The sequence below is a fragment of the Papaver somniferum genome, chromosome 5 (assembly GCF_003573695.1).
Source record: "Papaver somniferum cultivar HN1 chromosome 5, ASM357369v1, whole genome shotgun sequence".
Taxonomy (NCBI): Eukaryota; Viridiplantae; Streptophyta; class Magnoliopsida; order Ranunculales; family Papaveraceae; genus Papaver; species Papaver somniferum.
Window position 1 is genome coordinate 6400599 of NC_039362.1, and position 72089 is coordinate 6472687.

Sequence of the window (72089 nt, forward strand, 5' to 3'; positions counted from 1 at the left end):
AGGTGGTTGGCATGCCATTGGCACATGTGGCATGGCATGCTTTGGCGCGGTTTGGAAAAGACAAACTAGGGTTTTGGGCCAAAGGTTACCATGCATTGTTTAACGACCTTGGACGGCTAGGATTTGCATCTGGGATAGAAGTGTGGCCATTGATCATCGCACGCCTTCGTTTTTGGTAGCCACATAGGGAAGGTCGGTCATGGTATGACACGACAAGGTGGTTGGAATGCCATTGGAACATGTGGCATGGCATGCCTTGGCGCGGTTTGGCGTGGCCAAAACTAGGGTTTTGGGCCAAAGGTTTCCATGCGTTGTTTGGCGACCTTGGACGGCAAGGATTTGCATCTGGGATGGAAGGGTGGTCGTTGATCGTCGCACACCTTCGTTTGTGGTAGCCGCATAGGGAAGGCCGGTCATGGTATGGAGCGAAAAGTTGGTTGGCATGCCATTGGCATATGTGGCATGGCATGCCTTGGCGCGGTTTGGCCTGGCCAAAACTAGGGTTTTGGGCCAAAGGTTACCATGCGTTGTTTGGCGACCTTGGACGACTAGGATTGGTGGGGCCAAGGCAACATCGTTTAACTTGGCATGATGGGGCCTAGGGTTTGGCATGCAATTGACGCATGGTACGGCTAGCATGGTTGGGGCCAAGGCAAGGCGTTGTTGGATTGTCATGGTGAGGCCAAGGGTTTGGCATGTCATTGGCGCATGGTGCGGCTAGCATGGTTGTCATGCCTTGGCGCGGTAGACGTGGCTGGCGTGGTATGCCATTGGCACATGGGGTGGCAGGCATGGTTGGCATGCCTTGGCGCGAAGATATGGTTGGCATGGTTTTCCATTGGCACAGTGGTGCGGCTGGTGTAACATGGCACAACAGTGAAGCACAATAGTGGCGCATCACTGAGCTTGTAACCTAGCAGATGGAACTGCACAATCCGACGATGTAGCATCAAGATGGCTGAGACAAGCAATGTTACTTAGCACATGCAACAATTATGAGATATTGTTGCATATCCTTATTCAGAGTTGGCCCATCTCAAAGAAGGAATAAAGGATGAGATGCAAAGTCATGGACCTAAGCTTTGGCCAAGGCTTGGACTATGCATGCACATCAAAGACGAGGCGAAACGCGCCATTGATGATTATTACTCGCCCAATGAGATGCAAGTGATGCATATGAAGCATGAAGCTGAACTAAGCAAGTCAAGACTCAAGCGGCATGGTATTTGGATGGTGGCATCCAAATTAACCAAGTATGCAGATAGAATGGATGTTGCACATCCATTTCCAAATACTTGGAAGATATGCAAGTGGCATGTTGCGTTACCATTGACAAACACTTTGCAGAGGCCAAAGTGAGTGAAGCGTAATCATTGTTGAAGACTTGGCAGAAGTGCAAGCTGAGTTGCACGAGCATACCAAACATTGGCATGGCCGAAGTTGCTAGTTGTGATGTTGCGAGACTTGGGTTCAAGTGCCAGATACGAGTGTGTGTGCATCACACGCATGCCAAACTGGAGGAGAAATTTAGAGACGGTTTCTAAGGAGTTGTGCAACTGAGTTTGGTGTATCCTAACCGTCCAAGACAAGTGTGGCGCGTTTTTGAGTGCCAACACTAAAGGTAGAAGTTAAAAAGTGAGATGTGGCGGTTAGGGAACTTCCCAAGGACAGATGGATGTTCCTGGGCGTGCAACAGAGTTGCATACGGATTGGCCCTGGTTCTTGGAATTATAAATAGCCAGATAACCCTTGTAGGAAAGTTGTTCAATAGTTCAAGTGTTGAGGAACCATTTTGCAGTAGAGAGTGAGTTTGCTGTAGGCTTAGAGAATAAGCTTGTAAGTCCATTGGTTGGATGATTTTGTACATTCGCCTTAAGCTAATAAAATTGAGTTTGTTGGCTTATACATTTGGCTTTGGTTTACTGTTGATTTGATATTTCTCCCCTAATATCTGTGAAGCATAAAAATGGAAAGAACCCCTTTGTAGTATGGGATACATTGTTTGGTAGAGAAAATCTAAGTAAGTATTCCGTTGCACACTCAAGGTGAGTTGGTTGTTTGCATTGGTGTAAACTTATAAGGATGAAACACGAGTGGGTGATAAGAGATCACTGAACCACTTTATTTCCGGTTTATACCTTCGCGAAAAATTGCTTGGAGCATTTGAAGGTGTGACAATTCTGGTATCATAGCAATGGTTGCTCTGTTTTGGCTTTGTTTTGGAAGATTTTATATTTTTTGCTCGAGTTTTAGTTGATTAAATTGTTAGATCGTAATGGCCGGTAAGAAGAGTTCGATGGATGCCTTAACTGATAGGGTAGCGGATTTGGAAGACAGGATTGATGAAGAGGTGCGCCATCCTAATGATGCTAATTATGATGCTACGATGATGGCTCGCGTCCAAGTGTTGGACAATCATGTTGCTGACATGATTGTTACAAGCCAGAACTCAACTAAGAAGCATGCTGATTTGGAAGGCCAAATCAATGCTGTTAAGACCGTTCACATTAGCCTTGAAAGAACTAACTGATGAGTTGAGTGTCTTGAGGCGAATGGTGGGTGTAATTGGTTTAGATCAAGCTACTGCGGGTGGTAATGGCGGTGACTTTACAAAGATTAAAGTCCCAGAACCTAAGGCGTTTTCTGGCGCAAGAGATGCGAAGACATTGGAGAATTTCATGTGGGACATGGACCAATACTTCAAGGCCGCCAGAACCCCGTAAGAATAAAAGGTTACTCTCGTTAGCATGTACCTGGAAGGTGATGCAAAATTGTGGTGGAAAACTAGAACCGATGATGACCTTACTGCTGGTTGTCCAGGCATCGTGACATGGGATGTCATGAAAGAATAATTGAAGAGTCAATTCATACCAAGCAATGATGCTTGGCTATCCAGAGAAAGCTTGCGTAAGCTGAGGCATACCGGTACACCACGGGAATACGTGAAAGAGTTTTCGTCTCTGATGCTAGACATTCGTAAAATGTCTGAGGAATACAAGTTGTTCAATTTTACATATGATTTGCAGTCGTGGGCTCATGCTGAAGTGAGAAGGAAGGGTGCCAAAGACCTACCTTCAGCCATTGCAATAGTGGACAGCCTTGCTGATTTTAGGTCGGTTAATACCTCAACTGATGTTAATCGAAAGGGTCAAGGACAAGAAAAACCAGAAGTGTAAGGACAATGATAAGAAGAGTTCTGAAGCCAAGGAGAAAAGCTATCAAAGGGATGATATTTTAGCTGCGAAGAACAAGGCTGGTGGTTGTTTCTTATGCAAGGGTCCTCACCTTGCGCATGATTGTCCAAAGAAAGAAAAAAATTCCGCAATCGTCACTGAGTCTAGTGGTGACAAAGAAGAAGCTGATCAAGTGGAACATGTTAATCATATTCAACTGTGCAACATAGTAGCACAAACGGCAGAAGCACAACATGGGCTGAGTTGCGCTGTCCTGGTTTATGTGAAAGTTGGCATACATAATCATCGTCTCTGGGGCATGGCAGATACATGTGCGTCGCATACTGTTATGAGCTTGTCAATGGCAGAGTACTTGGGTTTGTAAGTATATCAATATGGTCACTGCATGAAGACAGTGAATGATATAGCTAAGCCAATCAAGGGGATGGCTGTGGAAAATGTTGAAATGGGAGAATGGCGTGGCCAAATCAGTATAATGTTGATGCATCTCAATGAATTTGAGATGATCCTTGGTAACAACTTTTTCATAGAAGCAGAGGCAACAGTGATGCCTCACCTTGGAGGGATTTTCATTAAAAGTCCAAATGCACCTTTTTTCGTGAAAGGTGTAAGGAAAATTAGTCCAGTTGATATGAAGTCTGACAAAGGAAAGGAAAGTGAGTTGGCTCTTGTACACTCGTTCGAAGAAAGCTTGGCTGAGATTCATATGGAATTTGGATATCTTATGGATGTTAGTATCCCTTATTTACCGTGATTGGTGCAGATATGAAGTAGGGACATTGCATTACATTGTTGTTTGCAAGTGTCTAAACCTGCAAGGTTGCTGAAGTGTGGAGACTTTAGCATTATTTATGTGTTGTTTCTGTTTGAAGTTTAAGTTGGGTGTTGCTGATCTTATGGTCTTTGAAGATAACACGCTTTAGTTGGTGTATTTGCTTTGGTAATGTATTTTCTTTCAGTAAGGACGAGTGTTGGCCAATGGTGTAAATGGGAAGGGTCCATATGTTTCTTGTGTAAGGATAGTGTAATGAATGAAGAATATGTTTAAGCAAAAACCTTGTCTCTTTTTTCTTAATGTAAATCTAGTTCATTCGGGAAGCACTACAAGTATACTTAGCCAAAGCATACAACAAGAAACGCTGAAAGCAAAACCAAGCAAGAAGTAAAAGTTGGTGGCATAAGCGAGTTTGCTGTTGGGAGAGTTACATAGAAGTGCGACTGTATTTGGCAATGATAGAATGAAGTAACACGACAAGAATGAAGATGTAAGTCCATCAAGCATATGAGTTAAGAGTAACTCATAGTTAGGAAGAGCATGATGCTGTTTTTCCGCTACATTAAAGCGTAGTAGTTTGAGAGAACAAGTGAGGCATTGTTAGTCTCAAAGGAGCGTGAAGAGGAACCTGGTATCTAGAGAGACGGTGTGATGTCACGGGTATCCTAAGTCATGGCTAAGTGATTGAGGAATACTTAACTTATAGTAAGACATGTTGAATTGCAAAGGTGCAATATCAGTCGGAATTTAAGTCAAATAAGCTAAGTTATGCATATCATAGTCGGAATTTGCAACTGAGTTTGGTGTATCCTAACCGTCCAAGACAAGTGTGGCGCGTTTTTGAGTGCCAACACTAAAGGTAGCAGTTAAAAAGTGATCTGTGGCGGTTCGAGAACTTCCCATGGATAGATGGATGTTCATGGGGCGTGCAACAGAGTTGCATACGGATTGGTCCTGGTTCTTGGAGTTATAAATAGCCAGAGAACCCTTGTAGCAAAGTTGTTCAATAGTTCAAGTGTTAAGGAACCATTTTGCAGTAGAGAGTGAGTTTGTTGTAGGCTTAGAGAATAAGCTTGTAAGTCCATTGGTTGGACGATTTTGTATCTTACCCTTAAGCTAATAAAAGTGAGTTTGTTGGCTTATACGTTTTGCTTTGGTTTATAGTTGATTTGATATTGATACCCTAATCTATGTGAAGCATAAACATGGCAAGAACCCCTTTGTAGTATGGGCTACATTGTTTGGTAGAGAAAATATAAGTAAGTATTTCGTTGCACACTCAAGGTAAGTTGGATGTTTGCAACTTATAAGGCTGAAATACGAGTGGGTGATAAGAGATCACTGAACCATTGTATTGTCGGGTTATACCTTCGCGAAAAATTGCTTGGTGCATTTGAAGGTGTGATAGATGGCATGGTTGGCATGCCTTGGCCCGGAGATGTGGCTGACATGGTTTGTCATTGGCACAATGGTGCGGCTGGCATGGTTGGCATGCCTTGGCACGGAGATGTTGTTGGCATGGTTGGCATGCCTTAGCGCAGAGATGTGGATGGCATGGTTTTTCATTGGCACAGTGGTGCGGCTGGCATGGTTGGCATGCCTTGACGCGGAGATGTGCCTGGCATGGTTTTCCATTGACACAATGGTGCGACTGACATGGTTTGCCATTGGCACAATGGTGCGGCTGGCATGCCTTAGCGCGGAGATGTGGGCATGGTTTGCCATTGGCACAGTGGTGCGGCTGGCATGGTTGGCATGCCTTGGCGCGGTAGCATGGGAATTGGGGCTTGACATAGATGATGTCGATCAATGTTAAGGGTTCTTCCGTGGGACATGACACATAAAAAAAAGGTACCCTGGTAATTCTTACGTAGGCATGCTGATCGATAAAATAAATATGCTAATGATCATAGTGACGTCATGTCAGATGCGCGGTTTTACGATTTTAACCCTAAGCTCAAAACCACCATCACCACCTAGATACAACACAAATCAGTATCAAAGACCGCCAATCTTTGGGGATCGACTAAAAATTATTATTTCAGGGCAACGTAAAAATAATATTATCAGAATGTATTATTTTAATCAATTACAGAAAAATACCAAAATTTTTCGTAGCAGTTCTTATGGGTCAAAATAAATTTTATCGTAGTTTATAGTATTTATTTAAATCATTCCGACCAAAAATTATTTCGTCTCATGCCGTGCTGTTAAGGCACGGGTTATTTTTAGTAACCATACAAATCAGTTGAAACTAGAATAGCCTCAAATTGATCACGCCATAATAGAAAAATTTGTTGAATCTAATTTGGACGAAAAAAATTTGGCTATGTTAGAGAAAGGTAAAGAAAAATTCAGTGAGTTACCATCTTGAGCAGCAGAAGTATTAGTCATATTTCATCTTCTTTGATATAATATTACTGACATAAATAGATTGTATCAAAATTTGTTGCTGACTAATCAAGAAATCTGATTTTTTATCTTGAAAGATTTTGACCTAACACAGGTACATTTTGAACTGAAATTGATGAGAATCGAAAAATCTGTTGTAAAAAGGTGTTGATAATTATAAATTATGCGGTAAAAATTGGTTGAAAAGATTATTTGCAGAAAAAAATAAGCCCGAATCGTTCCGAGTGATACCATGACAAAAAAGTAATTGCTATTGATAAATGAAACTTAATTTTCTTACAAGAAAATGATATGCCTAAAATAGATTATTAGCTATAATGTTTAATACAAACACATAGAGTACTGTTCACACACACACAATACATGACCAAGATCAAGTCAACATTAATTGACTTGACATACACTCTTTACCCGAACTCGCTGTTAAAAAGATCTCCGATAGGCAAGATAAACAGATTTGTCCGAGTATTACCAAGTCGGCCACCAGCTCCCCGAAGGACTTTCTTCCTTTTCTCTTCTAATCTGATCGGTTCATAAATCTGATGAAAATGAATGGCGATTTGATCAATTAGGTATACAATGGAGAGACCTAGGTTCGACGATCATTCAGTAGCAATTAAGATTATATTTAAGGATTTCTGGTAACTTGAAGACCAACCAGAGTCTGTATAATTACCTCAAACTGTTACTACTACTGCATCTACAACTACAATGTTACTGATGGGTTTTGTTTTTCCTTGAAGAAATGATTCTTCGTCAGAATTTGGCCCGTTTCAGTTCAAGATTCTCCAATTGTGATCGGAACATACAAACCTTTAAGTACAATTACAGTAACAATGAAAATTTAACGAAGAACTAAGGGATATTTATTGATGAAAAATGTATAAAAAATTAACGACGAATTAATGCTGCATTTACTTGGACCAATCTATATAGATGAACTGACCACATAATTAGATTAGACTGGAAGATCAGCATTGGGTACTTCTTGTTGGTTGTCTTCAGTTTCTTGATTATGGTCGGTGGTGAAACGGTCAACACATTTGAGAAAGCCCGGCTTGACTAAATTAAACTTTTCTTCCACCATTCGAGTTATAACTTGATTATACATATAAAGAAGATGATAAATGATTAATACGGCGTAAACCAACCAGGAAAATCTTGGAGGAAGCAGAAGAGATAGAATCACCGATATTGACAACCACCCTGATAAGCTACGTAACAAAAGACTCCTTGCAGTTGCGCTTCTTGATGAGGTCGATGTGAAAATGAGGAAGGCAGCAAGAAGAGCAATGGTGGAGAAATTCATTAGAATAGGATGGGACTCATATGGAGTACTGGCGCTGCTCTGAAATTTCAACATAACCAGATTGATCACTGAAGAGAGGAATATCCCGAAGTTGGTGTTTGACAACATAGGGGGATGTCGACCACTGCGATGATATCCATTATCACAGGACAGAGTTGTTAAATCTGGATGCATGATTAACGAACTGCTGCAGGATGATTATTCTATCTGGTTGATTATTGTTTTGATCAGCTAATTTGAGTTCAAGTGAATGAACAACTTGTGCAGCTATGCTCCGGCCTTAAATAAACGTGTTATTAAAACCGTGTGATTTTAGATGTAATAGCATTAAATGTAACTGTTTTGATTGTAGTATTTCGTTTATTACATAAAAACTCTTGCAGTAGTTCGTTTAATCGTTACAAAAAGATCTCTTACAATTCCTACTACATGCATAAACAGCGTGGAAACTTGACTAGGCTTCCGATGGATAGATATAGGCAGGAAAGAGACAGCAATTGGCTACTACAAACATAAACAGTGTGGGGACTAGGCTTCGGATCGATAGTGATAGGCAGGAAAGAGGCAGCATTTAGAATGTAAGAGTACCAAATGAATACGAGAGGATGTTGTTTAATACTCCCTCCATTCTTTTTTAATAGACCAGTTTTGTTTTTAGCGAAATTTAAGGAAATTAAGAGAACTAATCATTGAAATTGGTCCTCATGACATTTGTCAATAAAAAAAGTGAAATGAAATGATTCCCATGATACTTGTTAACAAAAGAAGTAAAGTGAAGTGGTCCACATTACACTTGTCATCAAAAGAAATTAAGAGAAAAATGGTCCCAAAAAATTAAAATAACATCTGACTTTCCTAATTAGGAAACTGGCCAATTTTTTTGAAACTTTTATTTATAGAAACTGGGCTATTAGAAAAGAAATGTGAGATGAATACGAAAGGAGGTCAAGTATGAAAACTAGTCAATTTGGAAGGTCATCAATTGGACAGAAAATATAGAGAAAGTACGGTCTACGGTACATGGTGTTAGAAGTAAGGGAAATGTAAGTAAGGTAATACAATGTTGGGAATTTAGTGTAGGGTAGGGTCTTCTTTTATATTACCCCAGAATTGCTAACAGTACCCATTTTTCTATCTACCATTTTTCCTATGTACATAGATAGTCCGACTCTCTTGACTGTGATTTTTTTTTTCCTTTTTCTTTTTGACAAATCAAACGGCAAATTTAATAAAAAGCAGTACCAGTTACCAAAAGAGGGATAAAACTACTAAAAATGCAAATATAAAGACACAAATTAGCTATTGGCAATTCTAGCATGAGGTAAAGCTCAATTAAACACCGTACTTATGATACAAATGATCAATTATTTGCAATTCCTATTTCTTTTGGCACCATAGAGTCGATAGTTTCTTTCCTACCAGAGTATCACCAAATCGCAAATAGGTTAGACCCCAAAGCTTCTGTAACATGTTCATGTCATTACTCCTTTTGTTTGACCATTCCTAATGGGTAAATTTCACACTCTCTGTGAAAGCCCACTTCAAAGTATAAAAGCACTCTCTGTAAACTTAGTTTGGTATTGTTGCGGCTTTTATAAAAGCACTTTTTTACTGTGTGTTGATGTACTGTGCTGTGGGGGAAAACCAATTAGACGTTTGGTAAAATAATAATTAAAATTAAAGCTGATTTAAAAAGTAATCAAAGTATGTTTGGTAAAATGTGAGATTCAATCATTGTTGTTGTGGTAAATGACAAAAACAAACATATTTCTGAAAATAGTTTTATTCAATTTTATTGAGTTTAAAAATAATTATTTTTGTTACTATTACATATTAAATTTACTAATTGTGCTATTATTACGATTGGAAGAAAATATTTTACTCAAACCAAAAATCAAATAAAATTAACTAATTTTAATATTTGTTTTTATTTTTATTAATGAATTTTTATTTTTTTATTTTTTTGGTATCATAAAATAGTTTGAAAATAAAATATAATAATATTTAAAGAATAAAATATATGAAATGAAAAATTGATTGTATATATTTTTAAGGATAATTTTTGTCATTAAATAGGGACAAAAAGATAAATCAAACATTTAATTCTGGTGGGACCAAAGTTTGTGCTTTTCTAGCTTTTAAAAGATCCTCCTCCCAAGCTTTTGAAAATTGAGGAATTTGGGAAGTGTTTTGGGTAAAAAAAACTTTAATTTTTTTTTTTACCAAACACCAATTTCAAAAATTATTTACATATATAGATTTTGAAAGTGCTTTTGGAAAAATAAAAGCATTACCAAACCCAGCCTAAGTGGTCACAATCAGGTAATGAACGTAGGCATTTAGAATGTATCGGTTAAACAATTAAAGTATGTCAACATATTTTTTTTCGAGAAGAAAAGGTTATATTGAAAAGAGAAAATATGTACAAGGGGTTGAGTCAAAGACTCCCGGGAGAAAAAGCAAACAACTAATTACAAAATAACTACGTCTTCCTAATGATTAATGATTTGATTCATCGAATAACCTTTGAAGATATCAGTATTTGAGCTCCATAAAAAAATATCCAAGATAATATCCTGAATTAACTCCTCCACAGATTTGCTTCTGCCTCCATGAACTCTGTTATTCTTGTCCAACCAAAGCTCCTACATAATGGCAAAAGGTAACACTTGCCAAACAGTCCTTCTTCTTAATGAGCTGCCATTCAATCTCCAACTTTTCACTAGCGTAATGAAGTCATTAGGAATCACCCAATAAATACAGAGAGATTGGATAAAGAAGTTCCCTAACTGAGACGCACAAGTCCATTTGAGTAACAGAGGATCCAATGTTTCCACTTCTGAGCCACGAAACAAACATAGATTTGATAACAAAACCATACCTCTACTTTCCAACATGCTTCTGGTTGGTACTGAGTAATGCATAGCTGCCCACATCAAAAAAACATTTGGAGGTGCCATTTTACTAGCAACCACTTTATGAAACTCCCAATCTGGTTCTTCCTCGACCAACTTTTTATACATTGCTTTTGCTGTGCAATCACCATCAACTGTATCTTCTTTAACTTGATCCAAAATTACATTCCTCATCTCATATTTTAACTTCCACAGATCAATCCTTTCAGCTGGATTAAGATCTCTAGAGAATAAGAAATCACAGCTCAAATTCTTCATGTTTGCAACCATATGCTTCTTCTGCAAACTGATTATGAAAAGTCTTGGATATTTATTCTTCAAAGAGTCTTTTGTAAGCCACCAGTCATGCCAAAATCTGACTGTTCTTCAATCATTAACCTGTAAATGAACAGATTCATAGAAATCTTTGTTAGCTTTTTTTTATTTCATACCACATGCTTCTACCAATTGATTCATTAACTTGTAATGGAACCAAACAGTCTTCTGCAGCTTTAGTCTTTTCACAAATGATCTTCCTCCACCATGCATTCTTCTCCTTACAATATATCCCATACCATTTTTCCAAAATAGATACGTTAATTAACCTTAAATTTCTTATACCCAAACCCCCTTTGTTTTTTGGTTTGCAAACTGTTTTGAAAGTTACCCAGCTCATTTTCTTCTCTCGCAGTCATAGTCAAAGACCGGGCTGAGGCTTCTTCTTCTTTGACCGTTGATGGAGTCATTACCGCAGCTTGAGTACTCGTAGCCGCTATCCCCCCACCCCCCACAAGAACTTCCTCATAATGTTGTTTAGCCTTTTCTCCACAGAAACTGGCATATAGAAAATGGAAAGAAAATAAACTGCAATACTTCTAAGGAGCTTTCGATCAATGTCACTCTATCTGCTTTATTCAAAAACTTTATCTTCCATTGAGCTAATTTTTTCTTCATCTTCTGAATGATATTTTCCCAAATAGCCACATTTCTTTTAGAAGGTCCAGTAGGAATACCTAAATAAGTTATAGGGAAACTATCCACTTTACAGCCCAATTCCATAGAAATCTCATGCACCAGTTCATCTGCCCCTATACTAGTCATTGCACTCTTTTCTATATTCAACTTAATACCAGTAAACACCTCAAACAACATAAGAATTATGAATAATCTTCTACTCTCCACCTTAGAAGCATCTAGAATAATTAAAGTATCATCTGCAAACTGCAAATGAGTGACTTTAGATCCTCCTTCCACAACTTGAAAGCCACTAATCTTGTTTGAATTCACAGCATCATTCTTTAACATAGAGAGAACTTCCACCACTAACAAAAACAAGAAAAGAGATAATGGATCTCCCTGCCTTATTCCTTTAGAAGGTTTAGTTCTTGAAGTATCTTTACCATTTACAAAAATAGAGAATTGAGCTTCAGTTACACACCAAGAAATCCATCCAATCCATTTATCTCCAAAACATTTTTTTCTCAAGATAGAAAATAAAGAACTCCAACTAACATTATCAAATGCTTTTTCCATGTCTATCTTGCATAAAATTCCTGTTTTCTTTTGTCTTAACTTGCTATCAATGCATTCATTAGCCACCAAAATTCCATCAAGTATCTGTTTTTTTTTTTTATAAAATCCCCTTATTCATTAGAAATCAAACTAGGCATCACCACCTTCAATCTATCGGCAAGTACCTTTGCAATGATCTTATAAAAAGTACTTCTTAGGCTTAGAGGTCTGTAGTCCTTAGTAGTAGCTGAATCCTCCTTCTTTGGAATAAGTTTAAGAAAAGACATATTAAGCCTCCAATCTATCTTTCCTTTGGTGTAAAACTCATTTATAGCTTCCATAACATCATTCTTCAAAAAACTCCAACAAGCTCTATAAAACTCAATATTGAAACCATCAAGGCCAAGTGCCTTGTTCCTTCCACACTTTTTCATAGTTAAAACCACTTCATCTTCCTCAAAAACCCTTTCCAACCAAGCTTTTTGAACCTCATCTAAAGTCTTGAAGTTCATATTATCAAAAGAATGATTGATTGAATTAGAAGAAGTAAACAGCTTTGTGTAATAATCCTTTATTTCCCCCTTGATTGCTTCCTGATTAAAAACATCAAGCCCTCCTATCCCCAATTTATATATACAATTCATCCTCCTTTTAGCATTAGAAATTCTATTGAAGTAACGGGTGTTCTTATCTCCTTCTTGAAAACCTTTCACCTTAGCCCTTTGTAAAGCCATTTTATCCCTGGTAACCTTCAATGTGTTGAGTTTAACTAGTAACTCAGCACTTTCTTCCCTTTGCACATCATTTAAAACCGTATTCTCCTCAGCAAGGTTAAGATATTTAATTCTTGCAGTTAACTCTTATTCCTGCTGCTTAACATTACCAAAAATAGACTTGCTCCAAGATTTTAAGAAAAAATTTAAATTCTGCAGCTTCCTAAGTAGAACATAACTTGGAGTACCAGTAAATACCATTGCATCCCACCAAGATTCAGGTAACTTAACAAAGTCAGGGTGCTCCATACAATGATTCTCAACTTTAAAGCTAGCACTAATCATTACAGAAGAAGTCAACTCAAATAGAAATGGGTTATGATCTGAAATATTTCTAACCAATGTTGTCTGTATAGCATTACAAAATTTTGAGTCAAAAGAGGTGTAAACCATGACTCTTTCCAATCTGCAAAGCAAAAGGTCATCTTGCTTGTTTCTCCAAGTGAAATATCCCCCATTTAATGACAAATGAATTAACTCCTGATCTGCAGTGAAATCATTCAAAAACTTCATATTTCTTTGATCTCCTCCAGCCTTATTTCTCTCTGTGTCACTTGTTACAGCATTGAAATCCCCCATAATACACCATGCCTCAGAAGACCACCTCCTTATCTCAGCTAAATCATTCAAAAAAATTTCCCTTAGAGTATAATCACATGGATAGTAAGCATTAGTGGTTACAAACTTGAAGTTATTACTTCTGAATCTGAAAAGAAAAGATATTGAGTTGAAGCCCAGTCTCTTATCAAGCAGTTCTAAGACAGAATTATTCCAGATTAAAATCAAACCCCCACTGTTTCCAGCTAAACCTTGAGAAGGAATGAGTTCAAAACCAAATTCATCATCATGCAATAACTGTCTAATAAAATATGAAAAATATTACCCAACTTTGTCTCCTGAATTGCACTCATGAGACATTTATGTGTAGCAATAATGTCTCTAACTGCCACCTGCTTATCAAAAGAATTAAGCCCCCTTATGTTCCACATGAGACATCAACCACCATCCGCTCCCTAGAACAAGCTTCATCATTCTCAAAGTTCAGATCCTTTGAATTAGCTGTGTTAGTTGAGTCACAACTATCCTGAGCTTGTTTACCAGCTTTAAGGCTCTATACATGTCTCTGTACTTTGAACAAAAACTCAGAAATGACAGCATTCGCTTCCTGTTCGTCTTTGGACTTAATTCCTCCCACCTTGCATCATAACTCAAAGACCATCTTAGATGTTGCAAAGATGACCTCATTTGAGTCGATGCTCTTGTTTTGAATGTCACCAGGGTTAATGACAATCTTATCTTCCACTACTGAAAATAAATTCTCATCAACTATTTTAAGCGGAGTATCAAAAACTACATCGGGAGAAATAACCAAATTTGCAACACCAGGAGTTTCATGCAAAACTAAATGAAGATCGTCAGAATTACCTGAGGAAGAAAACCTTCTGTTAGTTTGCAACTCCACCCTTTCATCCCTTCCCATCACATCAGTAGGAACTCCAACTCCACTTCTACTGACTGCATGAGAAAGAACATCCTGACTTACTGAAATAGATGGAATAACAGTTTGAATGGGTATTTCCCCTCTTCCATCCATCACCTGTAATCCACTGGATTCATCCTCCAGAAGACCATCAATAATCTCAAGCCTAGATGAATCTAAAGATCCTCCCTCTTCATCTACAGACTGTTGATTCATGGCAATCGGGTTTCTAACCCTGTTCTGAGTTATGGGTACATCACCTACACGTCCATGTAACCCAGAAACAGAAGTAATAACCCTAATCCCATTAGGTTGGTTGCTATCCCCACCTGTATTAACAACCACACATTGAGATTTCAATCTAGCAACTTTAACCTACTGAAGCGGACCACTTGATAATTGAGATCCTTCAAGAGTTAAATTCTTAGGAAGTTGCATCTTTGTCCGATAGATCCATTTGCCATTATCGATTTCATAACGATTGAAAATCGATTCCGAATCCGATTCAGTTATCTGAACTGATTTAACTCCTGAAAACGCGGGCTTCAAATGATTTGAACTTGAAATTTTGTCAAACTCATTAACCAGTTTGTTATACTCCGCCAAAGAAGGCTTAGTCTTATGATCGAGTTTCAAATCCCATTCGATCGTAACATCCCATTGCTAATCTCCTTCTTCAACCATAAGAACCGCCGGAATTATCGAGAAATCTCCTTTGATAGAGATTCTGAAAAAGTTCGCATATTCCAGTTGAAGGGTACTAGAATCTATCTCAACTAATCCCCCCAATGATTAACCAACGGATCTAAAAAGGTTGGAGCTCCAGTTGTGATGAGGAATTCCTTTAATCTTAAGCCACTTCGCAAGTCTTGACATAGCCTGAATAGAAATAATATTGTCTTTACAGACACTTTTCTTAACTGACTTCTTCCTCAAGATCTCCTTACGGAGTTGAGTGATATGCACAACTGAGATGTCTACCACAAACTTCTTGGGTTTCCACGAATCTAGCCAGTAATCATGAGAGATTAATATCTTGGCTGATTGTTCATCCAAAACTTCAAAGTCTATGAAAGATTCCCAGTGCATCTCCTGGAACACCTCCCTAGCAATCCTTTTCCATCTGACAAAGCCTTCAACTCGGATAAGACCAAATTCAGATTCCTTGGTTGTAATCTTTTTAGAAAGACCAAAAGAGAAATACGATTCTTATGGCAAGATTTGTTTTTGATTCTTTAACAGATTGTTCTCCCTCAACATCTTCTGTATCTCCTTTCCTAGAACTGCCCAGTAATAACAACTATCTCCACACGGAACACAAAGCGCATAGGATCTTGCCTTATATCCTCTTGTTACCCTTGAAATTCTTAGATATATCCCTCCTTCATTCTCCTTATCTTCACACAAGAACGATTCTTCACCTCTCTTCTAGGCCATTTTTTCCTTCCATTACCGAAATCCCTTGCCCCTTCTAACACCTCAACCAGCCATCGTGCAATTTCCGCAGACAGATTATCCAAGACACGAAACCCCTTCTCTTCTTCTCCTCAAATCTAATTCCTTTTTGTTACCTAGTGTTTCCATTGACAAGAATTTTTTTTTCCTGTCAAGATACAGAGGGAGCGCACTTTTCGCTCCTTCTCTCTCCATTCTATACTTGTCTATGTCAACATTTAAAGTATATAAAGTAGTCATTTTGGGACCCCATCGACTGGACATAAAATACTGAGAAAAAGGCATACATATGTTGTGTAAAATGTAAGCGAAATATAAGTAAGAGGAGGGATCCCATCGCACTTTTACTAACATATTATCTCATACGTTGGACGTCATTTTTGCGAATAAAAATCAAACCGTAACAGATTTGAAGTTAATACTTAGCGGATATGTTATTATTTCATGGCTCTACGTTCCTACCAAAAATGAGTGTATGCCGAAACGTATAACACACCATCTACTACTTTGAAAATGAGCCGTTCAAAATCAACAGATTTTTGGCCATCGAAATTAAAACCCGTAGACTATGAGGTTTTATATTTAGAAATGTGCTCATTTTTGGTAGTCATGTAGAACTTGGCAATAGGACCATATCCTTAAAAAAATACCTTCAAATCCGCTACCTTTTGGTTTTTATTCATAAAAAAGACGTCCAGCGTGTGAAATAGTGTGATATTAATAATAGTCTGAAGGGATCCTTCCTCTATAAGTAAAGATAAGCACTATGATGATCTATTAGAGCATTACTCGGTCGAACGCGCAAGCGTTGCTATCTCAAGCTTGTTTGTCAAGTTTAGTTGTCAAAACTGTAAGTCTTGATTTCTAGTCTACCTATAGATATGTCTCGGATTAACATAGAATGTGTAGTTTAGCTTTAGACTTCACAACGTTCATCGATTGAAGACAGAGATCTACTAAGGGGATCTTGGAGGAACTTCATCAAAAAAAGGTATGTGGAGACTTGAACTCATCTATCATTCAGAAGTCTATTGTATTTTATCTCCTATTGAGACTAAGTCGTATAAGTATGATTTCATACTCATGAAAAAAATACATTTATATATTAAGAAATGCAATCTTTGCAAGCCGTGGCTAAAGTGTTCATGAACTGATTCTTATGAATAAATCCGAATTTGCTTCAATTGTGTCTTGTATACTTTCTTTGAGAATATAAACAATTGAACAACTCAACGAGTAACATAATTAGATTTATTTGATTATCATTTGGTCTAGAAGTGTTAACATGAACAAGGTTAAGAAAAAAGTGTTCATATATGGCTAACTTCAGTTAACTGTTATTGGAAAAACTCAATATACACGTTTAGGTACGGTTACCCATATTTTAATGAAGGTATATTTCGTTTGTGTGTAACAAGCTAAAACCATCTAATGGTAGAGAGATATTAACTTGAATCTTAAATCAGGTTTTCATCTAACAGTGAATATTGATTGTTTTGTTCCGAAGTTATCAAACTTTGATTTGAAGACTATATGAGGGAAAACTCTACCAACAGGGAAACCTAATTCCCACACTTCATGTGTGATACTAGTTGCGATTAGAGTCGATTCTCCTTTAACCTAGGTTTTTCCTAAAACCATTATAGGTTAATGTTGATGGGGTGAAACGATTTCCTGGTTTTTTAGGAAGTAAAGAGATGACCATGTGGACGGAGACTCTTGAACCAAACAAAATGCTTAACTTCAAAAAGATGCACTACATTGAAGTGATTTGAGATCGAGAAGTCAATCTGTAGTACCCCGGAATAAATCAAGACAATGGCCGTTCACAAAGAGGGAATATGGTCAATCTGTAGGAGGGAAGTTGAGAAGTGTGTGATATCAATTGTGATCAAGGATTGTGAATGTTGAACTGGTGTTTCTGCAAGTTTCATGAACTGCTGGGTTCAGATGAAAAATAAGTTCTAAATGATTGAGTGAGTTTTGCTCTATTGAGAGTTACTGAGAATCTTGATTTAGACGAACGTTATTTATCTTTTCTTCAATCACGAGTTCAGAGACTTATTTATATTGCCAGAATGTAGACACATTGATCTTCAGTAAGTTTGACGGTTGCTCGAGTGAAAGAGTGGGAAAGTGGGAAATCGTGGTTACACCAGTTCCGGGTCGTGCAGAGACTTGGTTGATTTTCCACCCACTACTTCGCTAACTTCCTCAACCCGTACAGAGACTTGGTTGATTGTACACCCACTACTTCACTAACTTCCAAAACCATGTGCACGACTTATTCACATTTTTCATCGTGGATGAACACACATGTCGTAGGCTTCCATACCAAAACCCTAATTAATATCCCCCATGTGACATGATTGATGTCTCATGATTATGGAGCCTGCAACGCAGACATGTATTTAATTGGTAAGTTGTTTACTTGATTAGACAATGTCTAAGAATTGTTGAGTCGAGCATGATTGACGAATACTCTCTGATTTATGGATTAAACATGTCTGCTGGGACATATGTATAGTTCTTGAATGAACGTAGATAATTGGATTATCATGATGTGTATCAGTAGTCTGAGCAAATATTGCTCGTCCGAGCGAAAATTTCTCGCTTGAGAAAATATTGCTCAATTAATGGATTATTAAACATTGATAGTTGAGTCAATATTACTAGTCTACTCTGAGCAAATATTACTCATATGATGGATTTATTGAATATTGATAGTTGAATCAATATTGATAGCCTGAGCAAATATTGCTCGTTTGAACAATTATGTGTAGCACGACCGAATAAAGCATTAATTAAAATATTGGTAGCTGGAACGAATATTATCAAGATGTTGATTGATGGATCAAAATAAAATTATTAGTGTTTAAACTTGCTCAGAATCAGGGTTTGTAGAGAATTTGGTTCGAAACCCTAATTTTGATCGATTGCTGACCAATTGATAATTTTCTGAAAATCCATCACTGAGTGAAGGAGGGACCGATTACGTGGGATGATGGGACGACCATGTAGCGCCCATATGATTGTATGAGCAAACACCAAGGTCCTTTGCATACCAGTTGATAAAAGGATGATTAAATGCTGGTTTAATCATTTATTAAAATAGTATCGTTTGAGCATTAAGCAATAAAACCTAATTATGGAGAGATGACGGACCGACCAAGGGGTATGAGACCAGCCCTTGAAGGTAGTCGGACCATCTGGTGGCCGATTGAACAAGTTCCAAGTTGGTTAGAAAAAGTTTGAACCCAATTATGAACTGTAGAAGATTAATTAGGTCAAAATTGTGAAAGAGCGTGGGACCAGCTCCTTGCAATCCTAAGATCCGACCTTCATTTCTCAAGGTGGCATTCCCATGTCACCATAGTGCTATGTCTCAGTCCTGAGAATTTTGGTATTTTTTGGTGCACATTTGAGCAATATTTTGGATTTTCAGAAGAGTTTGATCTTGACTGAAGCTCTCGATATTGCTCGAATGAGCGAATAGAACTTTGCTCGTGCGACCAATATTTTGAGAATATTAAAATAATAACATTTTAATAGTTGTCGTGAGTAGCCTAGTCGGTCATGTGACCATTTGACTTTTTGGCTTTTTGATGGTCTGAGTAATATTTGAGAAAATATGAAAAACTAGGGTTTTTGCTATAACGAGGGAGTTTCATGAGATGAAGGAAATAATAAAAATAAGAAAATAAGGGATTATAGGGTGTGGGATCGGTCACGGCTAGGGCACGACTGTCCGGATATGTGGTCCGGTCCTGTGACACCCTTCCCTATTTTTTACTGTTTTTCCATCGCCTGAAGGAACATATGGAGAAACTAAGAGTTTTTCTCAAACAAGGAAGTTTGCTCGAATGAAGGAATTTTCATGAAATTAGAAAAAATAATAAAATACGATAAAATAAAAGGAGGAGGCGAGGGACCATCCACGGCGACATGTCCGGCCGGTGGGCCCGGTCCCCATGGGCGCCAGTTTATTATTTTATTAATATTATTTTTCTCCCTATTTTCATAGGTTTCCTATTTTGTCCATATTTTTGAATGCTCGTCCGTGCACTATTGCTAATTAAGTACACTCACACCATTTTCTCGGGGATTACTCGGTGGTGGCCCAGATGCCTGATCAATGATTATTTATTTCTAATTCATGGAATTCAATTGAGAATCAGCCATGAAGCGGAGTAATAAAATAAATTGAGTATCTATTGCTAATCCATGGAATTCAGCGAAGAATTAGCTATGAAACAGAGTAATGAGATAGAATGATTATCTATTATAAATCCATGGAATCCAATTAAGTAATGAGATACATAGCTTGTTTTCTAGGAATTCAGTTGACCAATGACACGCTAGAATTAATATATGAATTGCTCTACACTAGCATGCGATATGTTGAGGAGAGGGTTTATTCAAGAATCAAGGTATGAGATAATGGAAGCATCATACTCGTTCTGAATATTGGTGGTGTATAGTCAGGTAACAACAAATAGTGTGACGTCCTGAAGACGTTATCGCTCTATACAACAACAATATGTCTAGGATCCACCCAATCGTTAGGAGATTCTATACACGTTCTCTCTACATAGCCAGGGAACAACAAACAATATGACGTCCTGAAGACGTTAACGCTTTATACTAGCATACAATATGTCTAGGAGCCGTCCAATAATTTTGATTCTACGTAAAGGTGATGATTAAATATGCAAAGTGTCGAAATATCACCTGAGAGGCTTTTCGAGGGACATATTCATCATATCTCTGAGAGGATGCTCGCTCAGTCAGATACGGATCATAAAATATGAGTTTGGCATACATTTCTGAAGCCGGGTCAGAAACATGCAGTATCATGATTTTACGATTTTAACCTTTGTCGAAAATCCACCATCAACATTAAGTCCCCTGCTTAGTGAGGGACAGTCATGTTCCGTAGTAAGCACTAGATGGTGATTTTCCAGTAGACGAGATAAGTAGCTGAACTTAGTCGTAAATGCATTTCCAGAATCCCCGATTTGTTCCAATGGTGTCATGTACAAGCAAATGCCTGGATAAGGAATCTGGTGGTATGATAGAGTGTTATCTCGTGAGCACGGAGAGATGAGGCGCCGCTGGTTCGGGCGATTGGTCGGTTTAGCGCACGGGCCCAGACCAAAAAGGAAATCCTTGTTTAATTAGGTTTTGGAAATAAAATTTTTGTAAAAGGGAAGAAACCTTTTTGTTTTGGTAAAGTTCATGAATTGTTCATAAAAAACAAAGAATCTCATGTGTATATGCATGCGTAGCTTTTCATAAAAAAAATTACTTTAGGAAACGGACGTCTGTCCGTCCGTTAGCTTAAGAAACGAGCAATAATCTCTAACATGGGCAAAGGTTATTTTTTGAATAGATGGTCTAATAGTAGTGATGAAAATTTTGTTTATGAGCTTTTATGCAAACACAACTTTATTTTGAATATGCGGATTTTTCCAAAAAAAAAAAAACTCTTGATCCATAAGCGAATGCTCGTTCTAGCGAATTTTTTTAATTACATGAGTTATTCACGTCAAATTTTTTATTAAAATCAAATATTGATTTTTCGAATGATCGTTGAAAATATTTCTAAACTTTCACAATTTGATAGTGGATGTTCACGTCCAAAAAAATATGAGAAGATAAATGGGTTCTTAATACAAATATTATTCAAAAACCCACAAATATTCAAGAACCTGGTCCATAGAGGGTAAAAGAGTTAATAACTCCTGAAGATAAATGGGACCAAGTTAAACTGGATAACTATTTCGATACAGACATAAAAGCAAAACTTCTAGCCGTATCTCCAAAAAGACAAGAACAAGACAAAATAAGATGGCAACATCACCCTTCAGGAATCTTCTCGACAAAAAATATATACAACTTTCTCATTAATTAGGATATGGAGAACAATAACTCTAATTTTTTCCCATGGAAAAAGATTTGGAAGATTCAAGCAATACCGAGGATCAAATTATTCGTCTGGAAAATAGCCCAAAAGGCCATCCCAACTTATTCAAGAATTGGAGTGCATAATACAGACATAAACATAGAGTAACCAATGTGTAATTCTCAGAAGCAAGAAACAAAACAACATCTAATTCATTGCTTTCCTTTTGCTTGAGTTATTTGGTTCGGTCTTTCTCTAGAAGTTGTGAACGCAAAAATTTGTTCGGACTCGATAGAAAATTGCATAAAAGACTGGATCATGGAACCAGGTTTCATGCATTAGATGGATAATATCGTCACCATATTCTAATTTATTTGGAAACATGGATGTTCGGTAGTGTTTGAAAAAATCTCTCCAAACCCAAATAACCTTATCTACAAATCAAATCAAAGGCTTCTTGTAACACAATTCTCTAACAATGATCCAAAAAACTAATGTCCCAAAGGAAAAATGGTCTGACTTAAATTCAGCTGAACAATATTTATCATCACGGCTTTTAAAAAGGAAAATTCGACAATGGGATATGCGTTTTTACTCTACTCTATAGATAACGAGTCATTCATACACATTTTCGTTGGATCGGAGTGGGCTATTTCGGTTTTTCATGCGGAATCAAAATCACTACTAAAACGTTTGCTTGGCTAAGTGAAAATATATTAACTAGTTTCCCAATAGTTACAGACTGCAAAATTCATGCGGAGACGGTCAATAAGTCCGGTAAAGAGTCTCTTTAGAATGCAGAAAACACCATACAAGAAACCAACTCAATTCTTGAAAAATTACCACATGCTCGGATATAGTATATAAAATGGAAATATACGGCGAACTTACATTACAAAAGAAAAGTCGTCAAAAATATTTTCGGCATACATCGATCCAACTTCAGCTTGGGATTTTAAGATCTAAGATTATTTCGATAAAAACGATCTTACTAATCTATTGTACATATCATTTTCATAAAAAAAATCTTTCTTTATAATAAGAGACTCCCAAAAATCCACATATCGTCCCTATATTTACTCTTGCATTTAGTGATGCCACGTCAGCATGAATTTTCCATGTCATCAACATCTGGCCACCACTGTAACAGGTACTTTATCTAAAGCCATCCATTTGGCAACCTCAAAGATCACTTTTGAAAGATCACACCCTAGATCGAACGAGAATATAAAAACAGTAACCGGTCCCGTCTAATGAAAGTTCTACCTATTCCAATGATCGTGTAAATATGGATTAAGATACGTGATGATCGTGTCTCTTCACATTAAGATTTACGAGATTAGCAACTGTGACAGATAATCTACAAAAAGACGCAACCCCTCGAATACAGACACAACAATCACATGTTTCGAAAGTTTTAAATACACGCACTAACTTACATTCCGGAATTCCAGAAAAATGGACGCCGATCATGAGTGCCAGGAAGTGATTCAAGAAGCAAGTACTTTGGGATCCAGCAAGTCCTTAGGTGAAATGTTCATAACACTGCTATTGTTTTGCGAAATAACCGATGCTGCGGAAATGTGGAACCAAAATTGGAGATTACTATCTGAAGATATTCTTCATGAACAAAACTAAGAAATAGGTCATCAGGACCAAGAGATCGAGGATGAACGACTCAAACACCTGTTTTTATTTGAAAAATTGAGAAATCAATGAACCTGATCAACAGGCCACTCAAAGAATTCCCTATTCCTTGCCCTCTTCTATAGAAAAAAGAAAAGACACTCATCCATGAAGAACTAAACTACAACAAAACTCAAGTTCGAGGAGATTTCTTGCAGCTTTACAATGGATTGAACATCCATCAAAGAAACGTGTTTAAAGCTGTAAAAGAGGCAGTCGAAAAGTCATGTCATCATCTCTTGACAACTCATCTGCATGTCAGCAATATTTGAAAAGTCACGATGTTAAATAAAATGCAGTTTTATATGTCCTTTGACGAACCAACACAGACCGTTACATTTATTACAATCTGTTTCATACGGTACTTAACAACTGAAAAACCTCACTTGCCAATCGACCTCTTCCTTTGAATGTATAAAAACACCGTAACTTTCGGTTCAGAGACAGCCAGAAAATGACCGAGAGAGGTGCTACTTGAAAAAAGAATTCTGAGGAGAGAGTCAGGAGGCGATGCATAGCCCCCAAGTAAAGAATCTTCGATATCTTCCGCTTATGCTAAGGTGACCGTGATACAGACACCTCAAGGTAAGATTTGAATATATTTGATTCCTGTAATTAAAAAGAAAAGAAAAAAGTTTTTTTTTTTTTAAACACTAATTAATAACTTAACTTCGATTATATCAGGCAATGGATAGAGGAATTATGAATTGTCAGGAGCGAAAGAAAGCTTGTAACCAGGATTTTGGTGATCGACTGCGATGTTGTGTATTTATACAGATAATAAAGAAAAGGAATCAATACTTTAAATGTTGTGATACAGACTACAGAGTGTAAAGTGCACATGTGATGATTAGAGATGATTTTCAGATGCACTCAGTATCAGAATGTTCAAAGTGCTACGTCTGAGATATTTCATCTGTTTTGGGTGAAAACGTATCATCGACTCTTTATGTGTTAGCACCCCAAGTATCCATTGCAGCACTAGAAGAATGACAATCGCTTTTATTGCCTTGTGTGTTCGTCAAGGTGTCTACAGTCGCATTTAGAAAAGGTTTAAATCATTATGTGTGTGGCCTTATCAGAGAAACGCATAAAATTCTGTGACAAATCACGATTGTACAGCTACAAAAGTCAAAAGAGTCCAAGGTCTGACTACTTTGATTATCAAGTTTATTTGTTTGTCTCGCATTTGCAATTGATGATACATGTTAAGGATAACAGTCTCAGACTGTTAATATCTCCTTAATAACTTAAAATATACTTTCTCCGTCACATTATTAAGTGATCTAGTTCAAGTTTGCATAATTTTTAAGACAAATAAAGGAAAAGTTTATATTTAAGCATTTTTTATAATTATATCCTTATGAATAATAATTAATGAAATTTTGAAATGATTTATCTCTCAAACTACACAACGGATGTTCGCAAACTTTATATCATTGAAAATCATTTTAAAACACCCATGTAACGAATATAAACATGTCTATCAAATTATACATATTTCTTATATTTCTTATAATCAATTAAAAGGATAATTTTAGAAATATCTCCTTGTTTAGTGATATAGGTCACTAAATAATGGAACAAAATCTAAAAGTAAATAGGTCACTTAATAGTGGGGACGGAGGGAGTAATATGGAAGGACCTCCCCACTCATTGCCAATTGGTTTTGAGTTGGATGTCCACAAACTTTAATTTGGTATCAGCACTAGGACCGTGTGTGAGTAGGCCCAACAGTCACCACACAACGTAGGTCCACGTGTTAGATCCAACGAGGTTACACGTGAGGGGTCATGTTGAGGATAATAGTCCCACAAATATCCCCTTAATAACTTAAAATAAAATATGGAAGGACCTCTCCACTCGTTGCCAATTGGTTGTGAGTTGGATGCCCGTATTCTAATATGTTATCACAGCCAAGCGTTGTATGAGACGTGAGACTCAGTTGTGAGTTGGATACCCGTATTCTAATATGTTATCACAGTCAAGCCCTGTATGAGATGTGAGACCCAGTAAAATCCAATAAAACAGGCAACCATACATCAGCCCATATAAGATGTGGAACTACTCCACTTATTGTCAATTGGCTTTGAGTTGGATGTCCGCAGACTTTAATCATAAACAATATGAGATGAACATCAAAGATAGGTAATCACTCTATGAAAACCAGTTTGTATTTTATTTTTTCGTTGGAGAAATTGTCAAGGTAGATCACTCGGTGTATCAAATGGCACGGTTGACGAAATATCAGAAGAGTTAAGATAAAATGAATTGTAAAGGTTGATCTAAATATTGCACTCAAACACCAAGGCACATCCAAGTGATGCAATAGGGTTTTAGGTTCCATCTTCTTTAACAGTTTGATGTCGATCAATAAGAAAAGTTGTTTTTGTGTGTATTCAATTGATTTTTGTTTATACGGGCTCTTCGTTATCAATTTTGCTTCCCATTTCCCATTTACATCCTTAAAGCATTAATAAAGAGTTCTCCTTCTTAATTTTTAGAAATTTCATATATAGAGATGTCGACTGATGTGCCAACATTGTTGGTTTTGCTTTTTTTTTTCTCCTGAAAATTACCCATGCCTGATAGGAAAAACGACGGATAGCCTGGCTGTCAGTCAGTTAGCATGGATCACATGCAATTTCTTGGGGAGGTTAGTGAACCACAGTCCTCTATAACTGCCTTTCTGAAAACCTTTTTCTAGCACACCGACAACGAAATTAAGGGAATATACTAGTCAACACATGTTTTTACTTCACATATGTTTTGAATTAAAGTCTTAGGATACCATGGATAAGTTAGTGGATGATGAAATGAGACGGAGAAAATTTCACATATGTTACTTCACATATCTTAAGGGAATATACTACAATAAAAGGAGATTTCTCTCATCATACATATCCGGTCATACCGGTGCGTATGCACATGGTTGGAAGCTTGTAAAAACAAATAGGGAAAATTAGGTTAAGGCCCAATCCATGGATAATCATAAAATGTGGCCTCTAGTTAAAAGTATTTTAAAATCAGGACCTAATTAAAAATTAATTTTAATAGAGGTCGAAATGACCAGAATGACCTTCAGTATTTATATGACTATACCAACCTTTTTCTTGACAACCACCATGTTCATCTGTTTTGGAGAGAGAGAGAATTGCAGAGAGGAAAAAAATTCAAAATCGAAAACTGAAAACTTATAGATCCAAAAACCCTAGAAAAATATAATAGATTATCGATCAGTTTGCTGAGAAAAAGAAGAAGAAGCAGAAGAAAAAAGAAGAAGAAGCTGAAGAATTAACAACAAGAAAGAAGAAGAAGAGAGGTTTGTTTTCGATCTGTTTTCGATCTTCTTATTTCCTCTCTGGTTTTAGGTTTCGATTTCACATGATTGTGTTTTGATTTTGTAATTGTTTTTGAAATGAATCGGTTCTGTAATTGCTTTCCGTGTTACCGGATGGAGCGATGTGGGTGCAGATATCGTTCTGTAGATATCGGTGTTTAAGCACATCACTAAGTTTGATTGATTTAGGTTTCATGATTTGAAATCAACTGATTTATATTGTTACAATTTGCACTGTAGATTCAGATTCAGGCGATAATAAACTAATTTATATTCAAATGACGAAAGGAAGAAGGAATGCCCCTGAAGAAGATCATGCATTAGCAGGTATTATGATTATTTCCCTTTAAGATGCCATTTACTATTGGGGTATATGTTTTGTGATGATATAATGTTAGTGAAAACATTCTTTTGTGATATAGTCTGTGTAACTATAGAAATAGAACATGTGTAACTACAAGTTACACATTCAAAATCTCACCACTGACTGTATTGTGATTTGTATACTGAATGTGTAACTTGTAGTTACACATGAAAATGAGCCTATGTAACTATAGGTTACACATTCAAAATCTCATCACTGACTTGCCAAGGGCCTGTGTAACTACAAGTTACGTATATAGAATCTCATTTTTTGATCATATATAATGCCTATCAATGTGTAACTTTATAAAAAGGTGCATGTGTAACTATAAGTTACACATTTTGAATATCATGTTTTGATCATATGTAATGCCTGTGAATGTGTAACGACAAGTTAATCATGCTAAATCTCACCAGTAATGCCTGTAAATGTGTAACTTTACAAAATGATGCATGTGTAACTACAAGTTACACATGCCAAATCTCACCACTAACTTGAGAATTTCCTGTGTAACTTGAAGTTACACATGCAAAATCTCACCACTGATGTGGCAATTGCCTGATGCAAAAATATCACGTATGTCTGTATTATTTTTATATAGTAGTTATACATCAGAAATGTCGTATGTAAATGCAACCTAAACAATCGCATGTATGTGTAAGTTAAGGTTACACAACACATAATAAAATGATTCAGTTTGTGTACTTGGAAAATACACATTGTTTGTAACATGAATTTAATATTGAAGTTAAAAAGGAGTGTATTTGATAAGTACATAACATACTGACTCATGCTATTTTTGTGTGTGATGTGTACAGGAAAGTTAAGGCACTCGTTCAATGCAATAAAATATTTGGTAAAGATAATAAAACCTATAGGCCTGACTGATAGGGCTCAAAACTATCTTTGGAGAGCTGCTTAAGGTGAGCTCGTACTTATGTATTACAATGAATACAATGAAGCTGAACCAAGTAAGAAAAAACAAATCAGTACCAACAAACACGGTGTTATAAAGCTTATGAATTGCTTTGATATAGATTGTGAGACACCGTGTTCCTTCAAGTTTGGTGATGATAAGTTTATGGAATCTACACCAGCAAAGTTAGCTGGCATATTTTGCATGCAAATAATTGGAAGTGGAAAGGGTGAAAAGATGATAAAGAACTTTTCTCATCGTCATCTGGAAGACAATCTTTATATAACAAGTTCCTCACTGATATCAAAGCTACAACACATCAGACGACGATGACTAAGAAGAACATCATATAGAAGATAACACAACTTATGAACGACATAAATACTAGAGAGAGAAGAAGAAAAGTTGATGAGAAGAATTTAGTTTGTTTGATAGGTTTGTATCTTTGCTGTGTATTATTTTTTGGCGACATAAATGCTAATGGAGTGAATGTGCGATATCTTAGTATCGTTCAATCATATGATACGGTGCTCACAGTGTCATAGACATATTTAATACACAAGCACTCGTTTGACGAGATTCTGACTAATGTTAATTGTATGTCAAATGTGAAAGCCTGTGTGCAATACCTACTGGTCAGCTTGTGTATAATTTCTATTTCAGCAGTTTTACTGTTAAGTTGTATGTATTTTTTGTTCGATCGACTAATTTAATTTATATGTTGCAGAAATTGTTTGCTGAACACGCACCAAAAGGCTTAATCCAGAAAGTTGTGAACCACGAAGAAGATATCCCACGGGTTGGAAGGTGGGACGTACACCAGATTTCAGATTACATTTCTAGTGCAAACATAAAAGAGTTTTCAGTAGTGTTATATGTTGGTTGCTTTACATTTTGTAAATTTATGGTACTGTAAGTTAGATATAAGTTCGATGTAATCAAAATTTTCATGGGTATCTATAAGATGCACATGCAAGTATGCTTGTGTAACTTGTAGTTACACATGCAAAAGATAACCCAGTGAGTTCAAATTTTTTGTGTAGCTATAGGTTACACATACAAATGTGCTTATGTAACTTTAAGTTACACATACAACTGAAAAATTGTACATTTAGATTGTTTAATTGTTTTTGCAATCTCTTTTTAACCTCTCCATCTGTTAATTGCAGCCAACTGCTAGCTTTGTAAAGGAGTTTTCACAGCTTGAAAAGCAACTTGGTATAGAAACCGTGGTACCAAGCAAGGACGGTCTGCAAAGGTGACTGCGAGAGAAAACCATTGAGAATGGAAAACTGAAAGAGAAACTACAAGCAAAGCAAGAAATGTTTGATGTGGTGCACAAAATTTCCAGAGAATGGATAAAAGATGAGGACCTTTCCACAACACAAAATTACGAGAAGCACATTATATGTTGCGAGATAATGAAATCAATAGGTATTGAACCTTACGCAGTGACCCAAAAAGAGTTTATCCAAAAAGAAGACGGTGGAAAAGGCCATGGAGGGACTGAGCATCAAGAAAATCATATTAATCCTATTACAGAGTGCGAGAAAGAGAGTGAACAAGACAAAGATGACGGGGAAACTTCCTTCTATGAAGAGTGTAAGTGGTTTGTTCTTCGTTAGTTTTTTTTTCTTTTAAATTTAACATCATCGCTTCATTCTAAATTAAAGAAAGTTGTTATATTATCTCTCATTTCGATCCTTTTGCAGTTCCATATATCAGTCTTGCAGCTGGAAATACACCCAAAATCTTGCAAGTTGAAACTGCTGCAGAGGAGCGCAGAACACCTCTAAGAACATACAGTTAAAGTATGAAGAGTGTGACAGAAAGCCATACTCCAATGAAGCCCGTTGCAAAGAAGAAATCCACTCCTGCAAATGTTGTGGATGAGCCGCAGAAGAAATCCGCAGGTGAAGAGCACAAACCAGCGGGTGAAGATGTAACTAAAAATGTCGATGATTCACTGACAGAAAAGCCAACGGATGAGCAGAAACCTGCAACTTTTGATGGCAGCTTGGTTAGCACTTTTGATGATAGTTTTACATCAACTCAGCCAACACAGTTTGACGAGTCTTTGGTGGTAACTAGTACAACCCAGGAAGGTGAAAATCCTGAGACAGGTCGATGCAAGTATGACGTAATGGTGATATGACAGATGTTGAAATAACTACAATATTAGATGAGGCTGTAAGCGACATCAACGAAAGTGAACATGGAGATGCATTGATGTACAATGCAGAGCCTATCTCAACTGGTAATAAATATTCCTTGTGTAACTTTATATGTTTTTTCCCCCTCTCTTTTGTGTTTGTAATGCAAGTGTAACTTGAATTTACACATTGTAAAGGCATGTGTAAGTTAAATTTACACATGTTATGCAAGGAAAGTGTAACTTTATGACCACGTGCAAATTTTTTTTTGATTATTCCCCTTATGTTTGTTGTTGCACAACTCAAAATCAGCTGAACTTTGATAGTGATCAAATGATGGAGAATGCAGAGCCTAGATCAACTGGTAAGAAATATTCCTTGTGTAACTTAATATGTTTCTTCCCCTCTCTGTTGTGTTTGTAATGCAAGGGTAGGTTGAATTTACACATTGCTAAAAGCATGTGTAACTATAATTTATACATGTTGTGCAAGGCAAGTGTAGATTTCTGTTACACATGCTATGCAAGGCAAGTGTAACTTAAGTGTACACAAGTTGAGCGTTTGAAAATTTTTTTTTGATGCTGCTTATTTTTGTTGTTGCATAGCTCAAGATCAGGAGAACATTGTTAGTAGTGAAATTACTTTTAGCCTTGGACTAAATAGATCTCCAAAATCATTCGAAGACCTAATCAAGGAAGCTAATAATAACAAAATACAACAACGAGTTTTGAGGAATAGAACAATTGAAAAACAAGATCTAAAACTATATGAAAGAAAGACAAAGAAGATTAAGAAGAATACTAATGAAGAAACAATGGATGTAGTTAGAGAAAAAGAAGCAGAAACAATGGCTGCAGTTCCAGAAGTAGAAGAAGAAAGAATGGCTGAGGTTGCTGAAGAAGATGACGGGACAATGAGAAAGGATATTAAAGGTTCAAAAGTTATTGAAAGGATGGATGGCGATAAAAAGAAGAAAGTGCTTGAATATTTCAATATTTATCCCAAAACGTAAGTAGCTATGACCAAAACTCATGCTTGATTCTGTTACGGTGTTTAAATGTAGTTTTTGATATTTAAAGTTGCATCTTAATACTTGATTCTGTTATTTTATTAAATTATTTTCCTTTTTTCTAATGTAGAGACATTGCTTGGATGGAATACAAAGATAATGGTAGCATGCTCTTTAACATAAGTGGGGAACTAATGATCCATCTTACAAAGAAAGAAGCCTACTTGGAGTCAGAATTCCTTGAGTTCTACATCAGCAGGTTGAGGACAAAGATGAACTCAAACAATAAGTATGAACAAGAGATATTCCTATCGCCTAAATCATATGTAAATAATTGGACATGTTTAAAATCTTCTTGCATTTATAATGTGTAATGGGTGTTGTAAGATTATGATAACATGCTAATATTTTTTGATGTTGGAAAAATGTGACGTGTGATCTGGGGTTACATATGCATTTGTAATGTGTAACCTGAAGTTACACATGCATTTATAATGTGTAATTTGAAGTTACACATCTTTGTTTTTTCAAGTTTTAAACCCAAGGACTTATGTGTAACTTCTATTTACTATTATGACTTGTGCATTTGTAACTTTTGGTTTAAAATGTGTGTTTCATATTCGAAATGGTTTTTGCATATATCTTACTTGAACGATTACAATGATTTCAAGAAATTCTGGATTCCTAAGATTGTTAAGGACTATTACAAGTGCAAGAATAGTGCAGTCCGACTTTTCGCCCCAACGTGCAACAACAACACACACTACTGGATTATGACTTGAGGAACAGTAATCCTTGGTCCAACATGAACTCGTCAGATGTTAAGAAACTCATGGATTAACACTACATGCAAGCCAAGAAATATGCATTTGCAATAACTACAGAACTGAACCTCCAATGTCCTCTTGGGTTGAATGATAAAGCCATACCTCTCGCTTCTCCCAACCAAGGTTCAATTCCCGACTGTCTTATTTTTTTATGCACTTAGATGAAGATCAAGATGAAGAATAAACAACTTGACAAAAAACCAACCTCACATGTGCTGACATGGTTGTATGACAAGGTGAACTGCATGAGAGGAAGCATGCCTTACAAGATTCTTTCGGATCGATCCAGAGATGTGTAAAGCAGTAATTTGGATTGCAAAAAAGTTATATACTTGCAAATATTTTGTTAATGCAAGTTGTTGTTAGACTTGCAATACGTTATTGGAACTTTTAAATTTTGTCAGATACTAGATTTTAGCAGTTCTTCGATTTGCAAACTTCTATACTTTTGGATTGAAATTTCTTGAATTAAAAACTTTTATACTTTTTTTAACTACAAGTTGTTATTAGAGATGCAAAAATATCTTGTTAGAACTTTTCTGTAGTTTTTACCGGTTTCAGAAGTATGCAACAAGTTAAGTAACTTACAGTTGCACATATAATTAAGATGTGTAACTTGAAGTTACATGTGTTAAGTAACAGGCTAATAGTCAAAAGGATGGTAATTAAGATGTGTAACTTGAAGTTACATGTGTTAAGTAACATGGTAGTTGCCAAAAAAAGCTGAAAAATGAGTTAAGTAACTCATAGTTACCCATGAAATTAAGTTAAGTAACTCATAGTTACCAATGCAATTAAGACAAGCTAAAAATAAAAGCTAAATGTAAAAATAACTATGTGTAAGTAATGGTTACACATGCATATTTTATAAGTGTAAACCAAAGTTACACATGCATTTCCCTTATGTGTTCAGAAGACACACACTGGGAATAGAAACACATTTCACCTGTAAACTCACAATATATAAAAAATTAATATACAGTATGAATAAATGATCCTTGCATATAATCAACGTTCCAAAAAAATAAAAAAGTTTGTTCGATGCAAACCTACACGAAGGAAACTAAAAATATAAATAATCCAAGACAAATAACAAAACCACACATAAACCTATACTCCCATAAATGAACTTTGATAACTTCAATCTAGGGGGCGTTTACTTTGGAGGATTCTTACAACCTGCCCTATTGTGACCAGCTTCCTTGCAATTGCTATAATGAACTTTCCTCTTTGCTTTCTTTTCACCTTTGCTTATAATCCTTTTACCTTGGAGTCTACCTGGTTGTATCTTTATGATAGATGGAGGGTTGATGGTGTTTTCTTTGTCAATATAAATATGCCTGTTGTAGTTGGGAATTGGCTGGGTGGCATGCAAATAAGTCTTCCTATAATAGTCGCTTGTAAAGTACGATGAAATGAAATTAATGGCTTCACATTTAATCTTTTGTATCGCTGCAAGAGCATGAGCATAAGAGAAACCGTACACACGCCACCTTCAAAAAAAAATAACAAAGAATATAAACACTCAAAAATAGCATTGCATATACAGGATGTGTATCTTTCAGTTACACATGCATATACAGTAATGTGTAACTGGCAGTTACATATGCTTATAGATAGTGTAAGTAGAAGTTACACACCCTGTAAACTTTCAAAAAATTAACATACAAAGAGAAAACAAATCGTAAGAAATAAAACCTTTGACAGGTGCAGGTCCAGTGTTCTAAATCCACTCTGTGAGTCCTTTCGCTTAAAAATTCAAACACGGTAGGACTAGAAACAATTACTTTCCAAGCCAAACCTTCATCTTGTAGATCCTCAAGCCTTTTCTCATACTCCGGAGTTAATGGAGTCATCATATTATCACCAATAACACAACGCTTTGCCATTATTTTCATAACTTTAATCCTAATCTGAAAAGAAAAAGAAAAAGAAAACTTATGAATCTACAAAGTGACAAAACAAGAAACAAAGACAAAAAAAACATAAAAAGCAATCTGCAAACCTGATCAAGAAGAGAAAATGCAGGCATCTTCTTGTGAACCTTAATCCAACTATTGAATGATTCTGCTATAGAGCTAGATGTACGTCCATACCGACAACCTTGGAAAAACGCATTCGCATATGCTTCAGGTGGGATGGTTTCTATGTAATCATCAACCCAATCACAATTCAGATCTCTTATTTTCTATATGTCCTTGTAATGGTTTTCAAGTGTGAGTACGTACGTCGCTTCTTGGAAGAGGTCAAGCAGAAGAGTGTACCTAGGATCTGATCCATTGATAGGAAGATTAATCTTCAAATGATAGTAACAGAAGCTATGGAATGAGTCTGGATAGACGAGTGGAACACCACGCAAGAGTCCTTCATGGCGATACGAATGGAAGGTTATTGGCCTCCCGTCACCAACAACTTGTTCCAGATTTCTTTAAAACCACTTCCAGTTGTCTTTAGTCTCAGAATCGCATAGTGCCATATCAAGGGGGAAAAATCCTACAAAGTGTGCAGAAAATGAAGTTAAAATAAGTTGCACAAAAACAGAAAAATAATGTGTAACTTGAAGTTACACATCCCAAAAACAAAATATATAACTTAAGAGTTACAGCTGATATTCCCAAATGTGTACTGAGAGTTACTTAAGAAACATACCTTTATCACCATTGATCCCAGTAGCCGCCATCAAGAAGCCTCTGAATCTACCAGTAAGGAAAGTAGCTTCCAAATAGACCATTGGACGAAAAAACCGGTACCTTTTGATGCATGCATCAAACAAGATGAAAATCCGTTTGAACTCTTTCTTTGCAGGATTAAATTGGAAGTCTATCACACTACCTGGGTTAGTTTCCCTTATAGTATTAATATACCATACGAAGTGCGAGTATGACTTCACATCGTCACCATAAATGATCTCATAAACGTTCTACGTACCATTATAGGCTTGATAGTAATACATGTTAATTCCATAGTTGGTCTGGAAATCTTCTGCAATTTCCTTGGCTTTTTGTGAGGATTTTTGCGAACTTCTTCCTCAATCAAACTAGACGAGAAGCTGGTTGAGTATTTTCGATTCAAATTGCTCCCACCAGCACCACAAGTGTGCTCAGGGTTATAAGCTCTGACCTGAAAAAGTTGATACAAAATATAAACAAACCAACGAAACACCAATCTGGTGCAAAAAAACATCATGTGTCACTTGTAGTTACACATACTGTAACAACACTATAGTAAAAGCATAAAAAACACCAATCTGGTACAAAAAACATCATGTGTAACTACAAGTTACACATACTGCAACAAAACATCAAATGCTAAAAAATGAACAACACAAATAAAAAATACCTGAAACATTTCGTTCCTATCATCAATGGAAGTTGCATGAAATTTCCAGCCGCATTCTTTTACTGCACACTTACCCGTGAACCTAGAACGCTCATTGTGTGTTACAACCGTAAAAACTAGTGCGAAAACGGTACTTGGTGTAAGCAATCCTGACCTCCTTAACCCCTTCCACAAATACATGACCAATCTCACCGAGGACCTTAGGCCAACCATCCGACAACAACGGTTTTGCAGGCTTGCTCCTATCTTCCAGATACATTCCAACTGCGTAATTGTTTCTCGAAGACGTACAAGAACCATTAGAAACAGAAGAAACTGCTCTAGAGCTAGATGATGAGGCTACATGAGTAACATTTTGCAAGAATATATCAAAAATGGTCTTCTTCTTATTATTTGTGAGGGAAGCAAGAGCTTGAAGCGAATAATCACAGTCAACCGGAAGATATTTCCCACCTTCTCAGAAGAAGAAACAAATACCAAGTGGAGTAAATTGCTTCCATTGCCTGCAAACTTCGGCTTTAAACTCATCAAGTGTGGTCTCAATACTAACACGAGTAGTGATGAAATCAGAAAAGTAGTGAACAATAGCAATGGAACTAGCAACAGCCATGACAACCTGAACAAATAAAAACGAATGCAATTCAATAATAATATGCAAAAAAAAATGAACGCAATTCACTCGGGGGCGTTGCCCCCTTGTGAGAAGTATATCCTATGAAGCAAGCTAAAAATCAGAGGAGCAATCAACATATTCAACAAATGAAAACAAGAAAAAAATTGTTTCAAAGATACACAAGCAAAAATTAAACATGCTACAGAACAATATGTGTAACTTCAAGTTACACATTTTACAAAACAGCATGTCTTAACAGATTTGTTGTTACAAAAAAAACGAATTCCAGCTAGTAAATTTCTTCTCAGATAACACATGCAATAACAAATAGCAGTTACACATGCAATAACAAAATAGCAGTTACAGGAAAATATGTGTAACTTGAAGTTACACATTTTATAAAACATTTCTACACCTAGATTTGTTGTTCTTCTTCAGATACAATGTTGTTTCTTCTTCTTCTTATTCTTATAATCAAGAAATACTAACAAGAATTATAAACGTAATTCATCAAATACTAGATCTTCTCTTCTTCTTATAATCAACAAATACTAGATCTCTTCTCAAATCAATAAGAAATGCAAAATAATCCAAAAACAAAACTGGAAAATTAAAAACAAATTCGAAATCAAACAAAAACAAGAATCCGCACCTTATTTTGTTATTGCTCTTCTGAAATAATCTGGCTTCTTCTTCCTCTTCTTCGTATCAAAAAATTCCAAATCTGAAAATTAAAAAAAAAATTAAAAAAAAAATCATAAAATTGAAATCAATAAGATCAAACAACGACAGATTCGTACCTATGTTTGAGCTTCCTCTATTCCAACCTCTCTTCTACCTCTTCTAAGACTCAAGAAAATAAAAAACGGACATCTCGAAATCAAAAAATCGATTAGAAAACTAGTGAATCAAGTGTAATTGATACAAACTAAGGGTGCACACGGTACGGTTCGGTTCGGTACTTGCGGAGGCCGAGTACATGTACCTCCCTAGCCTCGGTTCCAAAATTTTGGACCGGTACCTGTACCTTGTACCTCGGTTCCGGTACAATTCGGTACACGTACGGTACCAGGTACAGTTCCGGTATCTGTCGGTACTTTTGTAAAAAAAAATCTTGTTCTTTATAATCAAATATAGATGTAATATTAACAATCCAAAGCTAAATACATAGCAAGTAGACAGTAGCTGCAACACATAGACATACACAATTACAAACAATAGTCTTAAGACTCTTAAGTAATTTGAATGAAGAAAAGAAGGACATTGCAAATAAAAGATGACTATTCGGCTATTCCAACTCCATGGCAGCACTGGTGGTGGCTATGATAGAACCAGTGGAACTCTGCAAAAAAAAATTAATAGCAGTTAGTAAGTAATTTGAACTAAAAACAACATTTTTAAGTATATAAGAACATACCAATCACCCAACTCAGAAATATATGAGCAAAAATGAAAGAAAAATGAGCAAGCATTTCTATAAAATGCAAATTTGAAAATCCGAAGAAGAATTTACAGTTTAATACATAAAAGACCAACAAAGTACAAGATACTGCAAAAAAAAATGCCTAACACTAATGGAATAAACTGAGACAGGCACCAATTCAAACATGATTTCAATTCACAATCCACAACAACAACAACCATTATCACTTTGCAGATTCAGGATGCCATTTGCATATAAAATACATAAGAAGATTACAATCCAAAGTGCCAAACTACACACATGTTCATGAATCAGTAAGAGCAACTAGAACATCAACCAAATGCACAAGTCAGATAAGGAATGAGAGAGTCATGGTTTCTAAATTTGCACACACCATATTTGCAGGGAGTGAATGATACAAAGCAAAGCAGAAGTTTCAGTAAGCAACCATAGTAAAAATCTATCACAAAAGCATCATTTCACATTATTGTTTCAAGAAACTTATCGCCGGCACTAAACCGCGAGTAGAAACAATTACTAATCTCTTTTTTTCTTCCTCCTTGGCTTGTACAGCAGATTCACAAGCACCTTATAAGCTCAAGATAAAAAAACAGTTCACAGAAATATATATATTTGCAAAACAAGGAAGTAAGTACCTTAAAGCTATTACTAACAACGAATTATTTAGTGGCGACAACTTTGTACTACAAATATCACAAAGCTACACTAGATAATACAAGTGTTAACTACAGACACAATTCTAATAAAGCAAAAATGGACATGATGCAACTTGAAAACAAAGAGCAAACTCCACTTATATCCTTAAAATAGAAAAGTTAAATTCATTTACAAATCTCAAGCTAAATAAAGTCATATACAGTTCCCCAACCAAACCTAAATCAAACCAAAGAAACCCTACACGGCACAGGTAATTTTTTTTTAGATATTCTGAATTCCATTACAATATGGTTTAATGAATTTTCACATAAATTTTTTAATTAGCATCCCAAGTCACTGAATTAGAAATCCGAGGATCAAACAAACATAAATACCCTACAAAAATGAGAGATTTCACAGAAACAGAAGAAGATTTCACAGGAATCAATGAGAGATTTTGATGAACTTACCCTTGATTAACAATTTCTGAGCTGGATGGTTCCTTGAATCCTTTCCCTTCGTCTTCTCCTTGGCGTGATATAACCCTATATCAAACCCTAAATTAAATTAATTCAATTCCAATCAATTGGCCATCAAAAATCACAATAAACATAACGAATCAAGTTATGTGGATCACAATATAACACAATAAATAAAGAATCAGTAAAATTGGAGAGAAAAAAAGCAAAAAAACTTACCCTTGGTTAACAATTTCTCCTTCTTCTTCTCGATCTAGAGGTGGTGTAAGTGTAACTGGTGTTCGTGGAGTTGAAGTCTAATGGAGAAGAGAAGATTAAGAATAAAACTCTTCCCTGTAACTCTAATGGAGTTCTTCTCCTTCTCTGAGAGGCGGAAAAAAGAAAGAAGAAAATAAGAAACCCTAGCCGTATGTTCTATATATATACCCCCCTAAATCTAATGGCTATTATTAGTTTACTATCTCTAAATCTGATGGCTAGAATTCTTCGGTATATTCGGTCCGGGACGGTACGGGACTTAGGCAGGACCGTGTACCTGTACCTCATTAGCCTCGGTTCCTATTTTTTGGACCGGTACCTGTACCCCTTCCTCGGTTCGGTACAAAAACAGGTACGGTTCCACCGGTTCCTGGACGGTCCGTCGGTCCGGCTCGGTTCCTGTGCACCCTTAATACAAACAGAAAAGATAAATACAACAAACTTATTTGTGTTCATCAATGCATCTTCACAATCTCGTCAGATCTGAAAAACCAGTGAATACAACTCAACGAATGGAGAGAAAATTAACAATATGTTCTTCTTCTTCTTCTCCTCGTTTTCTTCCTATCAAACGAAAGAATAGTCGTTTTCTTCAGTATGAAACTATCAAACACACGAATTTGTCTGAAGAAAAATCTCCAATTTTGTTTCTGAACGAGAGCAGAGAGAATAGATTTGATTTGATTTGATTTTCAGATTCTGACGTCAGCGGATCTTTTAATAAATCATAAAATACCGAAATTAACCTTCAGTATTGTTAATTTTCTCTCCATTAAAGATCTGGGCCTAGAAATATCAAAAAAGTCAAAGTATGAAGTTGATAATGAAGGATCCATTTGATGGGGCTTCAAAATATTGAACCCATATAATAGGATGGTTCTAGTATTTTTCACAAAAAAATACCGAAAGGAATATGCATCTGTATAACGGAGCCATCACCCGGTGCGGGACATAATCCCTCCATAACGAACAGGAATCAGCGATCAACATTTCCCACCAGACGCGGTGCTATCAATCTAAATGCTCAGGAAAGAAGGCTTTTGCAAGACTTTTTCGTATGTCCTGATTTCTTACATAATGAACAATGCATGACAGGTGTCTTTGATTTCTTTCTCCCGGCTTCAGAAGTAGAACCCGATATTCCCCTTTTAATAGGTAGGATAGTGTTGACTGGTTTATCAAGTAAGACAAGGTTTATAGTATCTTTATAAGCCATTTGATAACTTTCTGTCGAGTAATAGGCCTTGCAAAACTTTGAATAAGATATATCTTTTTCTGTTTTCTTAATTGTGGCAAGTGCATGGGAACACGGGATCCCTACCTTCTGCCAAAACAAACAAGAGCAACTCTTATCTGAAAGATCTACCCGGTACTTCAGATTGTTGCTATCCTCAACCTCATATACCGACTGTTCTTGTTGCAGCACGTAACGAAATTTAGAGACTTCATCGGCTTCCGTAATCAAATTTTCAGCATATTTAGTGACACGAGTTGATGAGTTGATGGCCATCGTTCTCCTATCATTGAACATGTTTGTCAAGTCAATGCTTATTCGCTCCAACATAGATGAAATGGGCAAATTCCTGTAGAGTGATTATGAGTCATGAAGGTGTTACTATTTGGCAACATACCGATCAATACATTCTAAGCAAAACCGATCAATACATTGAAGCTTACCTTGATGGTTGAATCCAATGGCCGTATGCTTCTGCAACATTAATGTTCATATATATGTAGGAATCTCTTTGAAAATCCGAAGTAGCCCAATTGTCCGGGAGGTTTTTTTCTATCCATTCAGCTGCTGTTTGATCTGTACCCATCAGATTCGCAAGGAGTTTGTCATATTCCTCTTTGGTTAAAGCCCTAGCCATCGGCCAAAAATACTTATCTACAATCTTAGACCCAAATTTCTTCGTCATCTCCCGAGCCAAATGCCAAGTACAAGGCCCATGCCTTGCTTCAGGAAAATAAGATTCAACAACTTCACTCAACTGATTATAAGAAGGGTTTGATATTATTGTCATTCGGAGATCTCCAACAAAATATTTCAAATGATGGAAAAAGTACTCCCATGCACTTTTCGAATCACTCTCCACGATTGCAAATGCAAATGGAAACATGTCATTATTCCCATCTACACTAATTGCTGCAAGTATGTTACCTTCATGTCCTTTTTTGATAGGGCATTTCTCAAAGAACACAAGATCAGGACAACCGTTTAAGAAACCTTTGATGCATGCCTTATATGATATGAACACACGGTGATACTTCTCATCTTCTGTGGGTTCTGAAATTGCAATGCTGTCTGGATTTGATCGCAAGATGTTGTCGATGTAGTTCGGGAGTATGATATTCGAGTCCGTTGGTGAACCATGTATTTTCTCTATAGCCTGTTCCCTTGCTCTGTATGCCGTCATATAGCTTATCTCAATTAGGAATTCACGCTTAATCAAATCTATAATCTCCTTCGGTTGAAAATTTGGGTTTTGCCTTACGCTATCAATAATGCGAGGACAAACCCATGCAGAAGTTGCCATATTATTTGCGTTGCTCGAAGAAGCAGAACATGTATGTTCGGTGGTTATTCTTTTACTCACAAGAAAACCATCCGTAACATCTTTCGCGTCTAACCTCCACTTACAACTCTCATGGGAGCACTTGGCAACGATTAATTTCCTGGTAGATTTCTCGAACTTAACACACCTTCTGTCTCGTATGGAGGCATTCAGGATGGCGTCGCGACATTCTTTTGCAGATGAATGCTTTTGACCGAATAAGGATGATGTATATGTTTGATTAATCATAATCGAGTTATTACCAATAACATTTTCCGCAGTTGTGATTATGCAATCATCATTGTTAACTTCACCATTAGGTGGATGTTGTGTAGAATCAGTAGCTACTTCATTTGCTCCGTCTCTAGCACCATCTGAACTATTGGGTACCTGATTTCCGTCTTCTGAAGATAATGTTTCAACATCGTGATTCTTTTTCCTAAGATTAATTGAAAGAAAACATAGTGTTAAATTCAGTTCGTCAATATGGAACAAAATATGCAGTAAGTTGGAAAATTAAAGCAAGTCTTACCATATCGTAAGAAGTCTTCCAACTACATTATCAACTTTATACTTTTCCACAATCTGCAACATAAAAATGTGTTGAAGAACAAACTTGACTAAGAATTTCAAATCACATGATCACAAGGAATGTCGAAAATTAGCACTTGCTAACTGTACCTCTTTTTTGGTGAACTTGGATGATAGAGTGCCCAAGAAATCTCCATGATTCGAAATTTTGCTTTGAAAGAGAAGACTCCTCATAGAGAGTTTGAATGTTATTACGGACTTTTCTTTATCCACCCAAAGATTAAGGACACTTTGGCTTAGAGCTGTCACTTCCCTGAAATACTCGGGATAATAAGTGGTCATGAGCATTTGGTAAACGGCATTAGCTTCCACGTTTGTGGTACCACCTGTGACTTCGATGACTGCGGAGCAATGGTTATCAGACCTTCCTTTTTTTTTGCTTTCCTTAACAAAAAACAAAGACAGATGATGCAAAATATTTGGATTTAATAGATGATTTACGATCTCTTTGTAGGAACTAGCCAACTGTGATGCATTAGTTGTATCCCAATCCCGAGAGTTTAAAAGCTCACCCCCCATGTACCACCCCATCAACAATTTCAGTGTTTCTGAGTACTCTCCCTCTTTAGCTTTTTTTAAATCCGAAAACAGAGAGATATCCCGTGCCTTTAATACCACCCCACTGGATTTCCACCAAATAGGGAGCAGTTTTTTAATTACTGAAATTCGTTCATGATGGATTGCATAGGTAATAGAAGTTTTACCATAATAAAGAGCATCATCTTTCATGAAAATATGTCGCATTTCTTGATCAGCCTCATCATCCTTGTCTGCCAACAATTTTGTTCTATTGTAAGTATCGTTTATATTCTCTATATGATATTCATCAGGATCATCATCCAATTGATTCCAAAAAGTTATATTCTTATGGAGAGAACATAGATGAGGACCAACTTGGTCAAGTAGCTCTTTTACGATCTCCAGGTAACCATGAATTGATGCAATGTCAAGGGGTGTGTGCCCCTTGTGATCCAGCTCACGTGCAAAATAAGGCTTTCTTCGTATGATATCTTTTACGAATTCAGTTAGTTTCCCCTTCCCGGCCTTTATAGCAATATGTAACGGTGTACCCCCAAAAGGGAACGCGGATACGTAATCAAGGATGTCTGGACAGCGGCGGTGAACTAAGTCCTTATAGCCTTCGAAATCTCCCATTTGAATAACACACATAAGCAGTCTAGCTTTGGTATCCATCTAAAATACGAACGGGAAAATATGAGTGGAATATTAAATTATTAATATTAAATAAGAGGGATCCCTTAACAGGGTATGTGATGTGTTAACAGTGATAAATAAGAGCAAACCATATACATATACTCCTTCAAAATGAGCCTGGCTAGTTTAGGGCCTATAAGCAAACCATAGCTCTTGCTTTAATAAAATGAACAATTTCTTATTAGGTTATAAGTCCTTAACTATGATAGTGTTTGCTTGTAATGGAACAGAGAAGTGAGGTTTCGTTGATTCACCATGAGAGTCACGGCTTCATTCTGGTTAATTTGGTATGCGATAATGTAAGTTAGTACGTTTATCATGCGTATAGTCAATAAAGGGTAATTCAAACAAGGTAAAATGATTCTTTTTAAGTGTTATATTCCACTAATTACAAATGAAGTCTTTGCCATAGATGAGTTGGGATATAACTGAAGGAAGGGTGAAGTAGTTTGAAAAGTTTGACACGTCACCATTTTGACATGGCTTAGGGCCAAAGGCTCAAACATAGTCCTAATATCAATCAGGAGCTAACTTTCTTTAATAACTTCGGAGACAATCCAATAATCATTTCCTTTTCTGGAATCTAATAATCAAATTTCTGGCGAACTCATGAACCTGAAATACCAAATGATATAAGGTATATATCGAAATTAAACCTTTTGATCGTATAAGGGTGTACCTTGGCTGCTTTTATTCTATCATACTGATGGACCCAATCCTCCATGTACTTCATCGCCAACACTCGAAAGGCTGCGCGGTTCTTCCTGACGGCAATACAAAGAGCATTCTCCAACAACAGCTTCACTTCACCGACGCTTAATTGGGTACAGACTTTAGGAGAAAGTAGTTCATTAATAACCCGCGTTCGCCACGACATGGCCGCATAATCAAGAGGACTTTTGTTCGATAGATCTAGCGACGAACAGATACTAGCATCTTTAGTTACTAGAGCCTTTACAAGCTCGACGTATCCATATTCTGAAGCCAAATGAATCAGATTCCAATTGCATCCAATTTTCTGCAATCTTGTTCTAAATTCAGGACATCTTCGTAAGATCTCTTTCGCTGTATCATCACCTACTACGCAATGAAACCTTTCTAAAACATCTTGTGATCCATCCCAATTGAGCCCATCATCTTCAAGTGACGAAGGAAGTAGTTCAGACCAAGAAAGATCACGAAGTGATCTGCGCGAATGCGAAACACCTAAATCTCCTGATTCGGGATTAACCATTTCAAATTTGAACGGGAGAATTGTTCAGAGCTTCAGTATTTTAGGAAGAGACGCTATGTGAGAAAATAATTAGAGATTTATTGGATTAAACCACAGATTTCGGGAGTAAATTTTGGCGACCAAGTGGATTTTGAGTGGCTGAGTTCCTTCGGCCTCAAAAACCTTATCTGGTCTATTTAGGTGGGCAACCTCTCGTAAGGACAAACCGTTTTGACGTCCATTTATCTCTTGCTGAGGTTAGTCTTGTGTGCTAACCGTTTAGTCAATACCCGATATCAACTTCATTCTATGCTAAATGTTGATCATCCTACGATCACAATCAATTCAGCGAACAAGAGCGCTGAAGTTTTCAATCATGGCTAAAAAGAAAACAAAGTAAAATAGAAGAAACAATTGTAAACATGTTTTGCAATCGTAGCAGAAATTCAGATTGGAAGAGTTACAAACATGTCTCCTTAGTTTTCCACTGAAATCTGATTGCATACGTAAGAATATGCCTAGTAGAGCAATTTTACTTGCGTGCTCAATAAACAAAAGCAATAAGAAGTTAGTTCACCCAAAAGTATGCCATAATTTGTTCTAAACAGCTAATTGATCGATCGGGTTGGTCCATTTCCTGTATTCTAAACAAGAACAGCAAAGAGATTCCCCAAGGACGAAGTGGGTAGCAATCATCATTGTTACAGCGTTTCCCCAAGAACAGCCAAAAGTATGCCATAATCGTCATTGTTACAGCGTTTGTAGCAATCATCACTTGTGCCCCAACTGACTGTCGTACTCATTTCAGGATGACCGGCAGGAACTGGCAGATTAAGCTTGATGGCATTTGGCCCTCACCTCTCAACGGCTTGCTCAAGCTTTTGGAGAGCCTGTGGATTTTCACCAAAGCCTAATCCATTTTTCTTTAACTCGCCCATAATGTTTCCCAGCACCACCATTTTTTATTATTTCCTGGGAATGGAGACGAAATAAGAAACAGTTAGTAGCAGAAAATATAGTCATCACGAGAAATTCTTTCAAATAGACCACATAAAGTAGCATCCCCATATACGAAATCATTAAAATTGAGGGTGAGTTCAATACGTTCGGTGGCATGATTTAGCTCCTGCCTTGCTGTATGTAATTGTTGTTCCAACGAAAAATGAGATAGCATCAACTGATCACACTCAATTTGAAATATTCCAAGTAATCCACGAATACTTGTAGCCTGTACCGGTCTCGTCTTAACTGCCTTTTTTGTATTCGTATTCACAGGCATAAGATCCTCCACTGTAAGTGACTCCCCGGTCACAGGACAATTCCCAAAATCCTCTATATGACGCTCAACCAATCGTTTCTCAAAAGGCTGACCAGTTCTCTTTGAAACAATGGGTTCTTCCATTACTTCACTGGATATTGCGCAGATCATTGTGTATATTAGTCGAAGAAACTAGGGTTTATACGGGGAGAGAGACTAAATGGGAAATGTGAGACTGGTATTTATTTATTTATTTTGACGCAAAAGAGTGTTATAAACGTGTAATTATTTTTGGGATTATAATACAATCGGTCTCCGAAATAGTTTAGGCTGTTCTATCTTTTCCGACTAATCTTTTTATTATTGATTTGGTTTAGTTTTATGTTTTCATATACATCAGAAAGTGTATTCCAAGACTAACACTTGTTTGTCTTTATTTTGCATGTACGATTGGATCAAACCCAAGACATCATAAATTCTACTTAGAAGTAATTGTTTTATCAAACTGGTGCCGCGAGGGATTTAAGGTATTGGTGACGAACCTGCGTGCAACTAGTTACAACATCAGGCTTTAAGGGCTTTCCCTTGTTATCCTATGTAGCTCTGATATCCTTTTTATTTATTTTTATTTCATTAAATATGTATATTGTTATGTATATATAACGGGTGATCGGTTTTTAATCCATTTTGTCTTTTCTTCTCTAATTCTTTTTTTCATAGAGAAAAGAAAGTAAAAAAAGAAATTCATCGAAAGATGGTTTACCGTTTCTATTCCCCAAATGAAACTGTAATCACCAGAAAAATATGACATTATCGCAATTTGATTATCTTTATGGTAATTAATCACGTGCATGGTTGAAAAACCCACGGCCAATTGATATTAGTATTTTTTTCTTTTAGACAAAGATCATGTGATTTACATATGGTTTCTATTTTTTACAAGAAACTCTCCGTCAACCTTAAAATAGGTTTCCTATGCGATGACTAAAACGAAAATATTTTTTTTGTCGACACGAGTTTAATAAATCGTAGAGGCCAATTTCTTATAATTTTCTCCCTCATTTCCATTAGATGAGAGAAAATAAATTGACATATTTTCTAAAATTTTGCCAATAATGATGTGATTTTTCGCCTATTCTTGAAGATTGGCGATACCGTTTCAAACAAATTTTTATGATTGAATATATATGGTTTTATCAATAATAAACCATTGGTTTCTATTCCTTTAGAGAAACTATATATCAACCACCACACAGTGTTTTTCCTTAAAAAATAAATAAAAAACGATTTATGGTTTTTTTATCTTCTGAAAAAGAATCTTTCTTTCAATCAATCCCAAGGGGGTTGAATATCGTTATTTGTAATATTTACTAGTAAATGAAAAATTGCTACATTCTTGAGGGATATCGAGCAATTTCAATTTTTGTCCCTGCTATGATCTCTAAAATTTTGGACCGTTCAACTTATAGTTGGAATGCAGTAGGACACAAAAGATCAAAGGGTGTGCACCCGGCTTGTTAGCCTATATCATTAGTCCTTGTAGTGACTAAATTGATTTTTAAAATGAAAAATTATTTTGATACCAGAAGTGTCTGTAATTACATTCTGATTATCTTGTTGGCCCTATAGGTCATGATTTTTATTTTTCTGGAGATTCATTTTATTTGCATTTTTGTAACCAGTAAAATCTATAGTTGATATTCAGTTTGTATCTCAAGTAGATTACAATTTGGGACAATTCTCTTTATGGCTCTTGGAGTCAATATCTACAGTTCAACCTGATATTCTTAACATCCAGAAATTATTCTAAGTATATGTCCTCGAATCAATCGGATAATACTTTACGAAAATTGATTTCGCATATGAGATACAAGTATTTCCGCCATAATCAGGGGGAGACTATATATACACTATCAAAAGATGGTGTTAATTAACTAAAGTTATATCAATTTCTCTCCCATTAAATCAAATCGATAAATGTTGCCATTAAATAATAGGTGTGAAATTATCTCATTTAGCTTTTCATAAGCTAATGTCGTTTGAAAAGAGAAATCCAATCACTTCTAGCAAAAATGTTGCTACATGCTACAGATAGTGCTCAAATAGAGTCTATCATAATATGATTCACATTCTCAAAATTAATATCTCCTTATTTGACGAGGAGGAGATATAATGCCCGCGGTAATTGGTACGAGTGAAATTTGAATTTTTTTTAAAGTGTGTATTCACCGGAGAATTGTGTTCTGCAAGTCAAGTGTCTGTTCTTTTAAGAATTCATATATCTTTCTCACCGATTTTGAGACAGGAAGAGGGACATATACTTTACCCATTTTGCCGATTACCAAGCAAAACGGGATACCTCATTGTGTTCTGCAAGTCAACTGTCTGGCCACTTCTGCATTAAAGAACTCACTTTTTGCTTTGTTTCGAACCAACTTAAAAACGGCAGTAAGAGAAATCCAATATACAAGTCACAGTATGATAAATAACCTACACTAAAGATCATGGTCGAAAGTTCATACAGTATGAAGTAAAATTCATAGAGAGGACATAAAATTACATTTCAGAAATTGTTCTCATAACACTGTTCAGAAATTGTACACCATCTCAGAAAACAAGATTTCAAATTCTAGAACATCAATAGATTAACAGAGCACTCTACAACAAAAGCTTCTAAGAAAAACCGAGTCAAGACATAGAACAACACACCTAGCAAAATCGACACAGGAAGAGCTGGTAAAGCCTTCCGATAAAGCGCCAGAAGCATCAGAGTGACACCAAGACCAGCTATGACAGCAAGGTAACAAGCATAGACTGTCATGAAATCGTACATTGCCGCTCGACCAACCAACACACTGTAGAAGATAAAATCACCAAGCCCTAACTTAATTGCACCAGATGAACCTAACCAATACCCTCAAACGGCATACTTTCAGTTGCAACATCTTCTCCTTGTCCATTCCTCTGCAATTGTCTATCAATCAAAGGCGCCACTAGCTCATTTGCTCTTTCAGAAACCATAGCCTCTTCAGAAATAACCAGCCTTGTCTCCATTCGATTCACCGTATCAGATGATAAAGTCTCAGATCCTGGATTTGGCGGAGACCCCATATTTACTACGGCATTAGAATTCTCATCCGAAGTAGAACCAACTTCCCCACTTCCTCCAACAGTTGATGAATTCCCAGTTTCTTTCCACAATCTTCTAGGTACACCCTGTCTAGCGGCAGATTCATGATGATTTATCACAGGCCGAGCTTCGTAAACCAATGCAGGGATATCTTCATCCCTCGAAATTGCTAGTTCTAACAAAAGCCTCAACGGTCCACCAGGTAATAAAACCGCAGCAAGATCATATAAATCCATAGCAATCAAAAGTGCCCAAGTAGTCCATTCAGGCAACATTGTAAACCAATAAGCAACAAACATCCCAATAACTACTAAATAACCTTGTGTAATCAAAATAGCCATGTTTGACATGAAAACAGCCATAACCCCAACCACAGAGAAATTGAACAAAACAAATGAAAATGTAATAGAATCAATTGGGATTCTAAACTTCTTAACCAATAACAATGTAATATCACCACCCATGAACCCTAAAACCATGAATGCAGAAAAACCCATGTAATATTTGAGGAATTTAGTACATCTAAAGTAAAACATGAGAACTAATAGGAAAGTGGCAATTGTAATCATAGCTACGGCAATTGGGATAATTGAAATGAGATAATTGGGATTCAATTGGGGTTTCAATATAGGAAATTGATAAGAATGAGTTTTTTTTTATTTTTTTTTATTTTTAACAATGGTGGGTACTTCTGCCCTTCACAGAAGAAAATTCTCGGGGAAGAAGAATATTGGTTGGGACTTGTTTGGCTCTGGCGTTACTTCAGGGGACTTTAATGTCTCAGCACAACTTTTTCACCAAGGTGGCAGGGTAATAACTAAAATATAGAAGTACAGCGGCAGCTGGGTGATTTTTTTTAGCTGTTTTCACCATAACGTAAGTAGGGTAAGTTCTTCAAAATCCACGTAAATCAGCTGCTACCTTTGCCTGATATACTCCCTCCCACCGTGGAAGGTAAGGGTTGGAACCCTATAATTATCAAAATCCACTTAAAATTAAGGAGTTTGCATAGAATCCAGGGACCACTAATTTAGGATAATAACTAAACTAGAAAGTGTAAAGCCGTGTAGTCATTAACTTACGTTTCAGTGCATAAGAGCCAATCATTGGTATTGGAAATGATAAAAAAACATATAAAAAATACGCACTAATTTAGGATAATAACTAAACTAGAAAGTGTAAACCCGTCTAGTCATTAACTTACGTTTCAGTGCATAAGAGTCAATCATTGGTATTGGAAATGATAAAAAAACATATAAAAAATACGAGAGAAAGTGTAAACATATAAAAAATGGACAAGGTAGATGTTCATGGATTTTTTGAATTTTTCTCTATACAAGTGCAAACTAGTATTCTCACACCAGAAGATTCAGCTTGTGTACCCCGTTCTCAAAGAAAAATTACAAACGGAAAGACAATAATTACATTACTAGAAAAAAGCTGATCTTGTTAACCTTCAACTGAAAATAAGAAAATCAAGTTCACACTTTTTTTTTTAACTTTTAACAACAACCATTCAACTAAATTGATTTTTCCAATGTTTTTCTGATGACCATCACTGGTCATCATCATAATCACTCTCAAACTCATCTTCTTCATGGTAGAAATCCCAACTATTTTTGCCGCTGGAAGAATAACCAGCAGACCCATACCCTTGATCTCCAGTCTCCTCCTCCTCATCTTTTTCACCATCTTCTTCCATGACCTATTTTCTTTCCCTCTCAATGGCTGCAACATGATTTTCATTAACATCCAACCCCGCGTATCTCCTCTCTGTCTAAATCCACGTTATAAGGTTCATACATGGTACGCGCAAATATCCAAGGGAGAGATTTCTCTTCCAAATATCATACAATGATGCATTAACTCGCCTTTACCTTTCTCTCCCTCGAGCTTCTTCATGCGGATCAGTGGTTGGATCACTGCTGCTTTCATTTTCATCAACATCAAATGCATCCTCATCCTCCTCTTCACTGTTACTTTATGTGGCACTTTTTGTCATCCTCCAATAACGTGCATGTCTCTCTTGTCTTGCTTGCTTTTCTCTCATCTTTCTTGCATCCCTTTTTCTCACCCATAAGTGAAACTCATCTTCATTCTCAATCATTTATCTATCAAATTCTTCTTGTCTTCTCTTTCTGGCTAATTCATACTTCAGAAACGGCACCAATCTCTCTACCTCATGACTTGACGACGCCTCAATTGCCCGTTTCACATACTTAAATACATAGGAATCCACATGATTGTTTGCAGATAAAACTAATGGGTCATTCTGATAAATATTTAGGAGTGCCTCTTTTCAGCCTTTGGTAGAGCAAATGAAATCTAACTTAGGTGGTTGGAAGGAAAACAGTTTTCTCTTGGACGCAGGTATTAGTGGGGCCCACCAACCACAAAAGAGGGGCCTCAACTCGAAAGCATGGATAAAATTATGTTTACCAAAAAATTATGGAGGAACGGGGTTTAAGAATTTGGCTAAATTCAATTTAGCAATATTAACTAAAATGGCTTGGCGCCTTGTTAACCAGTTGATGCGCTCCATGGTCCAAAGTTTTAAATCCAGATGTTTTCCCAAACATCTTTACACCCTTTACTTAAGAAGGGAAGCACCTGGATTTGGAGGGGAATTATTAGCCAAGAGAAATAGTACATTTGTTCTGTACTCATATCTCTACTTAAAAAATGTGGTTGTAAACTCTATATATAGCCTGTGAAGGCATGATGCTACGAATAACTTTAATTGGCATCGATAAGTCAATATGACTTGAATCAGTCATCAATAATATGTTTTTTCTCTTGAGAATAAGAGGTACAATGACTACGAAGTAAAACTTTATAAACATATTATAATTATCAGTTTTTGTTAATGACTATCGGAGGAAATCCTTACCTGAAAAAGGTAGTCTGATCCGTAAGATATTGTTAAGTTGATCCCGCGAAAATAGTTACACAATGACCGAGTGATCCTATCCATTATTATAAGGGTCAATAAGTTAGTGTAATTCTGGAGGTGAAACTCGTCTGGTCTTTCTAAGAGCTGAGAATCCATTGTCACCCACCTCTCTTGGAAAATAGTAATATCCTCGCTTGTTGCCACTTACCACGCATGATGTTTCCTAACAATTTTTAATCCCCCACGTAGCCTTATTCCTGTAAAAGTAATCAGTCTTCAGGAATTGTGATATGCGTCTAATAATGTTTTATTACTGCCAAAATCAGAGGATACTTTGTAAAGCCAAATATTAAACAAATTGCGTCATTTACAACTAATAAAGATACAAAAAAAAAAAAAATGAATTCAGCAGAAGAAAATGAATAGAATCCATGCAGTAGTATGTATTCAACAAGGCAATCCCAGCTTAAATTAAAAATAATAATAATCAGATATTAACTTAAGAAAACTTGATTTGTTTGATAAAGCAATATAAATTCTAAATATACTAACTTATTATTCATTTATATCTTCAAAAAACTATGGCTCGTTCCCGATATCTTGAAGCCAACGGCAAGTGTTTATTCATGATGGATGCTATGAAATCTTGAAGGAAATTAAATATATTCCAGGTCTCAACATTGATCAAATATGGGCATGTAATTCCATAAACTAGGTTATGTCGATAATTTCAGTGTAATATTATGAATTTGGTGACATATTTAATTTCAACGATGCTATGAACTAGGTTATTTTAATATACCATTATTAACTAGATTATGTATCTTATTTCAATTGTAATGTAATGAACTAGATTATGCGTTTTGCTTCTCTAATATGAAAACTAAAATATAAATAACACTTCAGCATGTTTCAATTCTTTACATTGCACAATTCGTTTAATGAAAGTCAATGAGAGATTCGTCGTAGTAACCATTCATCATCCTGCGTGGATGAGTGATGACTTGGGCCTCTCATATCAATAGTAGATGCATCTGGTTGATAGCCCATTGCTTTTATATCTAGGGACTTGGGATCGGGTGATACAATTCTTATGGTTAACTATTTTTTACCTACGACACCCTGGTTGATGTCTCATCATCACAACCCCCGCTCGAATGTGTTGGCGTTAACGGCCCCTCGTTAAAACAACGTACAAAGGCTTGTGGGTGGTATTGCAGATAAACTTGTTGTTGCAACTCTTTTTTCATGTAAAGCGAACAAAGCTTCCTAACATCCATTACGTGGTCTTGCTGTTAAACCAGTGCAAATCATCATGCAAACATTATAAACAAAGAAATAAATAAAGAAAAAAAAGAATAATGTCAACAAATTACATATTAAAAATACAAAATGTATTCTAAGACTAATGATTTTAAATGTTGAACTCAGATACATCATAACCGGGTTATCTCACTATGGTCATATACTCATCTCCAATGTATGTTCATATAACATTTATTGAGTTGTATAAGTTGTACATCGTTAATCAAACATCAGAAGTTTCATGATTATCTAACAATTTGCATTTTAAACTCTAAAATTTACTAAGAATTAATTAGTTTGTAGGTAGAATTCAAAATTGAAATACGTGATAGAACAACATTTGAATATAGACCAAACATTTTTTTTCTTTAAATTTCGACAAAAAATGACTTATAACAAACTCAAAAATGAAAAGAAATATTGTTTGAAAAGACGAGGGTACCCAAATACACCACAATGTTTTATTTATCAACCTATAAGTCCTCCACCGAATATGATCGTCTATGGACAGAGTTGAGACAATACAACGAATTCGGTTCCCACTTAGTGTGATCCTCTATAGATACGAGATCGAGACAATACACCAACAAGGTCAATTGTGTGACTGACTATGGATACAAGATCGAGACGATACGACAATAAAGAGTGCACTTGATAATAGGTTCGACAATAATTGAAACTCGATCGCATCAATATCAAGTGTTACCGAATTAACGTATAACTGCAATTTATTTTGAACTATATGAAAATGCGGGGGTCTAAAAACCTCACCCAATATTTCGATTAACAATCAGTGTGGACTAACTCTAATATACTTTTAAGAGAATCAACTAGACAGTCAGACTCAATCTTAATAAAAAGTATATCAAGGAGATAATATCTCGGTCTCTCAATTTGATCTATACTCAAGCAAATAGAAATCTGCGAGTCTTTATCAAATACAAGAGATATAAACTTGGATGGTACCAAAGACCAATATCCAAGGATCAATCAATTTCCAATCAACAACCAAAGGTTGGATTTCACAATTGATCGATACAACGCACAACCTGTGATATTTCAATTATATAACAAAATATAATGCAGAATATAAATGACACAGGCACCAGAAGTTTTTTTAACGAGGAAACCGGAAAATGCAGAAAAACCCCGGGACCTAGTCTAGATTGAACACTACATTGTATTAAGCCCGCTACAGACACTAGCCTACTACAAACTAACTTCGGTCTGGACTGTAGTTGAACCCTAATCAATCTCACACTGATTCAAGGTACAGCTGCGCTCCCTACGTCTCTGATCCCAGTAGGATGCTACGCACTTGATTCCCTTAGCTGACTTCACCCACAACCAAGAGTTACTACGACCCAAAGTCGAAGATTTTAATAAACAAATCAGTATCACACAGAAAAGTCTACGATAATAGATAAATCTGTCTCCCACAGATAAACCTAAGTGTTTTGTTCCGTCTTTTGATAAAATCAAGGTGAACAGGAACCAATCGATAACCCGGACTTATATTTCTGAAGAACAGCCTAGAATTATCAATCACCTCACAATAATCTTAATCGTATGGTAGCGAAATAAGATATTGCGGAATCACAAACGATGAGCCGAAGATGTTTGTGATTTCTTTTTATCTTGCCCCATCGAAGATATAATCTCAAGTCAATTATTCAACTAAACTCGTACGATAAAAAATGGCAAGATCAAATCGCTAAACAACAAGAGAAGTAGTTTCGTCTGGCTTCACAATCCCAATGAAGTCTTTAAGTCGTTAACCTACAGGGTCTCGAGAAGAAACCTAAGGTTAAAGGAGAATCCGCTATAGCTAAACAAACTAGTATCACACAGGAGGTGTGCGGATTAGGTTTCCCGGTTGATAGAGTTCTCTTTTATATAGTTTTCAAATTAGGGTTTGCAATCTAAGTGATCTTGGTAACAAAGCATTCAATATTCACCGTTAAATGAAAACCTGATTCAACCAAGCTATTATCTTTCAACCGTTAGATCGAAACATAGATTGTCACACACAAATGAAATGTATTTCATTTAGGTTTGATTTACCGTACCTAAACGTTTACACTTAGTTGGTTCACAAATAGTTAACCAATGGTTAGCCATATGAGCACTTTCATATTAACCGTATTCATCTTCTTTACAACTAGTCCAAATGACTTCAAAAGAACTAGTTGAAGAGTTGTTCAATTGCTTAGGTCTTTATACATAGACACAATTAAAACAAAATCGGTTTGATTCATTTGAACCAATTCATGAACAATATAGACACGGTTTGAAAGATTGCATTCCTTATTAATTTATTGTTTAAGTTCATGAACTTCCGATTTGAGAAAATAATCATCTTGGATACGCGTATGGGTATGCATACCATAGCTACCGGATTTGAGTTTACAAACTCAGCAGAATTTTTCGTGTGAAAAACTTCCGCCAGTACGCGTACCTAAGGTGACTGGTTTACTAGTTTGCAAACTACAAACTCAGCAGAATTTTCCGGGAGGAAAAGTTCCGCCACTCATACGCATACCCAACCCGTCTCCTTTACCAATCACCTATGCACAAGTGCACACACTTGGTTTCCGGAACATGTATTTATACACTAATGTGAGAACACACTATAAATAGCGACAATAAGAAGACACGTAGCTTGGAAGATGGATAAAGTTGCATGTTTATCTTTATAAATAATAATGTATATTATAGTCATGTATGACTACTTTAAAGATGTTACCCAAGCTATACTAATCCAGTTAAAACTTGAGGATAAATCTAATATTAATGAAGATAAAGATGAGAGATCATATTATGATGGAGGTTACAAACCTGACGAGCCAATCTATTTAAGAGTTAAATACCATCAGAAACTTACTATTGAAAATGGAGTTAGAAGTATGCAAACATTCACTCAATAGGTTACTACAATTGTTATAAAACAAGTTACATTTTTTGGAATTTCAAATCAAGACTTAAACATGGTTAAAAAAAGGACTTTCTACCGAAATTAGACCTTGAATCTAGAATTAACATACTCAACAACACAACCATCACCATACATAGTAATATCAAATATCATACATACTAAAGCATTTGAGAACAAGGAAATAGAAAACACAAGACACTTAACCTTCATGACTTATTATCAACTTCTAAAATTTCCTCATATTACTTAATGATGGATGAAAATAGATTTTTTATTAAATAACATATGAGGCTAAAAGTGAATCCAACCTTTCCATTATGAGTAGGAGGATACCACATTGTTACATTGGAAATCTCAAGGGATCGGAAAAGAGTCATGTCATGCTAGTTTTAACCTTATCTAGCATTAATTTTAAACAAGACTTTGGTGCATTATTAAACCATACAAACTTAATACGGGTTACGACTAATCCGTCTTAACGTACTTTAAACAAGGATCACCTTAATTTAATCAATATTTGTCACGCAAAACACAAAACTATAACAACATAACTGCAAAATATGTATGGATTGGTAGGAAGGCATGAGGTAGATAAATCCGTAGAACCTGCAAATTTTAATTGAAATATTATTTGGCGTAATAACAAGTACATGAGATTCTTGTTGTTATATCTTCAGAAATTGATCATTCACTTCTCTAATATTGGTTAATTAAATTACAAAACAAAATTTGATTGTTGAGTCCAATTTGTGGATAGCTAAAATATTTAAATGTTAATTAGTTTGCCTGCGTTTTTTGTTTGCTATATTCAATCCATAGTTATCTTTATATAATTGGGAATCCTTCGGCTGATGTATCAACTCCATATTCATATTTAGGAACTTTAAATTATTTTAGCGGCACATCAACGTACAATAATATATTTTTAATAGAAACCTTAACCATTGACCATATGCACGTCTTCTTGGAGAAAAAAATTGTTCATTCAAAATTATCCAAAAAACACAACTGTATGAAAATGCAGATATTTATTCTCAAGTCAAGCCTAAAACTGCATTATAGTGTACCAAACAAAAAAAAAGGTCTCAACTGCATTCTAATCATGTTTCAAATTTATCTTTGTATTACCTCATCCATAAGTTGTTGATATAAATTAACTATCAATATCTTCTCTTATATTAAATCAAATGTGGAGGAAAACACTGAACAAAAATAATATCACTGCTGGGAATGATACTCACTCAAGAAAAACAATTTATAATCGAGAGGGTACTTGAGATCAAAATTTCATAACACAATATTCTAGATATAAGATATATATGATGATAAGAAGATATTAATTGTAAGCCGTTTGTTGTCGTGCAAACATCGCTGACAAATATGTAAATCAACCATAAAAATTGGTGTAGCTTTTGCAATTATATATTAATCTAACCATTAAGCATTGGTGTATGACATGACTACTTGCACAGGTCATCATACATTGATATCTCAATAGATGATGGCATACATGAGGATCTTTAAACAATACCATGGACTGGACTCAAGGGAAACAAAAGTATAGAAAAATTAGTTATGGGATGTCGGAAACCGAGCATGTGCCCTTGTACTATCAAAGAGAAATTCAATTTTACTAAGCCTAAAGGAAGATATAGAGGAGTCATTAGTCATGACACATTTGAGTTGAATGGTTGGTTAAGACACACGTCAAAAAATTTCATCGGTAAAAATAATAGTGATGAAGAAATATATTATATTAAGGGACCGATGAAAGTAGAAATTCTTTGATGGTAATCCAATAAAAGATAAAAGCGAAAAATGTTTGAAATGAAAGAAAAAACAACGATAAGAAAAAAAATATAAAAAACAAGGAAGTCGAGAACACCTTCGGGATAATATTAAAACGACAAAATCATGTATTAGATCATATTATTGATTCATCATCAAGTAGTCAAATCATATATATTTCTTGTTAAATGTTCACATAGATGCAACAATTTTTTAATTCTTAAACAGATTAGGATGGTTGGGTTATCGAATAGGGAAAATCTCATACCAATATATATATATATATATATATATATATGTAAAATAATGATAACATTGATTATAAAATTAGGTTAAATTAAAGGAAATAAATTACAAAATATATTGACAAAGTAGCTGGTGTATTTGCACTCAAATTATTTAAGTGCAACTTCCTGTAACATAAAATGGTGATTATTAATGTTAGAGCATTGTTTGGTTGAACCTATAAGTATTGATATGTCAAGCTTGCTATTGTTAGATGATCAAAACTACTAAATTTAGTCTAAGATTAAGATTAGAGCACGGTAGTTGAGTATCATAAATCAACGACCCTCGAAGATTGAAGACAGAAGAAAATCGAAGACATCTTCCAGAACTTCATCAACAAATGTACGTGAAGACTGACTATTCTATTTACTCTTAATTTCTATCATTATATCTCTTTAGACAATGTCCTATAGTTTTCAAGTAAGAATTTTCGAGTTCAAGCTTGTACTTGACTAATCTCGAAACATGTACCAATCATTGAATGTTCATAAGTGTTATCAATTTTAAGGTTGAGAAAAAAATTTATTGTTGAAAAATATATGTCTATGAAATATAAGCCTGAAACATCAAATTACGTATTTGGTCATGAACTGACTTTTTGAGGAACCCACGTTTGATTCCTCTCTCTTCCAAAAAACCATCATTGAGATAATTTGTAGCCCAAAATATAAGATCTACATGCTAAATATAGTAGTTCAAGATTAGATTTATTAAATTTTCATATTTTCATCAAGAGTAAATTAAACTTTATGCATTAAGTATTGTTAACAAAAAAAGAATTAAATATGATTCCATTAATAATTAGTTAATAATCATAGGCGTTATTTAAGGGCGGTAGTTTTTCCATTTAACCATGAGCTTAGCTTGTTAGACTTCCAATTAGTTAATGTAATACTCTTTATCTAATAATATGAAATCAGGCTAAATATTATTTTTTTAATGCTCATATAAATTTAAATTACATGGTATAACCTTAACTACTGGAGATGAGTTTTAGTATAAAGGGTCTTATTAAGATCCGGGATAAAATCTAAAAAATGGAGGTCCAACAATGACATCCACGTATGATTTTTTTGACCTGCTATTGGAGATGTTCTCAGAGTATCTCCAATATAAGGTGGAAAATTTATTTTTTAATGGCACGTAGGATGTTAGACCTTCATTCTAACTAAATCCATCTTGTTGATGGTGGATTTTCGATAAAGGTCAAAATCGTAAATCATGATACTGCATGTTTCTGACCCGGCTTCAGGAACGCATGTGACGATTCAAATTTTATGATCCGTGAGCCGTTTCATGATCTCTGACTGAGTGAGTTTTCCTCTCAGATCCATGATGTATATGTTTCTCGAAATGCCTCCCCGGCTGAGCGTTCGATGCTGCACATTTTATCATGACCTCTATGTAGAAGAACGATTGGGCGGTTCTCTGGACATAATTGTTTGTCAGAGGGATTAACGCCTTCATGACGTTGGCGACACTCTTTGTTCCCTGACTACATAGAGAGACCCACCTCTACAAAGAATAATGATTGGGCGGTTCTATAGACATAATTGTTTGTTAGAGAGCTTAACGCCTTCAGGACGTCACGATACTCGTTGTTACCTGACTATGTAGAGAGACCATGTATAGAATCAGGCGGTTCTTTAAACATAATTGTTTGATTAGAGAACTTAACGCCTTCAGCACGTCATGTGCTCGTTGTTCCATGACTATACATCCCCTCAGATAGGGGTGTACATCGGGTCGGGCAGGCCAGCCCAAGATCGATTATAGCACATGCCGGGACGGACGGGATTGTAGTCCTTAATACCCATTAAGTTTAACATGCCAGTCCGGGCCGGAAAATAGCAAAAAATTGAATTCCCATGGACCGTCCATACCCATGAAATAATACAGGCCAGGCCAGGTCGGGCCGGGCAGGCCTCGGGCCCAAGAGATAATTCAAAATTTTAAAATATATATGTTTGTATTTTTGGCTTGATGAATCATGATATATATGTAACTCGTTCAAATGATAGTTCAAGCAATTCATATTCATTACTGTGAAATGTAATTCAGAATTTTCTCTAACACTAATAAATTGTCCAAATATGAAATTTAAGTTCTTGAGAAATCCATCACCTTAGTAGAAAACTTTATTCCATGCTATCGGCAGTTAGGCAGGCCGGGTAACTAAACAGGCTACCGGGAAGGCTAACAGGTCGGACTCCAATATTTGAACAAAAATCCGGGTCCGCCCACTTATAATTATCGGGCAGGCCGGACTAGCCCATGACAGGCTGTCGGGCGCCCATGGGATCCTTCGGACCCGGGCGGTACATGGCAGGCAGCAGGCTTCCGGGCATTCTGTACACCCCTACCCTCAGAACGAGTATGATGCTTCACTATCTCATATCTCGATTCTACAAATAGATTAATTCTGGTGCACCATTCGCCAACTGAATTCCCAGAAAATAATCTATTATATCTCATTACTTCGTTCCATGGCTGATCCCCGGCTGATTCCATGGATTAGTAATAGATAACCAACTTACCTCATTACTCTGTTCCCTGAATTCTCCGGCTAGATTCATGGATTAGTAATAGATGCACAATTCATAATTATTACTCCGTTTCATGAATTATTATCCGCTGAATTTCATGAATTAGTAATAAAAACTCAACAATCGGACATTTGGACTATCATCGAGTAAGCCCCAATAAATGGTGCAAGTGTACTCAACAATGATGTACGAACGAGCACCCAAATGCACGAACGAGCATTCGAAAATATGGAAAAAAGAGGAATCCTACACAAAACAGGAGAGAGAAGATAATATAAAAAAATAATAAAAGAGGCGCCTAGGGACCTGGCCCATCGACCGACCGGTCATGCCGCCATGGCCGGTGCCCCACGCCCCTCCCTTTATTTTTTTTATTTTTATTATTTTCACGAACTCATGAAAACTCCCTCATTCCATCAAATTTCTTTGTTTGAGCAAAACTCATGGTTTCTCTATATTTTCACGGCTTTATGAGAAATAATAATAAAATAGAAAAGGTGTCATGGGACCGGTTACCTAGCCGGCCGACCATGCCCTAGATGTGGCCGGTCCCACACCTTACAATCCCTTGTTTTCATAACTATTATTTCCCACATCTCATGAAACTCCTCCGTTTGAGCAAAAATCATGATTTCTTCATATTTCTCAAATATTGCACAAACCATGAAAAAGCCAAAAAGTCAAATGGTCACACGACCGACGAGGCTACTCACGAAAAATATATATAAAAATATTATTATTTTAATATTCACAAAACATTGATCAAACGAGCAAAGTTCTACTTGCTCAACGAGCAAAATCAAGAATTTCAGTCAAGATCGAACTCTTCTGAAAATTCAAAATAATGCTCAAACGCACATCAGAAAATACCAAAACTCTCAGAAATTGAGACACGGACATTATGGTGACACGAGCATTCATAGGCTTTCTTGGAAAACCCTATATGTAATAACCGCAATCGCACGACGTCTAACTAGTAGACAACGACAAGTACGGGTCGTTCCCACAAGGAGCGGTGGAAATATTGTGATCAATATCTCTAATAACACTAACCAAGAAGAATATTTATGGGTTTTAGAAAAATGATTTAAAAGAAAGAAAATAATATCTAAACAAATCAAAATATAATAAGAGAAACGGTAACCAGGGTCTATGGATTCCACTACTATTTATATTGCGCACCGAAAAGAACTCAAATCCAAATTTATGTATACGTCTTTGTTCTATTGCAACACCTATTATTGATATATATTTTTGATCATAAACTCGCATCTCCTAAGTATATCCCATCGAATTATCTAAGCATGACCTATCAAATTACAATGATGAGAGAATTATCGAAGACATAATTTCATTTGCATCGTCTAAGCATAACCCATCAAAAGATTTAACCTAAGTATGGATTATCAAATACTAACAAATACAATTGCAAACTATATGAATTTATGAATAGAGGTTGACGTATCATACAAAGCCGGTGTGCAACAATTCATATTCTAATAAAATCGATAAACATAATTATAGACTTCAACATCCATTTTCATAGCCTAATACCAAAATAATTTCATTTCAATTGGTCTAATGCTCAAAATAATTTTCTCCATGAAACCCTAGTTACAAAAGAATTAAAACATAGTAAAGGGTTTCTTGAAACCCATTAAAAATAATAACAAGAGAGGAAAGACTAAACCAATATCATGTCTTCGTAGTCTCTTATTCTTGTGCTCTAAAACTCCTTCAGCCGCCAACCTTCTCCCCCTCTACGTTCGTCACCAACAGAGAGAAACCAAAGATAATCCTCCAAAACCGGCCTCCCCTTTCTCATTTTGTGGCTAGTGAATATATAGTACTGCGACAAGATCCAATTAAGACCTAGATCATAGCCCAGGCCCAATGCAAACAACGGAACCCAACTTCAAAAGTGAAAACTACAGCCACACCCATTTTCCAGATTTTGGACACTGTGAAACCCACGCCCAGAAAAGTTCACACTCACACCCGTTTTCAAGGAATAAGTTATTCTAAAACTCATATTTTCTGAAATTGTAAAATTAGCTAAGCTTCGATATTTTCTGAAATATTTCCAGATCTACAAACTCTTGATCTCTGAGAAAGAAAGGCGAGAACAAATTCGATACTTTTCAGAAAAAAATTCTTCATATGTTTCTCTCTAAAAACATCATAAATATAAATCACAATTTCCATGAGAAAATTTCTCCCAAACCCATAGTTTTATAAAATTGTCTTTCTTCATGGTCTAGGAGAACACTGATCCAGGTTCAGCTAAAGAAGAATTGGGATTTCTTACCAGAGATCTTTTTACAAAATTTTGGATTGGTAGGATTGAATTTAAGAATAAATCTTTAGATTCATTGTTACAAATTTTAAACGAAGATGAAAAATATTCGATTTTGGTTGATAAAGAAGGAGATACGAGTATTTGATTGATTTACTTGATTCTAATCATCATTTAAGTTTGTGAACAAGCTGATGTGTCTGTTTCTCTTAGTCTTAGTGATTTGTCAAGAAAATGTGTGTTTGAAGAAGGTGGATTAGGTTGATTCTAGCGATTTGTGATGGTTGTGAACCCAGTAAGTAGCCGATTGTTGTTGCAAAATCGTATGGAGGTTGCGATCGAAACACAAGGTATGAAGTGCAAGTAGATTTGTTTAGATTGTTGCATTCAAACCCATTTGTGAATGATAATATGTCGTTGTTGTAACAATCATTTTGTTTGTTATCAACGTAAATCAGTTGAGCATTTGATACGATAGAGAAGAGAATGAGTAAAGAGATAAGAAGAGTGAATTTTGAGAATGAAATTGAGCTTATGTCCATGATGATGTAGGAACAAATGGAATTTTGTTATGAGAATGAGCTTCTTCGAAAGAAAACAAACACTAAAAGATTCTCCAGCCGCCACTGAAAATGAAAGAAGAAAGTAAACAGAGAAAGAGAAAAATTGCTCATGAGGAAAAAAAGTTTGTATTGGATTACTTTAGAAATTCATTTAGTGTTGTGCTTTATATATGTCTACAGGTGCTTGTCATCTATGCTTGCATAGAAACTAATCAATTAATAGTCAAATTAAAAGAATAGTTTAGTTTCTTCTTGGCTAGACTCAAAATTTTCACAACAATATTGTGTTGTGAAATGATTAAGAGTTATAAATGTGTGCGATTGAATGTGTTTGAACATCATTTTGCAGGGAAGGAGTTTGTGCAACCTCCAATGTACATCCGATACACAGCGTTCATCAGTTTGCCAGACGCATTGCAGATGTTCGCAGAAATGCCTGAACCACACAACTCTTGCTAACTTCAACTACACCAGCTTTTCCATGTACGCTGTGGGGATATGTTCGATGGGTCAGAAAGTATTTTAGAAGCTAAGAATGAATTTTTTGAATCTAAGAATGAACGTCGAATTAGAGTACAAAAGTAAAAGGAAAAAAAGAAAGAAAAGAAAGGTGTTTGTTTGGATGTCCGAGTGATAATAAGAAAAAGAGGCAACACCTCCACAACTTCTTTTCTATAATTTCTTCTTTTTATTATGATAGGGAATCTAGGGATGAAGGATAATGGTAATTGGATAAGCTGAGTTTTAGAAGTTGGCTTTATTGGTTGGGAACCTACGGATGTATTGGTGTTGGTCATAATGGTTAAATAATTTGTTATGCAGCTGTGAAAATGGACACATAACCTGTTATGCATCTAGAAAAGTTGTTGCATAACTTGTTATGCAGTCCAGAAAACGGTTGCATAACACGTTATGCAACAATTTTTTTGTTAGTATTGAAACCAACAAAAACAAAGACTGCATAGCTTGTCATGTACCTACAATAGTATTTGCATAACATGTTATGCAATCGTGAAAATGATGCATAACCTGTTATGCATCCGAAAATATGGATGCATAATGTACTATGCATCGAGAAATTTGTTGCACAATCTTTTTTGAATCTAGAAAATAGATGCATAACCTGACATGCATCTGTAAATATGGATGCATAATGCATTATGCATCAATTTTTTATGTACACTAAAATCAACCAAAACAATGGCTACATAACTTGTTATAGATGCATAACTTTGTTATGCATATGAATAATTTGTTATACAGTCGAGAAAATGGTTGCATAGTTCGTTATGCGTCTGCAGAATGTGTTATGCATCTTTTTTGGTGGCTGCATAATGGTTATGTAACAAGTTTTCGAAAATTTTGCCTAAAGTGATGACCACCTCCGATTTTTTCGTGAAAAACAAAAATTTGATATTCTTGTTTGTACTCGTTGCGTAGCTCTCTTAAAAATATTTCCAACGATATAAAATTTATAAAATTCCAAGGCGTGTATTTTTAGATATGTTATATCCAAGTTGTGTTGCCAATTATACCCCTGATGCATAACCCGTCATGCGGATGCATAATCCGTCATGCAGACAATTTTAATAATGTAAAAATTAACATTTAATCCCTTTTTTGCTGGGCTTTGGACGCTCTAGTCCACCCCTCTCAGGCCTAGTACTTGCTAGTCCAAATCTACCCAATTTAAAACGAGTTAGTCCATTTATAGAGATTCAGTCCAGAATTGTTATTTTTTATGACAAAAATATCCACCGGTTAAACGTGATATCACTTCTTCAAATTTAGTTCTCTATTTCTTCACTTCATTTTCTTAGAAGCTCTTCCTTTCCAAGAACAAATCCTAAAAACTAATCTCGACATTTTCAACTTCCAAACATAGATCTGAGAATCAATCAAATACTCGATTAAATTGAGTTCCAAGCCTAAGTCGTCATCGTCATTTTTCTTGAAAACTAATTTCAAATCTAGAAAAAAAGTTGATGAGATTCAGTATCCGCAGATTAAGTTCTGGATTTCATCATTATAATCGCTTTGATAGGTAAGTTCAATCTGTTCTTATCATTTAATATATCGATTTCTATATCGATTCCGGAAAGAAAAAAGACAATTTCATAAACTTATTGATTCAATTTCTTTGAATTTCCTATTTGATTAATATCATAGTTTAGATCTATGTCACTTTTTAGGAAATTATTGCTTATGTTGGGTACACAAAGTCAATTCAAGTTTATTAGTTTAGATTCGAAAAAAAATCTTTGTAAAATATCATAAATAGTTGTTAATCTCAGCAGTTGTTAGTTTATAAAAATTGGGAATCAAAATGTATCGAAATCATATTATTCTATGGTTAAGTGATACACAATGTAGTTATAGTTTCTTGCTAAGTTGTTTTACTAATGCTGGTAGGAACTGTATATGTGAGATGGTGATACACATCTGATGACACATCATTTTTGTTTCTTATGTTCTATTATGGAATTTATGCAATTTCTTGGAGCAATTAATTATGAGAAAGGGAACATGCGAAGCACACAATTGAAGATGACAAATATGAAAATATGATGTTAAATTTGACAGAGAAGTGGTATCTTTCACATGAATTTTCACCTTTTCTTTTGAGACCCTTTTGGTATAGTTCTCAATAGTTTCCATACATTTAATTCTGACAGGCTTGGGCTAAGTAAGGTCTTCTTAGAGAGAAAAATAAAGAATATTGAGTCCTTTGGGTATGATTTTCTAGCATCTTTGAGAGATTTCTCCCATTTTTTGGCTTTCTTAATCTTTAATTACCATGTTAATCTTAAGACGGGTTTTCATTGTCTTGGTAACCAAGTTGGTTTAGCAACACAAACAGATAAGCTCATTTTTTAAACTGTATTTTTATATATAATAATACTAATACCAAACCAAGAACATGGGTTCTCAACATTTTGATTCCTATATTTAGATAAATGTTTTCGTCTAATTTTATATTCCCTGATAATAATGTTTCCCTATGATCATTACAGAAAACATGCAGTTTAATAAATAAGTGGATGCTATCAAGGATTTTCTTGCAAGCACTTTGTTTCACCCTGTCTGAGGTTGTGGATGGTTAGTCCCTTTAATCACATTATACGCTTTACTTAATTCTTTTATAAACCTCTTGATCTATATACCAATTTTTTTTTTTTTTGAGTAATGATAAACCTTGGTTGTAGTTGTTGAAAGCTTATGACCACTATTGTAAAAAAGTGTACCATTTAAGTTTTTGGTTAGGGAGTTGGTTTCTGCGGATGAGAAGCTTCACGCTCCAAAGGATAGATTATCTAGTATGCCTTATATTTTCAACAAACGATACCAGCGGAACAAGAGACTACATTTTGTTCTCGTTAACTCTTAAAATGATATGTTTCACTTAGTACCTAGTAATTTGGCACCTAGCTAGGAGAATTCCTTGATTCACCTGAACATGTATAGGAATGTGGTCGTTGTTATGTAAAATGAAACTGTTATTTTTGTAACAGATGAATCAAATGAAAGTCGTGAAATAAAGATTTTTTGACTGATTAACAGATTCAATTTGGTTGATATGAAATTAAGAATTTCTTTTTACTACTGTGTTTTAAATGTAATTGTTGTCTAAAGTGTACATAGTTGTATACGTATTGATTCTTTTTGTTTACTTGAAGTTAAGTGACTCTTTATGAACTAGGATGTATACAAAATAGCAGACATATGAAAAAATGACTCCATAAATATGAAAATATATTACTCCATAACCTTATGGTTGTGTAAATAAATAGGGTGTATAAACTGTTGCACGTGTGGAAAAAATGACTCCATTAGCTTATGCATGCGTCAATAACTAGGGTGTACAAACTGGTGTACATACGCAAAAATGACTTCATAAGCTTATGCTTGCGTAAATAATTAAGGTGTACAAACTGGTGCACATATGAAAATTTTACTCCATAAGTTCATACTTGCATAAATAATTTGGGTGTCCAAACTGGCGCACATGTGAAAAAAATGTTTTCATAAGCTCATAAAATTAGTTATTGTGAAACATTCCATGTGAGAAGTTCCTTGAAGCACATGGGAACTCTGGGCTGGGAGGAAAGAAATCGGTGAACACATTTTTGTTATTTGCAGGGTTCCTCAATCCATTGGGTTATACTATAAGTTCTGTAACTACCATAAGTTTTGTAACTCTTTCCAATTCACTTTTCTTAATTTAACGTCCGTTCTAAAGAGCATCGATAAAATATTAATGTTTTGTTTTGCTAATGTGCATAAAAAGATCTCATGTGTTTTAATTTTTCCATTCAATTGGCATGTTGCACAGCTTGAACGATATGTCAGGAATAATGAAACAGATGTCACCATTTCCAGTGAAGATGAATGAAGATCTAGCCAACTCCATACTCCCAAGGTCGTCCTTGTCCATGCAGTAATAACAATAACCACAAGATATTAACTCTCGTATCCTTTATTTTTTGGTTAGAGCTCTAGCTTTACCTTTATATATACCAATCATTGGGTTGGTGGATTGATTTCTTTAGCAATATTGGTATGTACCCTCTTTTAGCAACCATGAATACTTCTACAACATTTTAGATTGATTCATTTCTTCTGGATTGTTCCTACATTTTTAGGTACTTTAAATTTTGAAATGAATTCCATAATTGATGCTAAGATTTTTAATGTCAATAGTGTTATGCGCACGTTGATTCTTAATGTGTACATAATTGTACACATGTTGATTTTGATCTGGGTACATAGTTGTACACATGCTGATCGTTAATGTGCATATAAGTTTGATTATGGGATTATTTTTGTTTCGTTCTCTTGTAGGTCCTGATGATAATAAGGATATTATTTAGGAGATATGAGGATGGAATCCAGTTCATCCAACTAGTGGAGCATTTTGGGGGTATGGGATTAGGGATTGGATGTGGTGTCGGTTGGGTACTGGTTTTGGTCTTGAGGTTATTGGTTATGTTGGTGCTGGATGCGGTGTTGGGTCTAGTTTTGGTACAATTTTCCTGGTGTTGGCATTGGTCTTCCTGCTATTTTCCTTATTGAATCTCCACACGAAGGTACATTTCTCTTCTTCGAGTTACAACACTTAGCGTACATGACTTTTGTAAAACACGGTTCTTAATGTGTACATATTAGTACACCTATAATATTAGTGTACATTGTTGTACACAGGTGACATAAATTACAGGTATACTATTTCCAAGGAGTACCAACTACTTTACATATCAACCGATGACAGTAGAGTGAATTGTTTCCAAGGAGTAGTGGTCGTGTTTGAAGATTTATGTGATTTAGAAGTTGAAGACCGTCAAAGAATAACAAACAGGAGTCGTAAAACTTTATGTTAGGGTATAAAGTAGGCTTGTTATTTTGAAAAATGTTTTTGATGTGGTTTTAGTAGAGAAGAACAAAGAAGAAAATGGATCGAGTGTGCTGGTGTTATAGGTTCGAATTTATGGCAAAGCATTAGTACTGTATGCTTCCCCAATGAACCACAAGTGATCCTGAACCCTGCCTTTGCGTTCTTCAGTCCATTCATGCGACATGTGCAACTCCAAAACTAATCAAGTAAGGTACATAAGAAATTTCCTACACTAATAAATTCTTTGTTGATATCTAGTTTTTGTCATGTTTTAACGTGACAACTATGCAATTCTTAGTTGGTTACTTGAATACGCCTACTGTGTGTATTTTCCTATTTGTTGTGTGGTAACTACTTATCCGGTGTATTTTCTTGTACACCATTTATGTTTTCCTGGGAGTTATGTGTTTCATTATTCCTGACATATCCAGAAGAAAGATAATCTTAACTTTCTTTGAATGATTATTTGTATTTCAGAATGTAGGTAAGTCGAATTTACTCTTTCGATTTGACTAGGAATAAGTTCAGTCTCGAAACCAAGTTGTTGCCTGGGCTACTAGGAGTTTGAAAGTTAAAGTTAAAATAAGCAAACCTCATATTTAAGACACTTTTGGTTAAGAATGGTTAGTTTTTTTAATCTTTCGCTGTATGCAAATATTTTGGTTATTTATAAAAAGAGTGATAAATAATTGTAATTATGTAATCAACTTAATGATATCAGAAATAGCAGCTTATTACAAAACTTATTAGTAGGAAAGAAATGTTGCAGCACTATGTGCACTTTCTAATATACTCCCTGATTAGACTACATAGTATAATATTTGTATTTGTTATCTAATATCTCCCAGATTAGATTACACAATATCACTTTTAATCCCATTTGAATTGGAAGAAGTTGCACATGATACTAGCATTTGAATGCTAGATGTTAATTTAGGAGGTATAAGATTGATAACTTGTTGGGACAGAACAAGGCGTATTTCATTTTTTAGGTTTTTGTATATGTGTACAAAGTTGTTGAAAGAGCGTGGGTCTAACAACTCCACCCAATATTTCGCTTAGCAATCTGTATGGACAAACTCCAATATACTTTTTATGAGAATCAACTAGATAGTCAGACTCAATCAATAGAAAAGTATATTAACGAGTTTATATCTCAATCTATCGACTTGATCTTTACTCAAGCAAAAAGAAATCTGCGAGTCTTTATCAAAGAGAGATGAACTTGGACGGTACCAAAGACCAATGTCCAAGGATCAATCAAATGATAATCAACAACCAAAGGTTGGATTAATCAAATTGATGATCTAACGCACAACCTGTATTATTTCAATTATATAATAAATATAATGAGGAAAAGAAATAACACAGATACCAGAAGTTTTGTTAACGAGGAAACCGCAAATGCAGAAAAACCCCGGGACCTAGTCCATATTGAATACACACTGTATTAATCCGCTACAGACACTAGCCTACTCCAAGCTAACTTCAGACTAGACTGTAGTTGAACCCCAATCAGTCTCCCACTGATCCAAGGTATAGTTGCACCCCTACGCCTATGATCCCAGCAGGATACTACGCATTTTATTCCCTTAGCTGATCTCACCCACAACTAAGAGTTTCTACGACCTAAAATGGCAGGCTTTGGCAATAAACAAATTTGTCTCACACAGACAAGTCTATCAAAGGATCAATCTGTCTCCCACAGAAAAACCCTAAATTTTTTGTTTCGTCTTTTGATATAAAATTAAGGTGAACAAAAACCAATTGATTATATTCCCGAAGAACATCCTAGATTAATCAATCACCTCACAACAATCTTAATCGTATGGTAGCGAAAAAAGATATTGTGGAATCACAAACCATGAGACGGCGATGTTTGTGATTACTTTTTATATCTTGCCTATCAGAGAACTCTCATGATCTCAAGCCAATCAGTATGATTGTACTCGTACAATAGAAGGTGCAAGATCAGGTCACACAGCTACGATAAAAAGTAGTATCGGTCTGGCTTCACAATCCCAATGAAGTCTTTAAGTCGTTAACCTGGTTTTAGAAGAAGAAAAGCAATGGTTAAAGGAGAACCGACTCTAGCACACAAACTAGTATCACATGTAAATTCTTGGGATTAGTTTTTGCGGTTTTCTAGATGTCCCCTTATATAGCCTTTCAAATCAGGATTTCGCCTTGCTCACAAAGCAAACGCTATCCACCGTCAGATGAAAACCTGATTTAGATTAAGCTAATATATCTCAACCGTTAGATCGAAATCTTAGCTTGCTATGCACAAATGAAATGCACGCTTCTAGGTTTGTTAACCGTACCCAAACGTGTGCATTGTTGGTTCAACAATAGTCAACCAAAAGGTTAGCCATTTGAGCATTTCATACCAACCATATTAATCTTCACCATAACTATTTCAATTGACTCAAATGAACTATTTAGAGAGTTGTTCAATTGCAAGGAAATCTCATGTACTACACAAGACACAATTGAAGCAAAGATGATTCGATTCAAAAAATCGGTTCATGAAATTAATAGCCAGGGTTTGCAAATGCATTCCTTAGTCTTTATAAGATTAGTTCATAAATCACCTTTAGATATATAATCTACACAAGTTCGCAGACTAGGTTCGCGGACTTGAGGTACTGGAAAGAGTTTACAAACTCCAGCAAAAATTCTCGGGTTTGAGAACTTCGCCGGTTAGCGGACTGGGTTCGCGCAAGCAGTTTGTTAACTCACTAGAAATTCTCGGGTTTGAGAACTTCGGCAGTTCGCGGACTGAGTTCGCGGAAATGGCTAAAAGCCATCTTCCAGTAAAGGACTTATGCACATATGTGTTTCCACAACATACTTATTCCATTATGGTTATGTAATCTAAACTCTCATTTCAGTCATTGAAACATTCTTAGAGGATGTTATATATTTGTTACACCATTTCTCGGCAAAGCAATTTTCAAGATGATTGAAACGTATCATGACTTTCGTCACTAGGTAAAGAAAAACACGATCGAAGCGAAACCCTTACCAACACATATTTCGAGATATAGATAGGAGAGGTATACTCGGCTCGAAATATCAAATGTGTATAATCTAGTCTATATATATAGCATACGACTTTTGTCTCAAGAAGTAGGAGATAGAATAGATAGATTTTTGAGTGACAGTTAAGTTCAAGTCTTCACATACCTTTTTGTCGAGAAGTTCCACCGGTTTCTTGAGTAGATCTTCTGCTTGTCTGATGAATCACCATGAAGTCCTTGAGCTCAACTACACTTACTATCCTAGTCCGAGACTTAGCTAAATAGACAAGAAATCAAGACTTATAGTTTTGATCACTAACATCGA

The 72089-nt window shown here is 35.8% G+C and overlaps 1 protein-coding gene, 1 long non-coding RNA gene and 1 pseudogene across 2 annotated transcripts; all 3 read right to left on the reverse strand.

The window, feature by feature from the left end:
- Positions 1-37259: 37259 nt before the first annotated feature.
- Positions 37260-39022, reverse strand: LOC113277951. The gene is made up of 3 exons (XR_003325236.1): positions 38735-39022; positions 38507-38581; positions 37260-37298 (listed from the first exon to the last, which is right to left on the reverse strand). It is a non-coding gene; the product is annotated as an uncharacterized LOC113277951 (long non-coding RNA).
- Positions 39023-39210: 188 nt separating this feature from the next.
- On the reverse strand, positions 39211-44460 carry LOC113280940. Its single transcript, XM_026529551.1, has 5 exons — positions 43814-44460; positions 42010-43113; positions 41861-41913; positions 40451-41767; positions 39211-40356 (listed from the first exon to the last, which is right to left on the reverse strand). Exons 1-5 carry the CDS (start codon positions 44366-44368, stop codon positions 39798-39800), a joined length of 3588 nt encoding a protein of 1195 aa, XP_026385336.1. The 5' UTR covers positions 44369-44460; the 3' UTR covers positions 39211-39797.
- Positions 44461-48212: 3752 nt separating this feature from the next.
- Positions 48213-49334, reverse strand: LOC113278691 (annotated as a pseudogene).
- Positions 49335-72089: the final 22755 nt, after the last annotated feature.

What these genes read in the sequence shown, in the direction of transcription:
- LOC113280940 (XM_026529551.1), bottom strand. Translation starts at nt 44,368, where the DNA reads ATGGTTAATCCCGAATCAGGAGATTTAGGTGTTTCGCATTCGCGCAGA. An exon ending in CCAAGTTCACCAAAAAAGAG is followed by an intron (nt 41,914 to 42,009) that starts GTACAGTTAGCA and finishes TTTATGTTGCAG; the next exon opens with ATTGTGGAAAAGTATAAAGT. An exon ending in GGAAGACTTCTTACGATATG is followed by an intron (nt 41,768 to 41,860) that starts GTAAGACTTGCT and finishes AATTAATCTTAG; the next exon opens with GAAAAAGAATCACGATGTTG.